At 51.5% G+C, this 50678-nt stretch overlaps 6 protein-coding genes across 6 annotated transcripts; 4 read left to right on the plus strand and 2 right to left on the minus strand.

The window, feature by feature from the left end:
* Positions 1 to 1673: 1673 nt before the first annotated feature.
* On the minus strand, positions 1674 to 3728 carry ENH_00029920 (hypothetical protein, conserved; the record flags this gene model as incomplete). The annotated part of the gene is made up of 1 exon (XM_013580054.1): positions 1674 to 3728. The coding sequence occupies one exon, from the start codon at positions 3726 to 3728 to the stop codon at positions 1674 to 1676; it is 2055 nt and encodes a 684-aa protein (XP_013435508.1).
* A 3089-nt stretch (positions 3729 to 6817) lies between these two features.
* On the plus strand, positions 6818 to 17614 carry ENH_00029930 (hypothetical protein, conserved; the record flags this gene model as incomplete). Its single annotated transcript, XM_013580055.1, has 4 exons — positions 6818 to 15692; positions 16168 to 16354; positions 17106 to 17207; positions 17482 to 17614. The coding sequence occupies 4 exons, from the start codon at positions 6818 to 6820 to the stop codon at positions 17612 to 17614; spliced, it is 9297 nt and encodes a 3098-aa protein (XP_013435509.1).
* Positions 17615 to 20425: 2811 nt separating this feature from the next.
* On the plus strand, positions 20426 to 22934 carry ENH_00029940 (hypothetical protein, conserved; the record flags this gene model as incomplete). Its single annotated transcript, XM_013580056.1, has 5 exons — positions 20426 to 21575; positions 21972 to 22048; positions 22300 to 22357; positions 22565 to 22731; positions 22896 to 22934. The coding sequence occupies 5 exons, from the start codon at positions 20426 to 20428 to the stop codon at positions 22932 to 22934; spliced, it is 1491 nt and encodes a 496-aa protein (XP_013435510.1).
* Positions 22935 to 25860: 2926 nt separating this feature from the next.
* Positions 25861 to 26783, plus strand: ENH_00029950 (proteasome component PRE3 precursor, putative; the record flags this gene model as incomplete). The annotated part of the gene is made up of 2 exons (XM_013580057.1): positions 25861 to 26571; positions 26661 to 26783. The coding sequence occupies 2 exons, from the start codon at positions 25861 to 25863 to the stop codon at positions 26781 to 26783; spliced, it is 834 nt and encodes a 277-aa protein (XP_013435511.1).
* Positions 26784 to 28086: 1303 nt separating this feature from the next.
* ENH_00029960 (hypothetical protein, conserved) lies at positions 28087 to 30112 on the plus strand (the record flags this gene model as incomplete). Its single annotated transcript, XM_013580058.1, has 4 exons — positions 28087 to 28560; positions 28979 to 29208; positions 29393 to 29481; positions 29691 to 30112. 4 exons carry the CDS (start codon positions 28087 to 28089, stop codon positions 30110 to 30112), a joined length of 1215 nt encoding a protein of 404 aa, XP_013435512.1.
* Positions 30113 to 32206: 2094 nt separating this feature from the next.
* ENH_00029970 (hypothetical protein) lies at positions 32207 to 32514 on the minus strand (the record flags this gene model as incomplete). The annotated part of the gene is made up of 2 exons (XM_013580059.1): positions 32207 to 32418; positions 32487 to 32514. The coding sequence occupies 2 exons, from the start codon at positions 32512 to 32514 to the stop codon at positions 32207 to 32209; spliced, it is 240 nt and encodes a 79-aa protein (XP_013435513.1).
* Between the last annotated feature and the right edge of the window lie 18164 nt (positions 32515 to 50678).

The raw sequence follows: 50678 nt of genomic DNA on the forward strand, positions 1-50678 counted from the left end.
GTGGAAGCCTCACGAGCACAAGCCTCTCGCGTGACCGACAAAATGGCGGTCCGAGTAAGCAGTTCCACAATTGCCGAACTAAAAATGCAGGTTTTAGCGGAGTGAGCAAGGCCAGGAGCCAAGATAAGTTATACATAGACAAGAAGTATCGCTCGATATATTGGTGTTTTCACGCAAATTCATATCAAACCCCGGACTCCAAAAGGTGCGCGTGGGGAGATTTTCTAACTTCAAATTTACATTTTTTCGTATTCCTGTATATATCTACTTCGTCAACACATGAGTCACTGTATGCACTCGGGAGCACATATACATTCAACTGAATATTAGTCTTCACAGAGAAGGACGCAGGCGGGTAGCTAAGTTCTGGGGACAAACGACCAGATATCACATGTTCCTCAGTAAAGGAGTAAAAACACTCATCTCTATGAAGATAAAGTACATATTCTGTGAGATGTGCTGACGTATATGCTTATATATGCATAGGCGTGTGGATGCACCGAAGCGTGCAACCATATGAATTGAGACGTAGCTACCCAAATGGAAGTAAAATTGTCGTTAGAGAAGATGTGGAGTTGTCAGGATGCACGAGCACATTAAAAACTAGAAAGAAGTCTGAAGTAAACGTGGACACGATTTTTCATACACGTGTAAACGTTTTCGCACATGAGAAATGCTGCTGCTTAGCGCACAATGAGCTACACGCACCTGAATCTCTTTTTGATACACAGAGAAAGCCAGGGGCTGCTGCTTGCATCCGGGGACGAGCACACTGTTAGACATGTAATGAGGCTTGTATTTATGCACCTGGGCACAAGTAATTAGCCATAGCAAGTGGCAGCCTGGCTCGTCATGCATGCACACTGGCACAACTATATTGTGGCAAGAAAGGACAGAACACAGTGAAAAGTAGGAGTGAGCCTTAAGACGAAGTGTGAAATAACAACGCGTCGAGTGCGCAGGCTTGGCGGTTTAGGCACTGAGGCTCTGGCGTCTCAAGTTCCTAATTCGTGCCCTTTCCAGCGTCCGACGAAATTGCCTCCTAATCCTGAGACTTTCACACACTGCTTGCCTATTAAGTTGCCTTCATCACAGGGTATCACGTTGCCAGCACCACTTCGTTCCCAGCCATGCGCCGCTATGCCATGAAATACTGTACAGGCGTGCATGCGCAAGTCTGCTAGCTGCGCGAAATAGACTATGCACATATGGGCAATGACGTGCAAGCGTAAAGCTACGTGGGTAAAAGGAGAACGAGAGAGAGCCTGACAAGAGCGCAAGAGCACTGCGCTGGCTCGAGACAGCACGGGATGCCTGCTAATGCAGCTGCTGCAAGTACTGCAGTTGCTGCCCCTAGTGCAGACGCCGGAGTTGGCGCAGGTGTTGGGAGTTCTGACTTAAACTTCGCATGCGCAGCATCGGCCAACAGGGCTCAACACTGAGGGTAACAACTACTTCAGTTGGGGCAGCAGCATGAGCGTATAGGTGGGTATATACTCAAAGATGTACGAGAGAAATGGGGAGATGGACTGATAGAGAGGAACACACAAACCGAAGAGATGGCAGTGCAACTGACTGGAAAAATACAGGCTGCTGTTTCTCCTGTGTTCATTCGGTTCCTTTAATACGTCTCACTGGTTTTGCTCACTGCGTTACAGCCTCATTGCTGGTGCTCATTGCTGCTGCTGCTGCTGTTGCTCTGCCTCCGGGGTCTCGTCCTCGCTGCTGTTTTGACTCGGCAGCACGTCAGGTGAAAGCCCGCTCTCTACTTCAGCTTCTTCTTGCAGCATCTTTTGGTCTTGCCCCAACAGTTGCTGTCTTGTTTTTTCCTGCTGCTGTTGCACTAGCTGCTGCTTCTCCAGCTGCTGCTTTTCCTGTTGCCGCTGCTCCTGTTGCTGCTTGTCCTGCTGCTGCTGTTGCCGTCGTGCGTTTGCCAGCGTCTGAAACGCATAGTTAAATGCAGCTTGCTTGAGGGGGGTACAGGCCAAGAGACAAGCATCAACGAATCGCCAGAACTCAGGAAAGGTGATATTGTTGCTGTCAGCCACCTCTAGAGGCACTCCAATGCATGCTCCTACAATCCCATTGCTGCTAGTGCTGTTACTGTTGTTAGCGCTGGTGGTGTGGGAAGGATTGTGTAGCGGCAGCAGTAACAGCCGGCTTGAGTGGCTGCTGCCCCTGGAGCTGCTGGGAAGGCTCCATGGGTCCGTTTCAGTCTCATCGTCTGCTCCAGCAACAGCAGCAAACAATCCTTGCTGCTCATCCAGACCCCAAAGAGCGTCTAAGGCTTGCAACGCGAAGTGTAGATCTTCCACTGTTAGCGGACATTGCTGCTGCTGCTGCTGCTCTGGATGCTGCTGTTGTTGCTGCTGCTCTTGCTGCCGCTGCAGGTCTTTGAGTTGCTGTCGCTGGGAATACTCGCCTTCACCCTCGTGCCCGCTCTGCTGCAGGCCTTGTGGGTTGTGCTGCTGCTGCTCCTGCTGCTGCTGTTGCTGCAGGTAGTTTTGAATGTAGATTTGCATTTGAGGCTTGACGGCCTCCAGCGCCCTCCAGCTTCTCTCTTCTCTCACCTGCCGCGCCACGGCAGCAAGTAGAGGCAACTCAGAGTGACACAGGTGCTCACCCCGAACAACGCGCGCTGCTGCTTCTGGTGCAGCCGCTTTTGCATTTGTTAGTGTATCCTTTCGTACTGCTATCGTTGCTGTTGCTGTTGCAGCTGTGCTGCTGCTGGTGCTGCTGTTGCTGGTGGCAGCTTCATATTTGTCTGCTGCTTTTGAGTGTCGCAGCAAATACTGGGCGAGCCAAACAAGAGGGTCGAATCGCGCCTTGAGCCCCTTACCTAAGAGTAGCCGGGGATTGGGGACCCTTTCTTCTACGGAATTTGTGTCTGGATGCTGCGGCTGCTCATCGCGGTCGTACTGCGCCTGATGCTGCTGCCGCTCCCCTATCCTTTCATCCTCCTCTTGCTGAATATCTAGCTCCGTCCCGACCTGCGGCTGCTGTTCCTCGCCTTCGTCGTCTTGCTGCTGTTCATGGAGAAGCCGCCGTCGCTGCTGTTGCAGCAGCTGCTGTTGCAGATGCTGCTGTTGTTGTTCATACTGGTTTGTGTCTGCCTGTAGTTTCTCCACGAAGTTGCAAAGAGCAGCCAAGGCGCTATCTAGCAGGGGCAAAAGGCGCTCACAAAGATACAACTCAAGGGCTTCGTAGCCCTCGCGGCTTGCAGAAGCGGTCGTTGCAGCAGCTAGCGAGCCCCATGATGGCCAGCTTGTTGCTGCTGCTGCTGCTGCGGGCCCTCGCAGTGGAGAGGTTCGTGCTGCTGGTGGACAATCAGAAGCAGCAATGTTGGGCGGGAGTTTGGGAACAGCCACAGATTGCAGCAAGACCGATACGGGCACTGAGGGATCAAGAGCGTCCGCGAGACCCGCAGCCCCAGCAGCTGCAATATCAGCAGCGCTGTCTCCAGCAGCTTTCTCTGAAGCCCCCCAGATGTGCCCGAAGGCTGACCCACTTGTAGGGGCCCCTCCAACGCTGCTACTCTCCGGGTAGTACGCACTCCTGCTAGTCCTGACTTGGTAGAGCAAATACCGCACAAGGGCCAGCCGACTGCTCAACTGTGACGAGGGTCCCCCAGGAAGACCCTCAGATAATCCTGCAGCGGATCCGTCACTATTGCCCCCTAGGTGGCCCCTTGAAAGGCTTCCTGGGGTGGGGGGTCCTTTACGTGCCATCTATTAATCTACAAGCAAAGTTTTTGGAGGAAGTAAATGCTCTGAGTGCCAACGAACCCTGAAGGCCAATGCAGCGATGACTGGGTGTGGGCGGCACACACGGCCATTTAGTTTGAAGCAAGGTATGTCCTAGTAGTGTGCTGCTGATGCGTTAGAAGTCTTCTATTGTGTTTGGCTTGATGGCGGCTAAGAGCGATCAGTTGGCTCACATGATAGTGTGAGCAGACTGAGACCCCATCGCAAGGCACGCTGAAATGAGGGTAACATCGAAGTAAAAAGCAAAACAAACTTGAAAGTAGTAGGGGTAGGAGTAGGGGCGCAAATAGCAGGAAAAGGCAACGCAGGAGGGATGACCAAGCCAGCTATTACACCGGAGGGCACCTTGGCTTGGTGAGTGTCTACTAAACTCATATGCAAGAACATGACGCCTCTATCTTTGTTTGTAGGATTACTAATATCTATTTTATTATCAGTTCAACAAATTTTCTATTGCGCGGAGAGTGAAAAGACCACTAAACCCAAGACTTAAGACACTGGGGCTGCTGCTGCCGATGCTCACGCACCGATCCCTGCCTGTTGCTGTTGCTATGGCTTCCTGATGCAGCTGCTGCGGGGAAGTCCAAGTTGATCGTTGAACTAGGCAGTAATGTATTTTGTTTTAAAGATTTCAGCAGAGCAAATCGTTTGAAGGGACGTGTAAGGGGCGCATAGACACAAAACACACACCCGCTAGACCCGAGCACGTTGGTCGCGGAAGCCATCAAGGTCACCTCCGGTACTGGAGCAGAAGCAACGTCGAAACCAGGAGTAAAAGCAGGAGAAGTAGCAAAGCACCTTGTAGGAACTCTTCGAGTTTGGATCGTGCACTTTATCCATTGGGATGCGCAGCCACAGGCGCTTCAGAAATGCTCTAGGCCCCAAACCGCAGATTCTAAAGAGCAAGCTCTGATCCGTGAGCTATAAATCCTGAATTTTTGTGGGATGAATTTGTATCATGCCCACTCTACAGGTGGAATTGTCTTCATGACGGATGCCAGGCCCGTAGACGGAACGATCGGGCTACAGCAGCGGCAGCAAGCACTGCAGCATCTGCAGCAGCAGCGAACACCTCCTCAGCAGCAGTAGAAGCAGCACAGGCGCCAGCAGCATCGGTAACAGAGTAACTTAAAATCCCCGCTGCAGATCACTCCTCTTTCAGCAGTAACAGCGACGAACTTTGCATTTGCTGCGGCAGCGTTGCTGCTGCAACGTTGCTGCGTAGCCGAAGCAGGAGCAACAGCAGCAAACAAAATGCACTTTGGTGTGGGCGGCGATGATACACTTTTGGAGGCCTCATGGAAAATCCAAGCAGGTCCTCTCAAACCCCAAGCACTAAATTCTAGATCGCACTTCCTAAGCATTTAACCCTAAGCCCTATATCCACCTGAGCGCCAAACTCCAGCTCACACTGAACCAGAGGAAGCCCTTTTGGTGTATTAATTTGTAAGTATATAAAGTGGTCGCTCAAGCACGGCAACAAGGTGGGAAATGCAACAACAGTACCAGCAAGAGCAATAAAAGCAGGAGGGACGGAAGCAGCAGCAGCAGCAACAGCAGCAGGAACGGCAATACCAGAATCAAAAACAGAAACAATACGCAATCTGAGTTGCCACTGCAAGCGTTGCTTACGCTGCTGCTGGTGCTGGTGCGATTGGCAACACCAGGAGCTGCAGTACCAGCAGCATCAGGGCTTCAGCAAAGAACCGCAGAACCCACTGAGCCTCTAGCTAGCAGTAGCAACTTACAAAACAGGACTACAACTAAGATGACCAAAAGCCTCGTTTGCACCTCGCGTCTCCAGATCATTATCATCAGCAGCAGCCGCAGCAGCCTCAGCAGCAGCGGCTTCAGCAGCCCCATCTAAGGCAGCAGCAGTAGTATCAGCTCCTGCAGCCTCAGAAGCAGGGGCCGTGTTGTACACGTGTGACTGCATCCTATTGGAACATTCTTAACCGCTATTGCAACCATTAGCAGCAGAAGTAGCAGCATAACCAATTCTCTTTTTTTTGAATCTGTGCTTATCTGCGTGGCTGACAGGGGCAATCCGCCAGCTTGAGCGGGTCTCCGGTGCAGCGAGCCGCCGCAACTTGATGCAGTTTTCCTGAGCCGCAGCAGCAGCAGCAGCAGCAACGGAAGCATCGGCAAACAAGTCCACTTGCAGCAGCAACACACTGCTGCTACAATCTCACAGAGAGGGGGCAACTCACATGCTTACATGTATGCGCAGTCTGCTCGAAGTAAACTGAAGCAATTCGTCCTAGCTTTGTACTGCTCACCTTTTTGCACTGAAAAGCGGTTATAGCGGCAGCAGCACTACCAAAAGAAAGCAGTCTCAGCAAACAAACACAACAGAATGAAAAGGAAGAAATTGCAAAAAAAGTAAACACAGAAATATGCAGGAAAAAACCGGCGAAAAAACTAATGAGTACGTGGAGACATGAGCGCTGCTGCTCTGCTTTGCGCTCCAGGATACCTTCAAGGCGCAGTCAGAGCCTAACATGGAGTGAGACAAACACAGTTGCTGCCAAGGTTGTTGCTCCTACTGCTGCTACTGCTGCTGTTCCTGGAACTATTTATTTTGTTGCTATTGCTGCTGCTGCTGATGCTGCCGCGGCCAGTAGTCGTGCTGTTGTTGCAATGCCACTGTCTCCTCAGGTGCTGCTGCGATATTGCAGCTGCATAGTGCTTCTGTTGCTGCTGGTTCATTTGCAGGTGGAAGCGTTGGCACCGATGAACCAACAGTGCTCTCGGCTACGCGCTCCTACGGGTTGGATTACTTAACTGTCTTTCCTGTCCTTGCCATTGCTTTCCTTTTTGCTTGCTTCTTTGCCAGCTTGTTTGCTTCTTGTTAGCCTGCTTTGTCGTTTGGCTTGGCTCTGCCTTTCGTGTGACAGCGCACGCCGCCCTGGCAGACGGTGCGAATGCTTTGGCAGTAGTTGTGGTGGTGCTGTTTTTTTCACTGAGATGGCTTTCGAAGCAACACAAGAGGAAAGTGCAGTAGCAGCAGCAGGTGCAGCAATAGCATGCAGCAAGCAGTTCCACTGCTCTATATGCGCTTCAGGCGTAGGGTTGGCTCTCAGCCTGGCTTGCCCTCTTTTCCTTTGGGCCTCCCTAATAGGGGGGCCCTAAGTGAGGACAGGGGCTTCCCTGCTGAAGCTAGGGCACCCCTAAGCTCAACTACAGTAGGAGCCACAAGTGAATCCTCGACTTTTTCTGAGACAGTGCAGAGGCTGCTGGGCAATCTGCAGAGCCTCACTGAGCCTCTCACTCTGCAGCAGCAACAACAGCGGCAAAGGCAAGGGCTAGGGGCAGCAACTGTGGGGCACCCAGAGAACAGTCGGTACACTTTATCAGCTGACAGCAGCAGAAGCCGAGTGAAGAGCAGACATGCAACGCATGCAAGCAGCAGCAACAGATATCCAGGTGCAGCAGAAGTTAATAATGCACAGGAGCAGCAGCTGCAGCTGCTGCTTCAGCTGCTGCCATCCGAGGAGCAACAGCTGCTGCATGATGTAATGTCAGCAGGGCAGCAACAGCAAGACTACTTACTGATGCTGCTGCGACAGGCCATGGAAACTGAGCGGCGGACAGCGGCAGGAGCAGCAGCCCGGAAGGAATTTGCTGTCGCCGCTGCTGCAGTTGATCAGCTGCTGCAGACGGGGCAAGCCCCCCCTCCTCCAGCAGCAGGAGAAGCAGCAGCAGCGGATGTGGCGAAAGCAAAAGACATGGCTTCCCTTGAGATGCAGCCACCGGTAGCCGCGGCGACTTTGCCAGCGAAGGAAGCAGCCGCAGGCGGCGCTGCTCCATCTGCTGCTGCTACACCGAGCAAGGACGGGCCACAGCTTCTGGTGGGACGCGACCCTTCAGGCGCGCTGGCTGCTCTCGGCAGCAGCCCCACAGGGCAGCAGAACAGCAGCAGCAGCAACGCTAACAGCCCTAGAGAGAGGAGCTGGAGGACACAACAGCGGGTCGAGCAGCAGCGAGTGCATAAAGCAGCAGACACACTCCGAGCCCAAACGCTTCAGCAGCAGCTCGTGCTGCAGGAAGAGCTGTTGCTGCGGAAACAACTAGAAACACGGCTGCATGCGCTTCTTGCGCACTTGCCTTCCAACAGCCAGCAGCAGCAGCAGCAACTGCAGCAGCAGCAGCACAAGCTGCCGCAGCAGCAGCTGCAGCAGCGGCAGCAGCATCAGCAGCACGACCAGCACCGTCACCAGCTGCAGCAGCAGCAACAGTATAGCCAAGAGCAACCCCCCTTGCCACCCCCTTCCGGGGCCCCTCATTTCCCTCGTCTAGCCTCTGCAATCGCTCAACAACGTATGCATATGCCCAGCAGCAGCAGCAGCCGGTCACCGACAGGGCAGCAGCAGCAACAGGCAGAAGATAGCGTAGTGCTTGAGGCCTTGAGAGAGGCGGAGGAGTTGCTGCTGAGAGAGAAGCAGCAAACGGCTGCTGTAAGCGAGGCAGTGGCAACCATATACAGTCCAGAGGCAGCAGCAGCAGCAGAAACACAGGTAGTCGGAGCAGAAGCACAAGTAGCATCCGCTGGAGCCACTCCTCTTGCTGCAGAGAGCTGTGGCTTGTCCACAGCAACGGAGGGACAAACACTTCTGCTCTTGCCAGCGACAGACACGGAAGCAATAGTTGAAGTAGGAAGCAGTAGCGGCCAGATTCAGCAACAGCAGCAGAAACGGCTTTTGCAACCACCACAGCAACAGCAAAAACCTGTAATATCATGGCAAGAGCAAGACGTTGATGTGACGCGCCAACAGGAGCCGCTTCTGCAACAGCAGCAGCACATCCAGCAACAGTTAGTAATGCTTCTGCAACAGACATTGCAGCAACCGCAGCAGCAGCAGCAGACAGTTGTGGTGCAAAGCAGCGCCCCGCAGCAGCAGCGCCAGCAGCAGCAGCAGCAGCAAGTAGACAAGGAACAGCAAACAGATCGACTCGAAGGCCTGTCTCGTTTGCCTTCGCTGCTGGAGCAAAGTAGGGTGCTGCAACAGTTGAAATCTGCTGCTGCTGCTGCTGCACCAGGTTTTCCTTTCCAACCAGCCCTAGAACTGCAACAGCAGCAGCAGGTGCAGCATCAACAACAGCAGCAGCACCAGCAACAGCAAGTGCAACAATCTCAGGGAAGGCGTGAACTGCAACAGCTGCAGCACATGGTAAATCAATCACAGCAGGAACAGGTCCGAAGTTTGGCTACAGCCGCCTTACAGAGCCACAACAACATTTTGCAACAGCAGGACGAGCAGCAAGTAACCCAGGAAGCACCCCTGGGAACGCTCCAAGAAAAAGCAGGGCAACAGCAGCAGCCGTCTGATATATTTCAGCAGCAGGAACAGAAAACGCAGTACATTCAGCAGCAACAGCTGCAGCACAACCAGCAGAATCAGCTGCATCAGCAGCAGCAGCAAAGACAAAGCAACCAGCAGCAGCTCGTGCAAAAAGAGACAAAGCAGCCATTGCAAAACATTTACGAAGAAAGACAAAACATCTACAAAGAAAGAGTAGAGCAACAGGAGCAGCAGCTGCTAGAGCAACAGCTGGAGCAGCAGCTTCAGCAGCAGCTGCAGCAACAGCAGCAACAGCTAGGACGGCAGCAGCAGCAGCTTCATCAACAACTGCAGCAACCGCAAGAGAATTCAGAGAGCGTTGAATGGCTACTACGGGAAGAAATTCAGCAGGGGTCACGAACGGCCAATCAGCAACAGCAGCATCTCCAAGAGCAGCAGCAGCAACAGGTTCTTTCAACACCGCAGAATCGTCACCACAGCCCCTCAGCACACAGAACAAAACGCATGCGTGTGATTGAGACGCAGCAGCAGCGGCAGCAACAACAACAGCAACAGCAGGACCCGCAGCAAAGGCGGCAGAAGCGAAGCATGAGCAACAGCAGTAGCAGAGCAGGAAGTACCCGTCTTACCCAGGAACAGGAATCAAGAAATGCACCAACTGCCACAAACAGTGAAACCCCCACGGTCAAGGAAGGCCGGCAGCAGAGAGCGTCATCTAGGGGTTCCCCCAGCCAGCGTGCAAGGGGCCCCAGTCTGTTTTCTAGTCAAAGCCCAGAAAGGCAACAGCAGCATCAAAAGCAACGAGATCAGGTGCGGCTGCAGCAGCAGCAACAAAAACAGCCGCAGCAACGGTACCAGCAACAGCAGCAGCAGCATGGCAGCGGAAGAGTGCGTTCCCCCTCCTCAAGCCCTGTGGATTCCTGGGGCTCCCGGACAGTGCGTCTTATAAAGGGGCGACAAAGCTCGCCTCATTGTGGAGCTGTCCCAAAGCAGCAGCAAATCCTACCAGAGACATTTAAGCCCAAGCCGCGCTCCCTGACTGCTTTTGTCCCGTACGAGGGGAGCCTGCAGCAGCAGCAAGAACAGCTCCTGCAGCAGCTGCAGCTGCAGCTCGACGAAGAAGATGGTGGGCAAGTCTCAATGACGGCTTCTCCTACAAGTAGCAGCGCAGTCGCGGTGCAAAGGCAGTACGAGGGACAGCAGCAACACCAGCAGAAACAACAGCGAAATCTGCTCCTGGCACAGCCGCAGCAGCTCAATGGAACTCCGGTAGTTGCGTACACCACATCATTTGGGCTCTTCAAATCAGAGCAAACGACACAGGGGCAGCTGAGCAGTATCAAAAATGCGGTACAGCAGCAGCCAGCAGCATCAGGTGGTGCGTCAGCTGCACTTGCAGCACCACCTGTTTCAGATGCTGAGCTGCCGCAAGCAGCAGACGCAGTGGCACGCTACGGTGCACAGCAAATGCAAGTGCCAGCAGCACCAGCAGCAGTAGTGACAGCTGAAGAAACAGACGAGACTGTAGCTGCTGCTTCTGCAGCAGCTGCAAGGGGACAAGCTGGGAGAAGGAAAGCAACTAGGGGAGCCTCAAAACGAAGCCAAAGTAGCTGCACGTACTCTTCAACTAGCCGTAATCGTCTGGGTACCGCCCTAAGTAAGGGGCCTGAAGGACCTTCAGCCTCCCCTAGAAACCGCTCTCGTACTGTGGCGCCCTCCCGGGCTGCATCATTAGCAATTACTGCTGCAGTGACAACACCGCAAGGCAGCAAACGCAGTGCTAGCAGAAGCAGCGGCAACAGCAGAAGCAACATCACCAGGAACAGTGGCACCGGCAATGGCGATGAATACGGTAACAACAACAGTGAAAGCGGCAACACCTACAACAGCAGCAGTAGCAGCAGCGCCGCCGGCGCATATGATGGAACTAGAAGCAGTCCCTTCGATCTTTCTGCTGCCCCAGCTCAAAAGGCCGCGGGAAGGGTGCGGGGTAGAGCTTACACCACGAGCTCTGTTGCGGAGCTGAAACGCAGCAGCAGCAGCAGCAAGGGCAGCAGCAGTGGTGGCGGTGGCGGAAGGCAGCAGCGGCTATTTACGCAGGAGCTACCGCGTGCTCCCATGACGCCCCTAGAGACAGCCGCAAGTAGCCAGCCTAGCAGCCCGAAGACGGGAGGCGGCAAAGCTGTTCGCATTGACACCAACACCGCCCCTCTAAGAAGCAGCAGCAGCAGCAAGAGTGGCGGGAGCAGCAGCATCATTAAGCACCGCAAGCTGACTCCTTATACAGTCACAAGGGTGCCTTCGGCTCCCCTTACAAGGCCTCAGCAGGTCTCCGGAGGGCCCGTGAAAGGACGAAGCCACAGTGTTGCTGCTGCGGCTTCCCGTAGCAAGAGCTTCAGCAGCAGTGTCAGCAGCAGCAGACGCACAACGCAGCTCTCTACTGCAGGATCCTCTTCACCCACTGCTAGAAGGGCCACCAGCTCTGCAGCCAGCACCCGTGTGCTGTCCAACAATACAAGCAACAGCAGCAGCAACAGGCAGAGCAGCAGTTCCACCAAAGACACGTGGCAATACAAAAGGGCAGCTTCGCCAGCTGGAGCAGCCGAGGGAGAGACACGTAGCTCAGCAAGAGCGGCAGCAGCAACAGCAGCTGGTACAGAAAACGGCTACTCCAGAGCTCGTGCAAAAACATGCGCAATGCCCTCTTTTGGAGAAAGCATGGAGCACCACGGAATTCTCAAGTCTCAGTCGGTTGCTCTTAACTCTGCTACTGTGTTGCAGATGCTGGAGCATCTGAAGGGTCAGCTGGAGCAGCAGCAATTTGAGCAGCAGCAACTGGGGCAGAAACAGCAAGAGGAGCTGGAACAGGCGGCAGCAGCGACATCAGCAGTAGCAAGAAACGTTGAGAGAGCTCGTGCGAAGACACAAGTAATGCCTTCACTTGGTAAAGATAAAAGTCAGCAAGGGGTTATGAAGTCATACTCTGTTTCTGTTAACTCTGCCACTTCGCTGCAACCATGGCAGCAGCTGCAGCGGCTGCTTGAGCAGCAGCAGTTAAATCAGCTGCAGCTGGAACAGGCAGCGATAACAGAAGAGAAAGACAGTCCGAGAGCTCGATCAAAGACATGTACAATACCGTCACATAGTGAGGACAAACAGCCACAGGGAGTTATGAAGTCTTACTCTGTTGCGCTCAACGCTGCTACTGCAGAGCACCAGCTGCAGCAGCTACAAAAACTGTCTCAGCAGCAGCAGCCAAAACGGCAAGAAAAGGAGCAACCGAGGCAGGAAGCACCCACAGAAGCGGCAAAAGAGAGAGACGGTCCGAGAGCTCGTGCAAAGACCTGTACAGTGCCTTCTTTTGAAGAAGACAGAACTCAGCAAGATACCATGAAATCTCATTCTGTGGCTGTTAACCCTGTCACTGCACTGCAGTTACAGCAGCTGCTGGAGCATCTGGAGCGGCAGCAAACTGAGCAGCATCAGATAATGCAAGAGCAACCGGAGCAGACGGTAGCAGCAACAGCAACAGAACTAAGGGACGGCCCAAGAGCCCGCGCAAACACATGCGCAATGCCTTCTTATGGTGAAGACGAGAAACAGCAGGGGATTGTAAAGTCCCACTCTGTTGCTGCGAACTCAAGTGCTGCACTCCATCTGCTGCAGCAGCTGCAGGCGCAGCTGCAGCAGCAGCAACTGGAGCAGGAGCAGGAACAGCTGGAGCAGTCAGCAGGAGCTACAACAGCAGGAGTAAGAGGTGGCACAAGAGCTCGTGCAAAAACCTGCGAGATGCCATTTTTGGATGGAGACAAAAAGCAGCAGGGGATTCCAAAGTCGTATTCTGTTTCTTCTGGCTCTGGTGCTGCACTGCAGCAGCTGCAGCAGCTGCAGCAGATGCAGCCACTGAAGCAAGAACTGGAGCAGCAGCCTGTTAAGCAGCTGCAGCACTGCGACCGGCAGCAGAATGAGCAGGAGCACAGCAACCAGTCGTCGCTGCGGCACTTGCAGCTAGAGCAGCAGCGGCTTCGGGAGCAACACCAAGTACTGCAGGAGCAGCAGGAGCAACAACGGCGTCAGTTGTTGCAGCTTCAACAGCAGCAGGAACAGCAACAGCAAAGCCAACGCCTATTGCCGTTGGCATGGGAAACTGCTCTGCTTAAGGCTTCTGCAGCAGACCGACAGCCGCGCACTATGGATGCCTCCGGAGCAGCAGCAGACAGCAACAGCCGATTCAGCAGCCGTAGCAACAGCAGCAGCGAGCTGCTATTAAAGAGCTGCACAGGCCAGCAACTGTGGGACTCAGCAGAGGGTGCGGAAGAAAGCACTGGGAGACAGTGGCAGCAGAACCTGCAAAAAGGGCAGCAGTATGGACAGCCTCCGCAACAGCAGGCTGGAGAGCTGCAGCAGCACTATCTTTGCCAGCAGCAGCAGCAGACGCGAGGCGACACTGGGGACAACTTGCTTCGGAGGCCAGCTATTGAGACCCCAGCTTACGTTCTCAACGTCGCAGGCCAACAGATGCCGCATCGCAGCGACAGCAGCTACGATAATAACCACAGCATGCCAAGCACATCAATGAGGAGTCTCGCGGGTCTGCCAAAAGCTCCACCACGCGATGCAGAGAGAGCAGCAACAGCAGTGGCGGAAACTGCAGCAGCACCTCTGGCGGGAGTAGCAACTACAGCAGGAGCACCTCTACTGCCGCCTTCAGCAGGAGCAGCAGAAGCATCCGTCTCCAGAATTGCGGCAGCAGCAACTTCAGCAGAAGCAGTGAACAAAGCAACGGCGAACGGGGCAACACTCTCCGTAGCGTCAGCTGTACACTCAGCAGCAACAGCAGCAGCACCGACGGCAGCACCTACAACTTCGTCCTTGGTTGCTTACAGCCATCCCTCCCATAGGACGCTTACTCCAATTTCTGGGACTCAGTCTAGACATGCAACAGCAGCACAGCAGCCGCAGCAGCAACAGCGAGAGCAGCACTCTGCAGATGGAGCGCTGTGGCGGCAAAACCGGGAGTTCTTTTCGAGTGGTCCAATAACATTGACTTCGGCGCAGGAAACGACAGCAGCAGCAGCAGCTGCAGCAGCAGCAGCTGCGGTGGCCGCCACAGCAACGGGCGCAGCAACAACTGCTGCATCTGCCGCTGCAGCAGCGACGGGAGCAGCAAGCGCGGCAACTGCTGCTGCGGCCAGAGCCGCAGCGGCGGTAGCAGCAGCAGCAACACCCGCTAACGAGGTGACACTGGCACGGCAGCTTAGTGAAGGGGAAATACGACAAGCCACAATATATGATCTGCTTCCTCAAGCATTGTCAGGCGTATCTTTAGCTGGAACAGCAGCACCAGCGACGTGGGGTCTCCAAAAGCTCTCTCAAGGGCCCGCATTTATGCAGCAACTGAGTGATGGAGAGGTTCTGGGAAACACCTCTGGCGCGCCGCAAACCGTGCTGCTCTTTTCACCACCTCAGCAACCGCAGCATCAGCTGGACAACTTCTCAGTTTCGGGAGCAGTTGAAGTTGCGCCGGTTACCACTGCGAGGCTTTCAATTGCTGCTTCCGCCCCTCTGACTGCCGCTGCAGGCAGCAACGGAAACAGCAGCTCTGGCCGCTCCTGGGTGAACAAACAAGGAGCCCCAGCACTTCCGCCGCCTCGTCCTGCGCGACAGCAACGACAACAGCAGCAGGAGCAAGCTGGCAAGCCCCGCTTCGTAGATGATGGCCGCGTGGCCACGGAGAAGCCTTCAACACCTTCGGAAGCCGCCAGCAGTGACGCGTCGAGTATCTTGCGGGGAGGGCAGCAGCTTTTACTGCAGGAGCATCGGCAGCAGTCCATCGAGCGGCATCGGGCGCTGCAGCAGGAGATGCAGCATCTGCAGCAACAGCAGCAGCAGCCTCACCTACTGTTCCACGAAGAACAGCGACGGCAGCAGAATGGAGGACAACAGGAACTGCGACAGCAGCAGCAACAAGTGATGGGACAGCCGCAGGAACAACCTATGGGGGGAGCACAGCAATCCCATTATCAGCAGATTCAGCAGTATGGAAAGGATGAGGGGCTTTACGAGCAACAGCAGCAGCAGCATGACGCTGGCGTTCTAGGGATGCTCCAGCAGCACACCCCACAGGTGCAGCAGCCGCAGCAGCATGGCACAAAGCGCGAAGATGAGCTATTGCAGCGGCAGCTGCAGAATCAAGTGGAGGGATGCCTTCCGGAGAAAATAGCAGAATTGAGCAGCAACAGCAGCAGCGGCAGCTGGGCATCAGCAGCAGCCGTGAAAGTCGATAAGTCAAAGCAGTTGCTTGATGTTGTACCTTCAAGCACGACTGAGGAGCTCGCTAACAGGCCCCTCTCAGTTACAGGCCGGCAGTTCTGCTGTTACTGCACCTGCCCGAAATGCTTAGACTGCGAATGCTACTGTCGCTGCTTGGGGCCGTGGACCGCTGTTACTCAAGCAGGGGGCCCTCCGGTACAGGACTCCCAGATTAGAAGCTCTCAAATCGGGGCCCCTAACATGAGCACCACCGTGACAGAGGAGCTGCCCTTGAGGTCCACTCAGGTGACGGTTGCAAGCGAAAAACGGTGTCTGATGAATAAGGCCCATTTTTGCTGGGCAAAAGAAAAAGGTTTGCTTTCAAACGAACAAAACGACACACGCACACACTTCCATATATGAACTGGCTCGCGGGTTGCGGCAATCAACCCGGGCAGTTATGCGGATCTGGCGTTGTTTTGGTCTTCATGCTCATTATTTGATGTTTACGCGTGCGTTCAAGTGCATGTATGCATATTGGCACATGATCATGCACTTCCTTCAATTTCATTATGCACAGGTGTGAAATGCTGCTATATATTTTGTCCCAGGCCTATGCGCATGTATCTGAATATGTGTGCATGCATACACTTCTGTAGAATATGCGTGCCTGTAGGCAAAAGCTTGCCTGTAAGCGCCTGTAGACGTTTGCTGGCAGATCTGTAGACAAAGTCCATTAGTGATAGAATGTAATTCAGCCAAACCTCGCACACAGCAACACTTGAATGCAACGCAGCAGTTAAAGCAGTCTGCCTGTAGTCGTGTGCACCGCACGCATGCGCCTTCAGGCGAGCAGCTTCTGAATGAGTCGCTGGGCGCTCTTACCGTCTTCCCAGGGAGCAGCGATCCCGCGAACGAGGCCCTGAGACTCTCACCAGGAGCCTCTGCAGGTCCGCAAGAGGCTTTTAGGGAGTCACAGAGCCCTGTGACGTACTCTGCGGGACCTTTACGCAAATTGAACGATGCTGAGAAGCTGTGAGCTGGGACGGAGGAGTTGTGATTCGCAATGTTCGCTTTTGTTTTGGTTTCGCTAGTTTTCGCACCCGCGCATACTTCAACTTGGGTTTATGAGCATTTGTGCATGCATATGCGTATATGTAAATAGCTAGATGGATAGATAGATGAATACACATCTACTTGCCTGCATAAGCGCATGGATGCCTTTGTGCTTGCACGCACGTTAATATGCATACAAATTCATACATGTACATAAATATAGCATTCTGTGTGAAATTCTATTAATGAATGCATGTATCTAGAGGTTCTTACCGAACATGTGCTTACTGCGAATGTATGTGAATATGCATGTATTTTACTAGGCATGCATACACACATATGCGTCTATGTAGTATGTAGAAGCATACAGATATATATTTGTATGCACACTAACTACTATTCTTCAAAAGCATATGCACGCACTCACATGTGCTCATTTACTTGTTCAACTTTGTGCACCCATGTGCGCACACAATTATTCATCACATGCAGATATCCGTGCATTGATATATCCGCTTTGCGACGATATTCAAATCCGTAGAGAGTACCCTGAAAAATTAATTAGCACATAAGTAAATTACGTAATAGTATGGGAGGCAGAAACTGAGGAGGAAATGTAACAGCGCGCATGCCTATGGTTGCAAATGCATTTACAGCAGCTTGATACTAAAGTACCTAGGATAAAAAGCTGTTGTTGTGACTGCTGCTTTTGATGGTTTCCTCTGTACAGTCATGAGGACTTGGTGGAGGTTTTAAGGGACCTGAAGGAAACTGGGGTTTTCTCCGAGAACCAGTTTTTATTTCTTTCGAAACAAGCCGAAGCGAAGGATGAGTCAGTAAAATGCCCTAAGCATTGCTGCTGCTGCTGTTTTTGTGACTGCTGCTGTGGCTGCAGTGGCTTCTGCTGTGCTTTTTGGTCCCTGAGCAGCTTGTGGAAGTACGTTGACTCTCTTGCTGTTGCCTGCACTGTCCCCGCTGCTGCTGCTGTTGTTTTTGCTGATGCTGCCGCTGCATCTCGGCGCAACACTGGTGCAAGCAATGGTTCTGCCGTACCCGTACACGCATCACAAACGCTGCTGCAGTTTTTGCTGCTGCTGCTGCTTTAGGAGAGTAGTGCAGATATTCTTGAAGTACTTTAAAGCTGGCAACGGCGACGAGTTCATCAAGTCCCTCAGCGACCTGGCGCCTGAACTGTCAAACCCATACCCTGAACCCTTGAGCACAGGCTTCAACCCATGAACTTACGTTCCCAAACCCGCAGGCCTAAAGTCTGAACTCTTGGAGCCTAGTTGGCAGTCCAGTATCTTTTAAAGGCGCTTAGGAGACGCCTTGGCTTCAAGAGTCCTGATTAGCATGCCCATCCTGGCGCTTCCTGCAGCGATTCAGGAAAGGAGACCCCCATAAGGCCACTCACTGAAGTCTTTCATTGATTTCCCTCTCTCGGAAACTCTCTTCTGTTTTATTTTGAATTATGAAACTTGAAGCCTGCATGCAGCTAGAATTCTTGGTGCCTTGGCCCACCACAGCAACAGCAGGAGGCGTTAGAAGGGCTCCTGCCACTTATTTCTGGGAGTTCTGAGCCACCTGCCCCTGGACTACTCTGTTAACGAGACCTGACGGCCTGTGGAACTCATCGAAGACCACCTGAGGTCCAGAGGAGCTCATACAGGGCCTTCACCACCTCAGTACAGTTGCGTTGCAAAAGGTCTAGCGCATGAACGGTTACTAGTAACGAGCTGCCTGTGCTGCACAGGGCAGGGTCTCAGTGGCCTCACTGAAAATTTACTGGGTTTGAAACATAAGCGTAGAAAAAATAAATTTTCAAGACCTGTCCGTGGCTAGCTGTCTCTAGCTAACGCTCGTTACGCGTCGCCCCTTTATCTGCAGCTTCCACAAATAGCCACAGCGTTTGTCTGTACCCAGAACCCGCTTGTATGCCCCAAATTCAGTAGTAGCAAAAGAAGTTGCACACACATGTACGTGCGCGTATAAGTAAACATTGTTGCTCGTGCGCAATGCAAATAAAAAAATAGCTGATTCAAACGCACGCTGTATCCAAACATGCAGAATACGCACAAGATGGAAGCTTTGTATGTCACATAGTAGAGCAAGTGCTCCAGGTAAATCTTATCAGATGTGTTAGGCAACCTGTGGTGCCATCCCTTACTTTACGACAAAGGCGCGTGTAATCGTTATATACTGTGGGCACACGCATTCCTATGCGCAGATTCGCCTGTTTGTGCTTGTGCCTGCCTGTGATTCTGTGGACTTCTTTATATCTGTTTGCTCTTATCATTTGCATTGCGTGGCTCGCTAATTTGTTGCTGCGCTCTGAACCATGGCTTTGAAGAGGAATAAACGCGCATGCTACACTGACTCGCAGCACTGAAGCCACAGCGGAAGAGCCCTTAGAGAGAGCAAAAGACCCTTAGATACCCTTGTACTCCCCTAGTTGTCTTTAGTGGCTCGTAGTGCAAGTCAGCTCTCTAATTCTCTTAAACTCACTCCCACCGAGCTCGGCATCACCAGAGGCAAAGCAACGTTTTCAGGAAGCTCTAAGCTATCTTTGGAGATATCATAAGCACAGCCAAGTAGCTTTCAAGCAGAAAAGTGTCTCGTTAATCTTGAGGAAACCCGGATATCCCGCCAATATGGACCCGGGACTGTTGACGTGTTGCAGCGGACCATACAACGTGCTGCGCGCTCGTGCTATGTGTTGCTGTTATTGCTGCTCTACTATTCACAGAGCCTGTGATGCAGGTTTAGGGCTATTGAAGTTTAGCGCTTCCCACTTAGTGCTCAGTTGGGGTTTTGAGTCCTACAATCTAGTGTGATACAACCCCTCCACGGACTGCGCTGCGAGCAGCTGCGTTTAACAAAATCGACATTTTGAAATCAGGACACATAATTGACCTCTACTCCTGCAGGTGCCGATGCTGGTATTTCTGTTGCTGCTTGGCCTGCATGTCTTCTTGTCACCTCTTTGCAGCAGGAGCCCTGTGCAACCGTTCTTAGCGCAAGACTGGGAATTCTCAGTTAAAATATTGCATAGGCTCGTTACTGTACACACATCTGGGTAAAAGTTGCTGCCGTTGCAGCCACTGCAGGTGCTGCTGCCTCTGACATATGCAACAGCGTACCTGCATGAGGGGCCCCTCGTTTGGAGGGTTGGTTGTTGCCCGTATGCGTCTTGCGCCCACCTCTTCATATTTCTTTTTAAAAACATGTTTGATATTTAGCAACCTTAACATCGGCTTGTTTCATCGCTGTGAGGTCAATTAGCAGCATCAGTACACGCAGTAGGGGCAGAGGAGGCCTGTTACCTCTACCACGTTCTTATCAGGCCCAGTCTCGCCTGTTCTTTTCTCCCTCTTTTCCTTTTCTAGTTCAGTTTTTGCTCTTCCTTTATTTTTTAGCTCGAGAAGCTCTCGTTTTCCCCCACAGGCCTCTGTGCTACTGCTGTGGATCAGTGGGTCGTGAGCAGCCCTTGCCTTGCCAAGACTGGGAATTCTCAGTTAAAATATTGCATAGGCTCGTTACTGTACACACATCTGGGTAAAAGTTGCTGCCGTTGCAGCCACTGCAGGTGCTGCTGCCTCTGACATATGCAACAGCGTACCTGCATGAGGGGCCCCTCGTTTGGAGGGTTGGTTGTTGCCCGTATGCGTCTTGCGCCCACCTCTTCATATTTCTTTTTAAAAACATGTTTGATATTTAGCAACCTTAACATCGGCTTGTTTCATCGCTGTGAGGTCAATTAGCAGCATCAGTACACGCAGTAGGGGCAGAGGAGGCCTGTTACCTCTACCACGTTCTTATCAGGCCCAGTCTCGCCTGTTCTTTTCTCCCTCTTTTCCTTTTCTAGTTCAGTTTTTGCTCTTCCTTTATTTTTTAGCTCGAGAAGCTCTCGTTTTCCCCCACAGGCCTCTGTGCTACTGCTGTGGATCAGTGGGTCGTGAGCAGCCCTTGCCTTGCAGGGGGGCCACGTGCCGCTTTCCGCACTGCTGCACGCAGCGCAGCAGCAAATAAGCAGCTGTAGAAAACAAGGCAATGAGCGAGGAGTGGACTACTAGTGGGGCCTCCTCGGCTCCCCAGGGGCCCCTCACATGCCCCTCATCGCTCCCCGTAGCACATTCTAAGGATCCCCGCCAAGCGTCTCAGGGGCCCGGCTCCGAGGCTTTCTGGCGCTTTGGTCAGGAGGGACTTGCTATTGGTTCCCCCCAGGGGACCCCACGAGACCCAAGAGTTGATGCAGGGCTCACAGGGGCCCCCCACGAGACCCTATGGCGGCCCCGGCCTGAGGCTGCGCCCTCTTGGCACCCCCAGAAGGAGCATTTTGAAGTCGGGGCTTCCAAGGCCCCAAGCACGGTCAGCAGCTTTGTTTGGAGCGGAGAAGGTGGGCCCTGTGAGTCAACTGCGCCCTCCGAGGGCGTTTGGCCGGGGCCCGGCTCTCCCGTGCTAACAGGGTCTCCCTTTTCTGTGTCTGACAGCATACCGGCTGCGACTGCCGAAGGCGTCTGGGCGCCTGCTGGTGTTGAAGTGCATCACTTATCGCCTGCATCATCTTTCGAGCCGCCAGAGAAGGAGCTCGAGGCAGAGAAAGCGCTGATGTTGCCGTCCCCTGCTGCTGCTGCTGCTGCCCCTACGACTTGCAGCAGCAGCAGCGGTGTCTCTCCTCTCGTCCAGTTCCTAAGAGCTTCAAAGACCCTCAAGATGTCTCTGACGCAAACCATGGAGATGCAGCAGCAAACACTGCAGCTGCTGCTGTTGCACCCGCAGTTGGCGCCTCCAGATTTAGATGCCCCTTGCTGCTGGTGCTCTACAGCAGCAGCAGACGCGCAACAGCAACCGCAGTACAGCAGCTGCGTCGTACTTCTGCAGATCGAGATGCTCCAGCAGCTGCTGCAGCAGTGCAGCTCGAGGCTGCAACAGCAGCAGGAAGACATTCTGGAGGCGGAGGGTCAGTTGCAGCAGCAGCAGCAGCAACAGCAGCAGGACCCGGTGACATGCTTGCTCCCACATTGGCAGCAACAGCAGCAGCAGCAGCAGCTAGCTGCTGCAGCAGCAGAGCTCCGCATCCGCCGCAGCGTCCTCAAGCATCAGTGCTCAGACTTCCAGCAGGCGCTGCTGCTCCAGCAGCAACTGCAGCAAGAAGCAAACGCCAGATGGTTATTGGAGGCCGCGGACCATATTAGAAGCTGTGAGTTTTCCTGCTGTTGCTGCCTCCGCCCCCTGATTGTCCAGCTACCGCTACTGCTGCTGCTGGTGCGGCTGGTGACCTCAGTGACTTCTGCTCCCATTGACGCTGCTTCTTTTGGTCTTAGTTGTGTTCTTGCTGCTGTTGACTTCGGGGCTGCCCTGAGTTCTGCTGCTGTTGGGAATTGGTGTTCAGATAAATGAGCAGAAGACGAGTAGACCCTGCTTGGTAGTCGTGCCTCTGTACCCTACCACACGCTTGTACCCGTGCAGATTTGCCGATTTGCTCAGATGTACATACTTATATGTACTTGTGCGTGCATATGTCTTTATAAACGTATATGAATGCAAGCCTGCAGCTTGTGAGTACAAGTCGCATTCGCCGTTCTTGCCATTGCAGCTTTTGCTGATTCCCCCACTGCGGATTTGGCGAATATTTTGCGGCCCGGTTCAAGCCTGAACCCGCAGATCACACAGGTAAGCAGCAACAGTAGCAGCAGCGGCACAAACTGGGAACTTTTGCCACGGCAAAAAGTGCAGCCCTACAGCAGCATGTTTCTTTCCCGCCGGTTGCAGTGGCGAACTTATCTTACCATCATGCTCCACAGCAACGGCAACAAAAGCAGCACCGTGAAAAAGCAACAACAACTGCAACTACAGCAACAGTGCCAACTATAGCTGGTGTGCGTGTTCTGCTGCTGTGCGGCTGCTGTGCCGTGCGTGCACAGGGTCTTGTGGGGAATCAGCTATCAGAGAAACGCAGCAAACTGCTGCAGCTCGAGGAGAGTAAGCGGCAGCAGCAGCGACGGCACCAGCGACAGTTGCAGAAGCGATTAAAGTTCTTGTCGTCGGCGCCCCCTGCCGGAGAAGCAAGACCAGCATGGAGCTATTGCTCCATGCTGGTCTAGCTGCTTTTGCCGCGGCTTCAGCTCCTAATCGGTTTGCTGCTGCTGCTAGATCCCGCGCGCCCCCGCTGATGCTGCGTGTGTGCAGAGCTCAAGGAACTGCAGCAGCTCGCAACAATGTTGCAGCAGCAGCAGCAGAAGCGACAGCAGCAGCAGCAGCAGCTAGATGGCGTGACGACACAAACGAAGCAGCTTACAGCTGCTGCTTGCACTGATCTGCTGCTAGCCCACAAATACCGCAAACAGTCACTGAAGGTATAGTGCCGCTGCGGGTGCTGCTGCTACTATCTGCTGCTGCTGTTCGCCATAGTCGTTTGCTACTGCTTGCAGTTGCTGTTTCTTACTGCTGTGCTGCGATTACTGAAAGTGGCATTTGCTCCCGTCACTCTGTGGCTGGAAGCTGTGGTATGATGATGCAGCGGCCGCAGCACAAGCAACACCAGCAGCAACAACAGTGACAGATGCTGTGCAGGGGAATGCCGTCGGTGCAATGCGTTGGGGGATCTTCACTTCGAGTTGCTTGTATGCGTTTGCTGTTGCGCTGCTGCCGTTTCTGTTGCAGCAATCTCTATGGCTTGCAGCAGCGGTGGTGCTGCTGTTTCTCATTTTCGTCCTGCCGCACACTTCCCTTGGCTCTCTGCTATCGCTGACCAACTGAATACAGCAGCGGCCGCAGCAGCTTGGTGACTGCACTTTGTTGTACCAAGAATCTTGGAGATCCTGCTGCGGCTGCTGCCACCTACCGCGAGAGTGTGACAAAACGGCAGCAGCAGAAACAGCAACAGCGCCAGCAGCGACAAAGCTACAACGGCAAACGCTGAGGCTGCTGTTGCGGCCAAAGCGGGTGATACCAGTCCGCTGCTGCAGACTTCCGAGCCACAGCAGCACGAGCAGCTGCACCAGCTGCACCAGCTGCACCAGCAGGAGCAAGGTACTTCTTCCGTCGGCGCACCAGAAATTCCTGACAGCCGCAGCAATAGCAGGCTGCAGCATTAGAGGCCACTGGCAGCAACAGCTGGAGCAATGGCAGCAGGTTTTACTTCAAGGGGGCCCTTTACGCAACGGTGGCTTCGGCTGCTGCAGGGGCTATTGCCACTAGGCAGCAGCTGAATCAGCCGAGTGTAGAGGTTCACAGTTTTCACAAACACTGTACAGATATGCATTACTAGAAACACGCCACGTACAATTGAGCGTATGGACAGCTGCATGTATGCCTTTCTGACGTGAACATCATAGACTGCGTGCGTGTGTGTACACTCATCTCTCGAACTTACCTGCTTAGGGTAGACAGACAGACAAACAGACAGACAGACAGACAGACACACACACACACACACACACACACACACACACACACACACACACACACACACGCACGCACGGATATACATGGTTCGTATATGCGTTATTCACGTATATTATATATAAAATATGTATCATATATATAGAACGAGCCCATACGTGCTTTGGTGCATGCGCCCATATATGTATATTGCTGTTTCTAGATGTCTGCTTGTGCAGACGTGTAGTAGACTGCACTCATGGCTCTGCAGGGCAACACTGCCGGACACATTCAGTTACAGCTAGCTCTAGCTAGCTGTTACAGCTAGCTCTAGCTATCCACAGCTAGCCTTGGGCAGCCCGGGCCAGCCAACGACTGTGAGGGGCATCTAGGAGAGCGCCTTGTTGCTGCTTGCAGCAGCGAGCTTCCTCTAGTCAGCGAGATCCAGCGAGTTGCGTCCAGTTAGCTGGATTTCGCTACCTGGCAAGGTGTGATCAGCTGGCGGAAGGTAACAGTGGGCAGTGGGGGTCGCTTGAAACAGCCATAAAAAACTGAAAGTGTTTAAGCTAACTAAAGCGTTTTTGGTTTTTTTCCACTTGTTTAAGTGAACAGTTGGTCATTCAAATATCCCTGCGTGCACAGTGGCTCACATACTTTTACACAGTTGTGCCCGCGTATTTGTTATTATGCAGAATGTATTCCTACAGCATCAGCAGATATACATTTGGAAGCACTGTTAGCTCATTTAGATGCTGGGGAGAAGCGCTTATATGCATCTCCACAGAGGTGTATGCCATTTCGCATCTACAAGCATGAGCCCTCCAGTGTGGTGCAGAAAACGTAGGGAAAGGCTCTGCTAAGCCGTAGGAACCGTGTTACCGAGTGCACTCCATGAGGAATTCTAGACTGACCTGGTTCAAGCTAAACAATTAGTAGGCCCAATCAGAGGCACCGCAGAAGATAAGTGCAGCAGGAACAGTGATGGGAGGCAATACTGGAAGGTGCACCAAAGCTGCATTGCTTCCCGCAGCATCGGTGCCAGCCGTGCAAATGCTAAGCAGGCACCTACGGTGGGACCGTTATGCGCTGCGGCTCTTCCCGATCGAGACGCAACTGCCTGGAGCGAACGCTTCCATCTTCCTACAGCTGTTGGTGCTTGAGCCGCGTGCAGTGCAGTGCTGACCCTACGTGTCTTGGCCCTGCTTTGAACCAGGGGTTAAAGTACAGGCCTTCCCGTGGCTATGAATTCAACGATGGCTTTACTTGCCAGTATGTTACCTGTTGAGACATGCCGTGCTCGTTTTAGCCGCCAGCTCTCTAGCTAGTCAACGCCATCGACAGGCCACCACAGGCCTTTACCCTAGATCCTAGAACGGGTAATGTTTAAGCGCCTAAGCCGTGACTGAACCACGAAAAGCTCTCCCATCGGAGCACCGCAAATACACGTACAAGTATATGCATGCGTGGCTACAGACCTAGCGGAGAGAAGGAACTGCGTGTGCAACTGGAATTGTTTGCGCTTGCTACACGTGAGTACTTAGCCCTCTGCTCTGTAATAGCCAGCTACACTATTAGAATTGTAAAACCCATTACGCAAGAAACCCAAAGCCGAGCAACTGCAGTTTTGCCTAGACAAGAATTCGACAAGAGAATCTAACCTAAACAAAAGAGCGAAAAGTTTGAAACTATTTAGACTTTTTTGCGTTTCCCCGATAATTGCTGTATTCAGAACGCCAGAGGCTGTACTCAAGGAGCATCCCTCAAGGCACTGCCGCTTGCTGCAGCGTTATGTCTTGTGTGTTTTGGTTCCAAAAGCTGGAAGAAAACTGCTACATTGAATTCAAATAAAGTCATGCATTAAACTGACTATATTTATGTATCCCTGATTTTTCATCACATGCTTTAGCGACCTCCTCGTGCTCGTTTGGTTGCCGCTGCATGCGCTGCTGCTGTTTGCATTTCTGTAGCTGGCCTTGTATATCTTTGAAAGATTGAGCCGTTTTGTTATATAAATTTTGTGTTTCTTTCCGATTCATCCTGTGTCGGCCGCAACGTGCCCGGACTCCTCCGTCTGTTTCGCTCCCTCGCTCCCACTATTCACCATGGCTCAGGTGGTACTCGACAGCGACGGGCTTCCTACCCTCTCCTTTCCCACCGCCGACCCCTGCACCGCAGCAGCCGCGGCTAGTGCCGCAGCAGCAGAGGTGAAGACGGGCACGACTATCGTGGCTTGCTGTTACTCTGATGGCGTGGTGCTGGGCGCGGACACACGCACATCAGCTGGCTCTTACGTAGTGAACAGAGCTGCGCGGAAGATAACGAAACTGGCGGATAGGATCTGCGTGTGCCGCAGTGGAAGTGCTGCTGATACCCAGACGCTGGCGCAGATAGTGCGGCTGCACCTGGAGCTGTACACGCAGCAGCTGCCTCCCCAGTTCAACAGGGAGGCCCAGGTGCGCGTTGCTGCCCACCTGCTGCAGAGGCTCGCCTACGAGTACAAGGACATGCTGACGGCCGGCCTTATAGTGGGTGGCTGGGACAGCCAGCGGGGTCCCCAGGTATACTCAGTGCCCTTGGGCGGCTGCTGCGTCCCTGTGCCATACACGGCGGGGGGCTCGGGCTCTATGTTCATTACGGCCTACCTCGATGAGCACTACCGGCCCGATATGACGAAGGAGGAGACGGTCAATTTAGTGAAGAGGGCAGTCTCACACGCAATTCACAGAGATGGCAGCTCAGGGGGAATGATAAGGCTCGTGACCATCAGCAAGGATGAGATGGAGGAGATGTGTGTAGAAGGAAACAGACTACCTGTGGGGCCCTAAGCAAATTAAGTCGATCTGCATTATTTGTTCCCTTTATTAGCTGCATTTCGTTGATTGGGGTGTTGTGACGGTTAAAGGGTGACTGGGGAGGTGACGCGCATGCAGCTGCAGCAGCTGCTGAAGCAGCAGCGATTGTTGGCGCTTGCAAGGAACCAGCAACAAAGAAGCGGCGGGGCTGCAGCAGTTCTGACGAGGGGTAGTGGCAGACGCAGCGCAACAACTTGCAGCTTCAACAGCACATACAACAGCAGCACCTGGTCTTGACAAAACTGCAGCAGCAGTGAGTAGCTTGAACTGCAGCAGAAATGGGGGTGCAGCGAGCAGCAAGGCTGAGCAACAGTTGTAACTAGAGATAGCAGCGAAGTCGACAGCACAGCAGCAACCGCACTAGTAACAGCAGTCCCAGCTGCACGTTGCTTCGGCTGCTCTTCTGTGCGACGAGCCCGCAGCTAACGCTGCTTCGGTTTGCATAGACCCTTTTGTACTAAAGTGTAACTCGTTGAGAACGCGCTCTGTGGACACAGAAGTACTGAAGTGTAGCAGAGCGGCGTCAGTGCGACAGTCAGTGTACATAGGCAGGTAAACATTCAGCTTAAGCAACAGATGCGAAGGATAGCTGAGTAGCAGCTTTCAGTGAGATATGCTGTTACGTGTTCTTGGTTGACGGTGTTGCCCGCGCTGCTGCTGCTTCGAGCACCGATATTAGCGCTCCCATTGCACCAGCATATGCTGCTTATCCAGTAGATGCTGCTGCTGCTGTTGCGGCTGACGCGACCAACAACAGCAACACCCACGGCCCAAGCTGGGCGTCGATACTGTGTTGGCGCCCTGCAGCATCGGGGCAAGAGAGCACAGATATCTTAATAAGCCACACTATACCTAGTAAAGCTGTCCACAAATCTAAGACTGATATGGCTGCTGCCGGAACAGATCAGCTGCCCCAGTGGACCACAAGCACCAACACGAGCATCCTACGCCATGGCAGCAGCTTGAAACGAAGGACTATAAGCTGCCCATATTAGCATAAGACATCAAACTTAAGGGATACACTCCAATGCCATTGCCTTCAAAATTTCAAGAGCGGCAAGAGCTTCCGGAACAGTTTTCGCAGCAGCGGTGGCAGTATGCCGTGCATGCAAAGCGGTGGTTGGCTGGTTGACCATCGTCACTTTCGCACTAAATTACGTTTTCCACTTGTCTATTTTTAACTCTGGGTTTTACTTCCGCGCCTGTGAGGTAAAACACCAAAGTCCTGGTCCGCTTCCACACCAACAGCAACAACGGCACGAAGAGCAGCAGTAGGGCAGGCGGGCTTGGATGCAGGATCCTATGGAAGTAGATACCAGGGCCTATCGCTCAATATTTCTGCAACAGCTGCAAGTGCAGCTGCGGGACTTTCTGAAAAGACCCTAGCGGACCCCGCTGCTTTCTGCAGTTGCCGCTGCGGCTGCAGTAGCCGCAGCAGCGGGACTTAGCAAGATGCATTCCCACAATATTTTGCCGATGATGATGCCGCCACCCCCACATATGGGAGTGCAGCAGCAGCAACAGCAGCAAGGGGCAGGGGGTAGCGCCGGAAGTTCATCAGGAGCCCCTGATCTGCTGTCTACTTTAAAGCCTTGCGCCCTGCCTGAGGACATGCCGCTTCCAGTGAGCAGCAGAAAAGCGGCGGCAGCAGCAGCAGCGGCAGCAGATAATGATGAGGACGATACTGGCGGGTTTGACTGGAGGGGCCTCGCCCAGCAGACGCAGCAGCACCAGGAACCGAAGCAGCAGCAGCACAGCAACGCCTCAGAGGCTGTCGCTGCAGCGTCTCAGCGCATAGCGCTCATCACGGGGAATGCTGCTGCTACTGCTGCAGCTGCAGCCGGGGCAGCCGTAGCGGCAGCAGCAACGGCAGCAACTGAAGCAGCACGTCAGAAAAATGGAGCGGAGCGCGCAGGACCCCAAGACGGGACAGACGCACTTGGGCGTCGGGTGAGGCAGGAATGTTTCAAGGTTGTGCAGCTGTAATGGGAGCAAGAGCATGAGTGGTTCACTTAGTAGGGTTACTTGCCACTGCCGCGACAGTCCATAGTGATGCAGTGCAAGAGAATTTGGTCCGGGCAATGATGGCTTTAGGCGCAAGTGCAGTTTTACGATGCCCTCTTGCCTTTGAGAGGAGTAGTAGCAACGGTACAAACTGCAGTAGCCGCCCGTAGCAGCCGTAGCTTCTGCAGTTGCTGCCGCTGGTGCTCGGCGTTGAGCGCATTTCGTGTGATTCGAAGTGACAGCTGTGGCTTGAGCGTTTGACGCCTTTTCCCGCACTACTGTTGCTGGTCGCTCTGCTTTTTGGCAGTCTTAGCAGGTTTGTCATTTGGGCGGTTTCATTTGGTTCTTCTGCTCGTGCTGCCAGGTGTGGGACAAGGAGTACTACTCTGAGAAGGCTCGGGAGAAGGCACTGACAGGTGTAGATGCCATTTTGGAGCTTCTCCCGAAGCCGAAAGAGAAGCCTAAGGCTCCCCCCTTGCCGCCTTGCGGCTATCGTCAGCAGCTGCAGCAGAGGACCTTCAAACTCGATTTTGAGAGGGAGGTGGGCCGCACCAAGATGGTCACGCTACAGACGCCTAGGATGCAGCAGGGAGGGTACGGTGCTCCATTTGCACGTATTCGTGTTCCACTGAATCCACTTATTCTTGCCTGTCGGGAATATCGAAAGCAGCAGCTTCACCTGCTGTAGCAACAGTAGCAGCAACAGCAGTAACAACAGCAACAATAAGAATAGCTTAAACAACAGTATGGGTGCCAGCAGTCGTGTTCTTGCGTGCAGGTTTTGGTGTGACATTTGTGAATGTCTCTGTAAGGACTCTCAAGCTTACCTCGACCACATCAACGGCCGGAACCACAACCGCCTTTTAGGTTAGCTACGTCCTATGTACACTTAGTTACATTTATCAGCGTTAGTGTACATTTTCATACCTATCATTATCCCTTATTACGCTTTGTGTGAACCGGATCTTGTATGGGCGCACGTGTACAGCTGCTTGTGGACGCGTGTTCATCTGTGTAGGTATATCCTATTTGAGGGCAATAGGATTACTGCATTCCTGCTTTGTTCTTTGGTGCAGGGATGAGTATGCGTGTGGAGAGGGTCCCCTTGGCAAAGGTAAAGGCGAAGCTGCAGGCGTTGCGGCAGAGTCAGGGCACTGCAGCAGAGCCAGCAGAGAAGACAAAGGCAGAGAGCGGCCCCGTCAAAATTGGGGGCGCCCCTTACGGGGCAGAAGGAGGGGCACCTGAGGCAGAGGACGAGTTCGACAGGGTCAAGAGGCGCATAGAGGAACTGCAGAGGGAGCAAGAACTGAAAAAACAGAGAAAGAAGGAGAGAAAGAAGGCAGCAGCTGCAGCGGCTGCAGCTGGAGGCGGAAGTTCAAGTACTGTGGGGACAGTAAAGGCCGCAGTCAAATCAGCAGCAGCGGACGAAACAGTATCCAACCCGGATGCTGCAGCTCTAGCAGCCATGGGGTTACCTACTTCTTTCGCTGGATGCTGATCACATGCGCAGCAGCAGCAGCAGGGGCAGCGACGGCTGCGTGCGGCAGCAGCAGGCCCTTTGGCGGCTTCGCTTGCCTGCTGTCACGCGGATTACGGCGAGTTACATGCACTCGCACCTATGTACTTTAACTATACGCGTGCATCTATATTCAAGAGTGGGCACGTTTACAAGCGTAGGCGTACGCCTCCCTGCTGCCATATCTGACTGAGCCACACGTCCGTGAGCGCACGCGTGTGCATGCGTATATGCTCATGTATATATACCATGTATATGTATCGCTGCACGGAAATGAGCGTATTCATGCATGCACGTGTACATAGACTAGGTCTGCTTCCGCAGGCTTTTCATTCTATCCGTATTTTGACGGGCATGGCTTTGGTTTGTTTTGGCGGCTACAAACATCCAAGAGACGAAATACATCACAGGGTGAGTAGGACCAGAAGGAAAGCAAAGCAAAGCGGGACGAAGCTGGACCTCAAATTATAACCTGAAACGCTGGACGCTCATGGGTAATTCAGTGGCGGTTTGCCCAGGCTTCGCAATCTGTCTAGCTTTAGGTAGCTGAACTACTGCGCGGAGGAGGTAACTTTCGAGCTGACAGCCTGCAGCTGTAGAGCTGGCGGCGTGCAGTGGTTCTGTTATTGTCGCTACTGGATTACTACCGGTGGACGCAGCATTTATTGAAACGCAGTAGTTGAAAGAGCAAAAAGGTTAAAGAGCACTGCAGGATATATGCCAGTCGTATCACTCTGGGTAGTTGGTATCGCAGTGGTTCGCCGCTTGCAGCACTGTTATGTCCTGTTCCCTGTAGCGTCCAGCAGCAGTAGAACAGCTAAACATGAGGCTTAGTGATTCTGTGTGGGCTTTGAGGGGACTTGCTCACCATACTCCAGTACAGGGAGTGCTACTTTCTGCAAAACAAAATCATATTCTGACTATATGGAGGAAACCTGTGCAGTTGGTAGCGTCAAGTGACTGAGGCGACAGAGCTTGGGGACTTGCTGCAGTTGCGGGCTAGCGCATGACTTTCGCTTGAAGAACTGCTTTTGGCTAGCCTAGAAGCGTCTACAGGACATAGTTGTGCATGCAAATTTGGGCACGGGCAGATGCCACTCACTGCGTAAAAGGTGTCTACTATAGTGCTTGTGGGTGAGTCGTCAGCAAAGGCGGGTGATATACGGGGCGTTGCGAAACTCCCCAACCACATAAATAAGCTGCTTCAAGGAGGCTTTCACCTTTTCCTCGGATATTCACCGCTGTTTTTGACTTTGGGAGCGGTTTGTCTCCGTCCCTTTCTCCAGGCACACTCGTCCTGATTCCTTTCACATCCAGATTGTGCCTCATTCGGGCCTGACTAGAACTCCATAGAGCCTACATGTGAAGCTAGCGGAACCCTCTTTGCTGCGTGAGAGTGCAAATCTTAACTTAATGCTTCAGCTAGGAGAGCCCTCGCCTGATGCTGCCCTGGTGCTGTCCTGTGCAGCTTTCGAGGGTTAGGTTCTCTATGCAAGCAACATGCAACTAAAATATAAAGGAGATGACACTTGAAGGCATAGACGCTTGTTATATCTTTCTAGTTTTCCCAGATGCGTTGAGTTGCTCGATTCGGCGCCGAGTCGAGGCACTGGCTGTGCTCCAGTGAGCGCCACAGTTGTCTGGGTCTAAATAGTGGAGCAAAATACACACATGGCGTAAAATCTTTTGAAATCAATACGCAAAACATTACAATTTTTGCTTTTTGGTAGATTAACGGCAAGATGCGCAGCAGGGAGCTGCCGGACTGGCCTTGCAAAGGCCCGCTAGGCGCAGTGTGAAGCCGGCGTATGTTCGCAGTGCCTTCGCTCCCAGTATCATGCACAGATTTTTTAATATATCCTGATTGGTTTGGATAATATTGAATTGACTCACGTGATTAACGGAAAGTTCTCTGGAGAAGCTTTGTGCATGCCACGAGTAGAGCAGGGTTCTGCAAATTGTTAACAACAGGGGACACAGGCCGACAAGCAGGAGTTGAATGTCACTTGGTTCCCTCTTGGCGTCGCTCGCAGCCATCAAGGTCAATGTTTCACTCATTTGCCTAGACATTTGTTTTCATCCCGGTTTTTTGCTCTTCTGCTGCCAGAGGCTATATCTCGCTCGATTGCTTAACTCTACCCCAAAGGCACCGATGATGTATGGCTCCATGATGCTGTTGTCTCTCACCATACCCCCAATAGCGGCACTGCTTCCCACGTTAGCAGCAGCAGCCTCAACAGGTAAAGCTCTTCGGCCCGTTCCAGAATCCCCTTCGCTGCCCTTTGAGCCTGCAATGCAGGAGCAGCCGCAACCGTTACTTTTCTCTCAAGAAGCAAACCGCCTTACACGGAAGCACCATCCTGCTGTTCTGGCGCTTCTATCATTGCCTTTCGCAGCCGTAGCTGTGAGCTTTATCGTGTTTACCTGCTATAAGGCCCTCACAGCCAGCCGCACGGGAGCCTCAAACGACCTGGGCGCGCGCCGCCTGGCCCAAGGGGAAGAAGGTTTATGTTCTGTAAGCAGACTTGATAGCGAGCAGCAGATAACAGCGAACACACAAACGAACGAGCACAACGAGGATGTTTGCTTGCTTTTAATGGTCTCCTGCTTTTGCTTAATCGCTTCCAATGTGGAGTTGCTGCAATGGTAAAGGCAGTAGTACTGCCGAGATACAGTTGCTGCTGGTTCTGCTCTAGGGCTACTGCTGCCATTGCTCCGATGGCTTTTTAGCATTGGCAGGAGCGCTGATTTCAGCGAATGTTCGGCAGCGGCAGTCCCATTGCTTCGCTGCGTCTGCTGCGCTGCTCCTGTATTGTTGCTGCTGTACCTATGCCGCTGTATTGATTTTGCTGCTGTGGCAGTTGGTTTGCTTTTGCTTGGGTTGTTCTGCTGTAGCGATGGCGTAGCTTTTTGGGCATGGCTATGTTCCATTGGCTTTGTCTTGGTGCTGCTGTAGTTGTGGTGCTGCGGGTGCGGTGCTCCTTTGTTGGCAGCGGCGCTGTTATGCCGTTGGCCGTGCTGCTGTGATGACGCTCCGTTTCTGTTGGCTGTGCTGCAACCATGGTGGCACTTTTTTGTAGTGATCAGGGTGCTGCTGTGTCGTTGCAGCGATGCTTTAGTACCACTAGTGGTGATGCCGGTGTGGTGCTGCTGGCGGTACTATTGTAGTGGGACTGCTAACGCGATTTTTCTTATGCTCCAGCGCCCGTGGCTGTGCTACATGTGGTTGTGCTGCCGCTGTGGAAATGTCGCTATGGCGCTGCTGCTACTGCTGCTGTGGTCGTAGCAGTGTTGCTGTAGTGGTGATGCAACTACCGTTTCTGCTGTGGTATTGCTGACAAAAATTTTTCGTAAATCTACTGTTGTGGTCGTACTTCCGTTCTACTTACGGATACGCTTTTGTGGCAGGTTCGCTGCTGCTGGGTGTTTCTGCTGGTGCGCTGCTGCTGCGGTATGCTACTGCTTTGGTGTAGCACTCGTTGTTACTGCGTTGCAAATGCTGTTGTTAACGTCTCTCTGTTGTTGTGGAGCTGCTACTACTTTTGCTGCTGCAAATATGCACCCGCCCACTGGTTTCTTTCTGCCCTCTGCTCTCCCCTCCATCTGCCTTCTTGTTGCTCGCTGTAAGACAATCCCCGAACCCTTATCTTCCACAGTAGGAAGATGCACTTCGAGAACTCACCGCCATGTGCATTTGTCCCTCGAAGGGCGTAAGCCGTCACCAACGCGCAACGGCAAATCACTTAGTTCTGCTGTGGGTTTTGAATCTACGGCATTGGCCTCAAGGAGAACGGCTTATAGTAGTTCAAGGGTTATGGCGAGCCCCGAGCAAAGCTGGAGTGGTGTGGCACACAGAACACCTAAGGGGCATGTTTCCAGAAGCCTCAGTCGGGCTTAGCTTTGTGAAGGCACCATTAAATCTTGGCAGGTCAGGACAGTAGCAGCGCAAGCAGCGGCAGCAGCACCATTCAAGCCTAGTGCTACTTTACATGGCTGCTTGCCGAGTCGAAAGATCCCCTGCTTGCTTACAGCTAGAGCTACAGCAGCCGCAATGACGCGCCACAAAATGTACTGCTCCCCATTTCGACAAAATACAGGACTGCAGCAAAAACCAGGAGCCCCTGCATTATAGTGGGATACCAGAGGAGGACCTGCAAGAGGAGCCACAGCGCAGGCTGCAGCAACTACAGCCAGACCTTTAATGACCCTAGTTATGGCCTTTTAAGTAGAGCATCTGGTGTATAGTACTTGCTGAACTTTGAAAAGCAACATTGTAAGCTGAGTGTCTGAAGAAAATCGCGGTGGGGAACCTGTTGAACATAGCAAAAGAAAGTACGTCTTCCATGACTCCGAAGTGGCTGTCAATAAGGCAGCACTAAACGAATTTCATCGATAAGACAGTCAACCTCCTTGCATTTGTGTTTCTGCATATCTTAAGGCATCAGAATGAATTTGATAGCTTGAGTGACAGACGGTCTGGGCTGGAGGAAAATTCGCAAGGTTTGGGTCGTGTCATTGGCACAGCTTCCTACCCTTTTTTATTGAGCATATGCGGGCACTAATATCCTGTGCCAGCGATATGTATTCAAAGGTACATGAAATCTGTGTGCCATCTTCATGCACATTATGAGTACGTATATGCATATATAGTGATGCAACACTTACAGTGTGTTGACCACAAATATCATACATTTACGGTTAAGGCCGACGCCATATTCAGCCGTTTGGTCACACAAGAGCGAAGCTGAGCTTAAGAACAATTCTACAGACTCTCCCAGGAGGAGAGCCTACAAGCGCAGAGTGTACCATTACTCTGCATTCAGAGCTGCGTAGGCTTTGTACAGGTAGCTTCAAGTAGGAATGCAAGTAAGTCGCTTGCGAGGTCCCTCACAACTTTGGTGCCAACCAATGGAGGGCAAGAAGGGAAATGCAGTTCTCAAGCGTGTTCTGGGCATATCCTTGATCATCTTCACTCTGATTTCAATGTGTCTTTTTCACTTGATTCCCGTACCAGAGCAGAAAAGCTAGATGACGGTTGCTTCAGCGCAAGCACAACTCAGAAACCTGTAACGCTTTCCAGTGCATCTCAGACCAACGACCACAAAAGGATACGTGCAAACACGGCATATCAATCAACATAGAATTCCACCAAACGCATCAAGATTTTCACTTCAGGACACTCAACAACATCTTTTACACTGCTCGGATACTGCACAGTTGAACTGCGTGGCGTTAAGCTGCAACCATGCGGGAACTGCGTGGCGTTAAGCTGCAACCATGCGGGAATGACGAGACAATGCATTAACATTTCAAAGCGGTCCGACTCCAGAACAAGATCAAAGACAGAATCTCATGTACGTCAGTTCTGCAAAGTGAATGTTAGGTCTTGAACAGGGCCGCAAGCTTTGGCTCCGCTGCTCGCCAGGCATAATTTGGACACCCAAGAAGTTCAGTCTGCATGTCCGGATTTTTGCATGTACAGGCCATGCTAAGGTGTCATCATACAGTTATAGGATCTAGATACTGCAAAAATTCATGCAGTGCTCATCTGAAATGCATCGTGTGCGTTAGTGGAGGGATTCGCATGGTCCCTCAGGGGTGAACCATGACATGCTGTGGACAAAGCCTGCGGGTGTTCAGCCTAACAAGTTGTGCATGGTTGTAAATGAAACGTTTTGGACTTATTTGTGAGCAATCCATGCTTCGATTCCGCCTGTTTTTACTGCATAACTACAGGCAAGCACATGGAAATGCGATAACTGGAGCGAGAACACACTATAAGGACGGTTTAAACAACAAACGCCGCAGGCAACGGCTTCAAACAGTTAGCACTCAAGCCGCTTACCTGTTCGTCCTTTTGCTTTTTCTGTACTGCGCTCAGTAGCATTTCTTCTGCGCCATGTTTTTCACCAACAAAACGCGCAGCTAGACTCACACGCGGTCTATTGACATATTGGCTTTGTTTTGGGCAGGCCGGGCCTCAATGACTTATGGGATTTCGCAGCAGCCCCAGAATTCATGCAGGAGCGGCGTGCCGTTACTCTGCTGCTCATTGCTGGAGGTGCTAACTGCGTTGCGGCGTGACAATACTTCACCTCGAGCTTCCTGCACATTGATCAAAGCTAGTTAAAGCGCAAGAATCACCAGTGCAAACGCTGCGGTACTGATTTCTCTGCATGTCAAGCAGTCAACCGTCCCACCTGCGCCCTCAGCACCCCATGGCCAGCAGTGCGGTATCTCTAAACGCACACCTACCAAGCAACAAGTAGGTCTGCGTAGGAGCACGTCATGAGCGCGCAAGATCTTTGGTGGCTGACGGGCGCTGTCGCGTCGCGCGGCTGTCGTGAATTTAGCTTGACATCTGCTTAGCGGTGTTGGTGTCCATCGTCATGGCCTAGGCACGGCTTTATGGGACTGCATTCCTACCTTTTTGGTGCATATGTTCACGACTGGTTAACTGCTGATTGCATGGTTCTGATCAGCGCTGGCCACTGGCTCAGCAGGAGCGCTATAAACAGATTTTCAGGACTTCTGATTAGCCAGTTGAAATCAACAAATGGTATTGTCAGTCCGTTATCAATCATTTCCCTTTGCCACTACTCTCATGGGCATTTTGGCTGTGCAGCCAGGGCAAATTGGCATCTTAGTCCTTGTAACTTTTTGTTTAGGAGGGCGTGGTATTGCTGTTGAAAACGCAATCCAGATCATCTGCTGTCACTACGGTTTGAACGTGACTTCAAGTTTGGCGCGTTTTTGTCACTTGCGCGGAAAATAAAATACTGGCGCTTTCCGCTTGCTAAAACCGGATACCAGCGTTTTTCTAGCAGCCCGTAGCTGGATTTCGGTTGCGTTACATTATGGCGACGCTTCGTGAATTGTGGTTGAAGCTGGCACCTTGAGCAGCTGGGCATGGCTGCAGTGCTTGACTCTATTTGAAATGGCTCTATAGAGTTAGGCCAGGTGAGAAACCGAAACGCGGAAAGAAAGAACGTCGCAGCAAAAGTCACGTGCCAGCTTACGTGTTTTGCCCATATAATACCCTACAAAAGCTAGTCACCGTAGTGCTCAGCACGGCTTGATAGAGAATTCCCTGCAGGACAAGAATGGGACCAAGCCACGTAAGGGCACATCTCGAAGGAATACCACTAGCGTCTAGAGTATGCAGCAAAAAGGGAGACAACGTCAAATGAGCACATGCAAAGTATGCCTTTTCTGCTGCACCCAACTTCAATTTTGCTGTTCCGAAAGTTTTCTTTCACACACACGCTTCAATTTTGCTATTCCCAAAGTTTGCTTTCGGTTTAAAGACGATGTGAAGAGTAGAAGCTATTCATTCGTTTGGGATCAATTTCTGCACTTCACGTAACAACACTTCGCGTCAAGGCGTGTGTCAACTGAGTATGCTTTTCTGAACGTTACCAATAGACTGCGGTCTTAATTTAGCTTTTTTGTGGCAAAACTGCAGTAAATATTGTTCGCGCATGTGTCCTGCCCAGTCGTGCAGTCTCATTTTTTTCCAGTCTTATGTGTATACTAAGCTAGCAGAAGTGCGAATTTGCACGCCGCTCAGGTGATGCGCCATGTCTCAACATCTGCAAGCTCACTTGTGCAACGCTAAAACACAACTTCGACAGCAGCAATGTAGGAGAAATGCATAGGCTCAATGTTTGTTGTGGATGGATCAAGCAGAACAGCCAATCTGTAGCGACAAGACGGATATGGGGTAATCTATGTAATGTGCGGCCAGTGAAAATGAGACACTACATGTTTCGGAAAGGCTTTTGCGAATTGCTCCGATGCTTTGCCCTTGTTGCGGGTATGAGAGTACTAGAGTGCCAAGCTGATGAAATGAAGTGCTGGGGAGGTAGTCGGGCAGCACAGTGTATGCGAAGTCAGCAAGCGTGCTTAAGACAGACAAAAAGCGGCGACAGTGCTTATTGTGCAAACCATCTCGACCTCGTTCAACAATGGGCCGACTCAACATTAGGAGCATAGGGAAAGATGCGTGTATGCTGCATTTGGAATTTTGAAGTTTGGGGCATGCACAATACAGTGGTCGGACTGATCGGCACAGAGAGTACGTGCCGACAAGTTGAATTCATTCCCCTCAAAGTAGCAATAGAAGCAGCGCCTCCTGCCGCATATTGTACGCAATGCAAGAAACCTTGCGCGTGATCGTCTACGTAAACATTCGTTCTGAGTGTTTGACATCTGTTAGTGACCTGGTCGCAAAACTGTCTTTGACCCCAATCCCTTGTGAGTTCAGCAGATTCACTATAGCGATCTGCAGCTTGTCCTGCTCAAGACAAACTGCATAGTACGACTCTGGGAGGATTTAATGCGGCACATATTCTGGTTCATCTACTTGCTTGCAGCTGTTCTGCCTCCTCAACAAGGGGCCCTTGAATCGCTAAAAGCTGCCTGCACACTCTTAGCGCACTTCAAAATGCAGGCCATCTTCCTTGCAAAGGTCTTGCTCCGGCTACGTGAAGCTCCAGAGGCCTATCGTAAACAAAAAGGGATCTGCTGGGCTTCCATATTTATCTAAAAGATGAGTGCATGAGTGGCCCGCATCAGCGCTTGAATTGCAAACATCAATTCGTTCTGCACGCACTCGGTAGTTACGTAAGTGGAAATGCTGGTGCGCGTTGCTCTGTGTGGGAGCCGAGTGGCTGGCCGGAAGCGAATGTGGCGGATAACTTTACTTGAGCAGTTGAAGGACAGTACGGTCGTTCACCTGATGATTGCGAGACTTTGCATTTGAATAATACACAGCGACCCACAGTGCATTGGCTGCGCGGGAAACAGAGAGTACGACCGATGGGATGCCAGCATGGCAGCCTGCAATGACAGAGTCCTTGCTGAAGTGCATGGTGACAAACACTGAACAACGTGCGTGCATGGGGTTTGCTTTCTTGCTGGAGTGCGGATTTGTGCTGGGGCGCTACATGTGGACTTCAGTGCAGAATGCATACAATGAAGCTCAATAACTAGAGACAGGCAACAGGATTCTTCTAAATGTGAAAGAGACGCACGCTTCGCAGAGAGTATGTGTGGATTTTCACCATCTTAGGCCAATAAGATCTGTCATGGCAGCTTCTATTGCTGCATTGGTGCTGGGACGTACCTATGCGTTAACACAGTGCGATAACAAGGTTATCAACGAAGGCATATTGCTGCCGCCTTTACTGATAGCCGTGTTTCACAATTGCTTGGGTGAGTCTATGAAGAGCATGCGGCCGCTTAACCATAAGTGAGTGTGATGCTTCGCTGGAATAAGATGTAGTGTTACGTTTGTTTGCGCTTACCCCAGGGCGTGCCTTTGAACTACAACTCCGATACCGACGTGGAATGTGGCGTTGCTGTGACGGTGGCTTTTTCGGGCTCACATTTCTGTCGGAACAGCTAGTGCGCAAGCGCATCGGCCAGCTGTCGTGGAGATGATTGTCAATACTCAGGCAAACCTGCCCTTTTATGGGGGTTGGCAATAATGTAATTGTAAAAGCGAACTGTGTGGTGTGCATGGCAGGAACAAAGTGACGATCTAGAAGCCAGCAAAGGCCTTGGGCAGGGATTGCAGTTTTAAACAGGTGAGAGCTTGGACTTTGATGAAATTCTAGGTTTGTGTGTTTGATGTGGGTTGCAGAGTCATAAAGTACGTACATGATGCACAGGCAGTGAGCGCGAAAGAGAGGATGCGGAACCGACAATGTAGGCTTAGGATTTCAGCCTCCTTAGATACTAAAAGGGTTGTATCGCGATACAATATTACACCGTTACTTCTCAACTCACCCGCGACGTGTGGAACAATAGTGCATTCGGAAAGGCTTTCGCCACATGCGGGCTTGCGCTAACTTAATCCAAGGAAACCCATGCGACGCGTCAGGCGACGAAAGAAACGCTGCGTTTAGGTTATAGTCATTGAACGGCAAACAAAAATTTAGCTTGGGAATCCGCTGGGTTGGGGTCTCCTGCTGCGTTCTCTGCATATCGTATCTCAGAAATTCGCTCTGCATCTTCACTATGTGCATGTTGCCGGCAGTTGCTTCGTCGCATTGCTGCCTGCGAGCGCACACCAGCGGAACTATTTGAAGTCTCTGAACGCGAAAAACGCAACAGGGTACGATGAGCCGGTTAAGAGGTGCTCAGAAACGTCGCATGCTGCGGGATTGGGTTATCACGAGTTTAGCTCGTGATTCCAGTCTCTTGCTCCAAATGTCAGGTTGGCTGAAGGCAGGCAAAATGGTGCCGCCTAGGGCTTTTTCTGCTTACATATCACCGTGGCATCCGTTGTACGCGGAGGCTGTGTTATGATGCCATATAAGCTTCGCGAGCTAAATGCATATGGACGGCAAAAGAAAGTACGCATGCCTGCTAAGCAGTTAATGCAGTGCTACCCACGGATGCTTAAAGTCCTCTCACAAGAGCTGGAAAAGCCATGTGCCAAATATTATCTGCTGATTTCTGTCTAGTGTGAGGGGATCAAGCGTCTGTCTGTTTCGAGGATATGCAGCAACTATAGTGCTGCGTGCATGAGTATTTGCGTGCTACAGAGGGTACGTGTGAATTTGTGGCACGCCAAAGGACCAGTGGACAGCAGCTGGCGGGGAAAGTCCAAACCTTGTGGTTTCTGCGGCCTACGACTGCACAGCCGAAGCTAGAAAAACTTTGTGGAACATTTAGGCTTTCACGCTGTTTCGTGCGGCGACTGCGTCTGTGGAAAGTTAGAACAAAACGATGAAATGCCACAGCTAAAGCGACACTACCATCTTTCTACATGTACTCTGCACGAGTGGTTCTTTGAAAAGGATGCACGCCGCGTACCAAACACGGGAACTGCTGTGGCTTGCTGGTCTGGTTACTTGGTTGCTTAGGGCAATGAAGGCGTCACTATCCTTCAACCGATTATAGATATGCTCGGTTCTGGAGAAAGAGTAACTGATTCAGTGGACTTGTTGAGGCAGGAAGTAGTGGATAGCGTCGCATCGCGTTCGGCACACCCTGCTCTTGACAGCTGCGGATGTGCCACTTTGCTCAATAGAACAAATATGAGTGAGGGGTTTGCAGTTCGGCCGCACACTGTCTAGATCCGGACAGAGACCGTTTAGAGTCGTGGAGTAGTAGAGTGGAGTGAGGAAATGAATACGCATGCAGGACTTGTGCATGCGTATGGAAAACACGGTGTGTAACAAGCACGCTACGCAGGGCAGTAAGATTGAAAAAAGAAATGAGAATGCCAGCTAGATGTGGGATATGACTGAAACAGCGGGTATGCAAGCCTGTTAAGCAGAAGCTGTAGGGCTGGTCTGGGCCAGGTGCTTTAAGATCTTCAAGCAACGAATGCAGAAGTAATGTGCGTTCGCAGTGTTGGGTGCGCCGTGCCGTACACTGTACACCAAATAGGGGAAACGAGTGACAGGGCTTCGCCGATTTCGTAGGAAAGCAACAATATCTACTCCAGGGAGGCACATTTTTGTTGCAGAGCAATGTAGCTGCGCGCCCTATAGCAAAATGACGCAGCGAGTTCGTTCTTGCGTGCAGCATCTCATTCTTGCAGCTTGCTCCGCAGGTTTAAATCACAGCAGTTAATAAGTTGCCCGTAGTGACAGTAACGCACAAGCTCATTAAGGTATGCATCGCCCAACGATGGATGTACACGCACTTAAGCGGTGCGAAGATGTCAGTGCGTAGAACGTGCCAAACGCTGGCTTCGAAAGGATTCAGCGATTTTCTGCGTCACTCTTTATGCCTTGCTTTCTTGTACAGAGGCTTCACCAGCGCGGCTGTGAGTATTCGAAGAGTGCCCACGCGATGTAGGCAGGTGACGCCAGGACACGGGGGCGTAAGACACCTGCAAATTTAGTGAAGTTGCGGAGAATGCGCTGCAACGGAAAGCATTCGCTTGCTCATACCCCACGCTGGAATGTCAGCGTCTTATGGCTCTGCTGCAGTGTCCACTGAAATATGATTGGAGGCCCTTACCGGATGCGGCGAATATACTCGCCGCCCTGCACGACGGAAGCCGAAGTGGCAACGAAACGTACTTGATCACTTTTGCATGTGACGAGCTGATAGTTAAGGTCATTTAAAAATGCACAGAATTGTAGTTTATATGCCACTGAAATGTTGGGGGCCAGGTGTACATCTCCCTCCAACGTCGACATGCAAGATTTGTTGCACACGAAGAGGATCTACAATGTCGCGCAGTTCTGCAGCGCTCAAGGTGAAACTGCCTGCATGTGGGGCTCTCGATGATAAGCGTGTACGCAGGCCTTTTTCGCAATGTGTCATTGTCCTGAATTTCTAGGGCGACCTGCTACACATGAACGGCCACACAGCTTGCTGCGTTTGGTAAGGGTATTGGTACGCCGACATGCGAGTTCGGAAACCTACGAGCATTGTTGCTGCCAGACAATTATCGCTGCCATGTAAAGATATGCTGTAAAGCACTGTATGGGCACGCGGTTGCGACTGCTGGGATTGTAAACCACAGGATGGCTTTGAAGAGCTTCGACAACTGGCGGGCTTGCCGTTTTTAAACAGTGTGAGGCTAGAAGCACTAGTATTAGCAAGTATTCGTCTCCCTTGACACATAAGCTTTGATGCGTGGAAGACTCCCCGATTGGAGTGTAACAAACCCCCATGTATCGAGTGTCCTGTGCCTTTTGGTGGATGACGCACCCCGCAGCGAGCTGCACTCAAGTGTCCTAGATGCCAAAATTGCATGCAGCCCACTTTGAAAAGTGTAGTGCCTGGATAAACGGGTTGCCCTTCACTTGGAAGCAAAACATGCATGTTGGGCTCTTGCTCTACACAGCATGAAAGGCGTAACAGAACCTCACGCCGCGCCCCAAGCAGGCGCAGAGAACCCCTTTGTAGTTTGGATGGGATGTGGGAGGAACAGTTAGTACGCAAGCGCATCAGTCGAATAATGCCTTGTTTGAGGGCGTTCGTCCACTTGAGCCGTACACGTTTGAAAATAGTGAGAACGGAACCCGCACAACGCTTGCTGAATGCGCCATGCACACGTTGTAGCAAGCCCGTCCAGGGCAATAAGCAAGAATGTGTTAATAAATACAAGTGGTTTATCTGGTGCAACTGTCAAACTGAGTTTGTGTGGACACTGCCGTTGTAGGCCTTGATAGTCTTCCGCAAGTCCCATTGGGTCGAGTGTTGGCAGTACTGGGGATCACTTCGCTGCTCCCAGCACAGAGGCGAAGTAATTGACTGTGCTAAACCTTTTCAGTTGGGCTTACAGAGAATGCACAGTCCTTTGCCGGCATCGTGTTTAAGTCGGTGATGAGATCATGCAAATGTACCGACGAATCTAGCCCTCGATAATTCCGATAGAGTACGAATTTCGATGGCTCCACGCCAAAGCCTATAACGTTGACAAAATGGCGTGCCTCACGTTTGAACAGTTGGGTGAGGTGCTGAAAAGCCTTGCCAGGTGTCTTGGCAACGTAAATAAGCGCCATGCGAATGTAACTACTATTTTATTACGTCGCGGCGCCGTTAATTTATCTGGCGCATTTGCTCTGACGTCGAAGTCACCGTTGCTTCCAGCTGGTTACAAACGCTAACCGAATGCGTAGCAGGATCGGCCTTCTTTGTAGCCGTGTATGTTGTGATGATCTGGTAAGCTTGACGGACCCGCAGCAGGCTTTAGCAAAACTGTTCGGCGTTGGACGTTACCTGCGTCTTTTCTCAAAAGATAGAGGCTTTGGGGCCGCATTTGCAACATTTGAATTGGATCCGGTCACTGCAGTGATGCGCACAACGCTTTCTTTGGAGCCTGTGTACTTTAGTCGTTATGCAGTGATTGCGATTTTCGATGGCAGCTAATGTTTTCTGGTGCCTCGGCTAGTGCATGAGCTTACTGTGCGCCGGAATTATCGCCTCCGATGCCACGCAATGCATGAGCAAGCGAACGTGCATTGACAGCGTATGGCGTGTACCGCAGCAAGACGCGTAGTTTCAAATTATCTAAGCAGTGGCACAGCACGACGGGAGCCTGGAGTGATCAAATCCATACTGGACAACAAACGTGCTGCGCTGTGTGTTTCTTAGCATTTGAGCGTTGAACAGGAGGCGTGACTACCGTCAAAGTCTCCACTGTTTTTGCCACGATTTTGTGTCCACTGTTTTCGCCACTATTTCGTGCATCCGCCGTTTGTAGCTGTTTGTAAGAGCGTTTCAGTTTTCGGGCTATCATCCTGTAGAGTTACAGCACAGCCAAAAGGCAGAAAGAGGTTCGTACCGTTGACGGAGTTGTGCAATGCTTGAAGCCAATATGTGCTGTATAACGCCGTATTTTCAGCTGCAGCTTGATTCTGAGCTGGCGTTTCTGTGGAGCAGTTCAATTACGGCGATATGCTTCAAGTCACGTCAGTTGAAGGACTAATCAGCAAGAGACCGGGTGCCCGGTTGTTTTCGATTCTGACATCGTGTAGCCAGTACGCTGTTGCAAAGGCACATGCACCTCTGATTCAACGCGAATTGGAGGTCTGCATGCAGGCAAGAAGAAAAAGCCTTTTTTGTCTTCTGGCTTGTGACTTTTAACTACGCTGAGGGTACGCTCACTGTAACCGGGCAACCAGAGAAAGCTGACAATTACGTTTCTTCGCCATCTACTTCCGGTGTGCCCCGGATAAGAAAGCTGCCCTAGCCAACGAAGTGCCCGTTTCTTGGGGAAATTTCTTTCTTATACGTTTGCAGTGCTTACATGAGCCATGATGCGTAATGGCTCTACGCCTTCAGGCAGCACAGCAGGGAGAGAAAACGTTGGATGTCATAGCTACGCCCCAATTGCAGCATAATGACTGTGGCAGCCTTGTTTCTGTGCTATCCTTTGGCCGAGCACAGCAAAGGCGATTCGGGAAATGGTAGTCTACGGTCAACTAGCTCGTTCGAATAACAAATTTCTTTCTTTAAGTTTGAGATTGGTCAGAAACTCGACCACAATATTTGGTTGCAGCAAGTCTATTCTGGCACGCTAGATCATAAGTCAACTAATCAAATATCGACTGCAGATTTCCCCTAGCGCCTTCTGGAATCGTGTGGGCCAGTGAGAGAGATGAATGCGGATCGCTTCAGAGAGTAAGGGTGCTACGTTAGCACAAACAGGCGTGGAGTATGCTGAAGTAAGCGTTGCGGAATATTAATCTTTTGTAATCGCACGATAGCAGTTATTGTGCCTCATAGCGATGCTGAACTGAGCGGTGTGCTACCAAATGGAGCAAACGCAAGAACATACTGCTCTACTTGCAAATGATGAGGGGTCGGTGACCTACGACGTCGCTTAATTGTGTCATGGACTCCCAAATTTGTTTCAAGTACAGCGGCAGCCTGCGCGCATGGATTGATGCCTGCACCAATGTATTACACCTATGCATGCCCATGGCTTGTTTACACCGGACCCTCTGACAAAATAGTGCACTATTAAAAATTCTTTTTCTGGGGTTCTACTGTCCAAAGAACATGCACAAGCCAATTTTGGAGGCGCGCAAGCTACTTTTGCTGTCTCGGTCCAGAGGCGAACGCCCTAGAACACAATGTTTTCAGTTATTGTGGCTGAGTGTCTTGGCATTTCAACCAGATTGTAGGTCGTATTTGCGGCAAACCTTAAGGACAAAAGTCCTTGATTTCGTGAGTACACGTAGACTTGGGTTTCAAAGTGTCTGTCGGCGTTTGCTAGCAACGAGAAAAGATAATGGGGTTAGCGCTGTTCAGTTACTTCACCCAGTGCGCGGCTGACATACAAAAAAATTTTCCCACTAGCTGTGCGCCATTGCGTACATCAAAGCGGCTGGTGTGAGGGAGTTGCCAGTTGCTGCCGCTTGGCTGTTGAACTAATAGTGTTCCAGCGCTGCCCAAAAATGCAGTGCATTTGGCCCTGCGTGATGTGCAGTTCTCGCTGGTTGCCTGTGTGGTATGCTGAAGGTTGGAAGTCTGTGGCTTCACCACAATAGCGTAAAATTGGATTTACTGATCGTCGGCGAGCAGCTGCCAAGTTTGTTTCCTGCCGCTGACATGCAGACGTTCGGAGTGTTGTAGAGTACACTGTGAATAGTTACAACTGTACAATGTAAGCTGACCAGAGCGCTTGATGTGTGCTCGACATGTGGTGGCTTCAGGACGAGGACGTGAGTCATTTACAACTGATCCAGACACCCAACACAAACCCTGCATCGTTTACGTAACAATAATGAGTGTGAGACAAAACATGTGAATTCCATAGTGAGCGTTTCAAAAGATCATTTGGTTTAGTGAAAGGATACCAGCGTTACGTGATACCTGCAGTATGGAACGGCGTATATGTATAATATATATATATATATATATATATATATATATATATACCTGTGTGTGTGTGTGTGTGTGTGTGTGTGTGTGTGTGTGTGTGTGTGTGTGTGTGTGTGTGTGTATGTTCACAGCACGTGTATACGAAAGAGGCCAACTCCACATACAGGCGATGCCACGTTTGTGCCTTCAGTTTAGGCATGTGTAGGAGAATTGAGCTACTATCAATTGAGCGAGCAGCAGCGCTTGCCTCTCATTTTTCACATCTACTTCTGCAGTGTGTCAGTAAAAAATTGCTTTTTTTGTACATGCCCTGGGTTAAAACAGCTGCTTTACTATTGTAACACTTATGAACTTTGATACATTGTAATCTGGCGGTGCCTTGAAGAGGTAATGTAGGAGTGCTACTTGAGTATTCGCTGCAGCCTATCCGCGGATGCGCAAAGGAGATACCGCGCGTTCAAAACAGGCCACTGTGCTGTAGCGCGCTAAGTTTCTCGGGCAGGAGATTCCAGCTTGGCTGCCAGCATGCTGGAGAAGCCGAATAGCACCTCCAACAGTGTATGGGCAAGCCAAAGCTTGACTTACGAGGCAGCAATGGAGCCAGCTCTCCGCTTAGGGCCTAGGATGTTTTGGCGCCGCATCAGTGTTATTCGTTAAGAAGCTTCGCATGATGAATCAATCGGAAGGTCAATCAACTGAGTGGAATGATCATTGCCAGGAAGCATTTGGCGCACGTGATCTTTATCCTTGATATGGCATTGTTGCGGCAGAAGACACTGCATTGTCAATGGATGAATATTTGAACTTCAGCACTTCTGTCCGCCTCACGTCTTTGTTGCGTGTTTCGCCGTGCTCAGTTGATTTTAGAATTCCTTTTACGATGCATGCAATGCTTGTCAGGGTCCAATGGCTTAGTTCGTCAGCCGTATGAGTTGAGCAAAATGAACAAACACGTCTGTCTGCAGTACGCTGCGCGTCTTTAGAAGTCGATAGGTTTCCTGACAGGCAGAAATCAATGATGACAAGCGTCTTAACCTAATTCTGTTCCTAGCATCTGAGCATTGTATTTCGTCTAGTGCCAGATTTCGGTTTGTGCAGTGCTGCAGCATACCTCACCATAACCGGACAGGAGATTTCAAGTGGGAGTCTTAGACGTGTTCTGGATGTTGTTATGCGTGCCTTCGCCTAAAAATGCTGCAGTCGATCAGTAAGCTGCAGTTTAACTTCAGATGCCTGGAGCACAAAACCTCGCGCCTTGTACGAAGCCTTTGAGCACGAGTCTATACATCAGGAATGCAGAACACGCACTTTCGCGCTGCATTCTTGCTCAAAACGCGAACTCTGCATCAGTTTGTGCGTCAACAACAATTCTTGATGGGGTTGCGCACCAACTTCATTTATGCAATCCTTTAGATACACTCTTGTAATACAATTGTGCGTCAGCTAGCTCCTGGGGGCTTTTGGACTTTTCTTTTGCATGCCACCTCGCTTTCGCAACACAGGTAACACATCCGTTGCCCTTTGCATTGCTCTCCTCCTTTAGAAAGGTAAGTACAGACACAGGCAAAGTGAGAGAAGCACACCTATGAGGCAGAATTGCTCCGAACTCCTGCCTCAACCGGTTTGATATCGTGCATCGGCGATGGCGCCCGAAAGCATCAACAATGGGTCTGCAGACGGGGTTGCTTTGGGAGCGAATCAGTAGTGCTGGAGCTAGTCGAGCCCTATCTGCAGCATGCGCCTTTCGATTACTTTATTAATGTATTCTTTAGCGCGACGCAAACACCGCTGGAAAGTGAAGATTAGCGAGGTGGGCAGGAAGTATGTGACGAGCCAAGAATCATGCGCGTGCAGCGAGCCAGACACTACGTTGTGCAGCGCTCACCAAAGTAAAAAGCCGTCTGTCTTTCTGGTCTAGGTAGCGGGCGGACATAAAATCGCCGCCACGTTTGCAACCCTTCTTGCCAAGAGTTAGTTACTAATTCCTCTTCATACCATCATAAGCGCTGAGCTCCAAAAGGTTTGCCTGTGCAGCAAACAATGCCAGGATTACCCGACGGCTGTTGCGCTCTTTCAGTGATTTTTTACACCGCTTCAAATTTGTGTTGACAGTTTCTGGAAGAAGTACATCTTCCAGAACGTAGCGCACGTGACAGCTGAAATAGTTTGTCCCAGAAGGTGCGCGATCTTTGTCTTGCAAGTGGCTCCGGTGCAATCGATAGACGTCATGGACGTTAACTTTGAGCCAGCGCAGTCGCAGACCAGTCTCCATATACCTTCCCTGAACGCTGATTAGGTTCCTGGCGCGCTGCAGGACATGCTGCAATTTTTTTGCCTGCCAGACAAGGTGCTGTCACCCTTGCTGAAACCATATCTCCCTAGAGGGTACGCGCTTTGTTTTGGCGTATGCAAGTGGCTCCTTTGTAATTTTTAGCGTACAGGGCACTCATATTGAATTTAAGGCAATGCTCTCGCACTCCAATCTGCAGCAGTGTTGAATTTGCTTGAATTCAAAACTCAGCATCCTCTTATTCACGCATAACTAATTTTGAAAATTCTCCGTAGACTCAAGATATTTTTTATTGCTTCTGCTGTTTCTCGCTATTGGAAAAGCTTTTGGAGTAAAAAGTAACTTGATGCTGTAGAACAGTTTCTTTGTAGTAGGCATGGACCGTAAGCTGCAAATTGCCTGCACTGCTGTTGAGTGAATGATAGTGCCAGGACTGCGCTGCTGAGCAGCACCAGGGAAAACGATGATAGCTCGTTTTAAACAGCCGCTGCTCTTTTTTCAGTGCCTAGCCTAGAGGAGACGCACTCTTGTGCAGGGATACAGCACGCTCTTGCATGGGCTTGTTGTTGATGTTTTGCGTGCCCCATAGTAATCAAGATGCCCAATCCAAGCCGACCAGAATTTGTTTCCCTTAATGCGTGAAGTAGCTTCAATAATTTGTCCTGTTTAGATAGTCTTCTAAGAAATGCTCATTTGTAGGTCGCACTAATTTTTAGATGTCTGCAGGAGTAAATCCCTACCAACGACGAAAGGTGCAGTGGTGCCACCAAACAGCTAACACCCAAATAAAGGCTACTTGCCTAGCTCGATTGAATCCGAACAGATTGTGCGTTCTCCTGCGGTTGAGCAATGCAGCACTCTTGGACGGGCTACTAAAGTTCTGTGCTGGTGATAACGGGCTGCTGAAGTTTTGTGCTGACGTTGATGCCCTTCCACTATCCTCTGTGATGGTTATGTGGTCAAAGCTTTAGCCCACTTCAATGCCAGTACGTTTAAGGCACTTCACAGGTTCAAGGGCACTCCCCCCTGTTATCTGCGTTGTCACTGGCTGTCTACGAGTACATACTTGCAGCTTGCTTGTGCGCCAGCCTTGCGGGGTGGCAGCAATTGGCAGAGGCTCGATACAATGTGCAGTGTCCGCTTCATGCAACAAACAAGCGCTGGTGGCGTGCACGCAGCACTGAAACTTTTCTGTTGCCACTCACCTTCAGAATGTGGGTTGCTGTGCGAAAGCATATGCATTGCTGCATCCATGGCGTTAATGCTAGGCACTGCGCCCAAAGTACGCTCAAATGAAAGGACGCAATGCACGAAAATTCGGAAATGAGTGCCAGCTACCCTAAGAAACGCTTGCACGCGATTGCACTTTGTCCCAATGGGTCGTCAAACAAGTAGAGGCAACCAAAAAAACATGCATTTCAAGGGCAACTCACACTTACTCGTACTGGACGCTAAGCTACAGAAATGCAAACCGCTGCACAGGAAGTGAGTAAACGGCTGAAATAATTATAGCCTATTCGCGTTGTAAATGTAAATACGCAGCGTGCGACATACTACCCGTTTTGTTCACTTCTAGAGCATTCTTATGTTTTATTTGCATTTTTGGAAAAAATACATGGCACACCACCAACAGCGAGGATTTAACGACCCACAGTAAAGAACGATGAACTGCTCCACAAGTTTTCGATTACATGAATAGGAACTGCGTTCAAATGGACTGTTAGCGGACCTGCTCCACAAGATATATAAATTGGGCGAAAATGAAATGATGTCAAAAATCATTTGCATACTCTGCATCTCCAAGCTTCAGGTTGAGTGGGTACCTTGTTGTTGAAAGTCGTAAGCTGGTTGCTTGTTAGCCGGGGATTGCATTCAACATTAAAAGGCAGATACTGGATAAGCTGAATGGGAACTCTCGTCTTGTTGTGCGAGCCACTAAGTGCGCAGCCAGCT

This window comes from Eimeria necatrix, genomic scaffold, assembly GCF_000499385.1.
Source record: "Eimeria necatrix Houghton genomic scaffold, Enh_scaff218, whole genome shotgun sequence".
Taxonomy (NCBI): domain Eukaryota; phylum Apicomplexa; class Conoidasida; order Eucoccidiorida; family Eimeriidae; genus Eimeria; species Eimeria necatrix.